General features: G+C 34.4%; 1 protein-coding gene across 5 annotated transcripts; it reads left to right on the plus strand.

The window, feature by feature from the left end:
- Positions 1-30552: 30552 nt before the first annotated feature.
- On the plus strand, positions 30553-58237 carry LOC128175058 (gonadotropin-releasing hormone receptor-like). 5 transcript variants are annotated; one of them, XM_052840465.1, is made up of 5 exons: positions 30553-31250; positions 42642-42846; positions 54968-55268; positions 55585-55604; positions 57448-58237. In XM_052840465.1, the coding sequence occupies exons 1-5, from the start codon at positions 30666-30668 to the stop codon at positions 57534-57536; spliced, it is 1200 nt and encodes a 399-aa protein (XP_052696425.1). In that variant the 5' UTR covers positions 30553-30665; the 3' UTR covers positions 57537-58237. The 5 variants fall into 5 exon arrangements, with proteins under 5 accessions (XP_052696425.1, XP_052696422.1, XP_052696423.1 ...); XM_052840462.1 differs by having other exon boundaries at positions 54968-55423; positions 57448-57564; XM_052840463.1 differs by lacking the exon at positions 55585-55604.
- Positions 58238-60948: the final 2711 nt, after the last annotated feature.

The raw sequence follows: 60948 nt of genomic DNA on the forward strand, positions 1-60948 counted from the left end.
ACGGACAAGGTGATTCCTATATACCCCCCCAAACTTTGTTTGCGGGGGGTATAATAAATCAAGGGCAATAAGTCAATACAGTAATACAAAAAGATTCTAATGAAAAAATAGCTGCCTGCTTCAATTTTATAGTCATATCACATGTTGAGTATTGAAGTTCTCAAAAAGATCCTTTACAATTGTTTATATATGGGATATTTAGCTACATCAAACTCTGAACCTTCTTGTGGGACCAAAGAATTGTCCTGGAGCCAAAGTCTTAACAATTACAAAGAATCATCTTGCTGATTAGTTTCTGAGAAGAAGATTCTTAAAGATTTACTCTGTATATTCCTATTTAAAACTTTAACACCCCCCACCCAATGTGGCCTCACCCTACCCACAGGGATCATGATTTTCACAACTTTCAATCTTCACTACCTGAGAATACAAGTTTCAGCTTTCCTGGCTGATTAGTTTCTGAGGAGAAGATTTTTACATATTTACTCTATATATTCTTATGTAAAACTTTGACCCCCAATTGTGCCCCACCCTACCCCAGGGATCATGATTTTTACAAATTTGAATCTACATTACCTGAGGATGCTTCCACACAAGATTCAGTTTTCCTGGCTGATTAGTTTCTGAGGAGAAGATTGTTAAAGATTTACTCTATATATTCCTATGTTAAACTTCAACCCCCCATTGTGGCCCCACCCTACCCCCGGGGGTCATAATTTTCACAACTTTGAATCTACATTACCCGAGGATGCTTCAACACAAGCTTCAGTTTTCCTGGCTGATTAGTTTCTGAGAAGAAGATTTTTAGAGATTTACTTTATATATTCCTATGTTAAACTTCGACCCCTAATGTGGCCCAACCCTACCCCCGGGGGTCATGATTTTCACAAATTTGAATCTACACTACCTGAGGATGCCTCCACACAAATTTTAGCTTTCCTGGCTAATTGGTTTCTGAGAAGAAGATTTTTAAAGATGTACTCTATATATTCCTATGTTAAACTTCGACCCTCCATTGTGGCCCCACCCTACCCCCGGGGGTCATGATTTTCACAAATGTGAATCTACATTACCTGAAGATGCTTCCACACAAGTTTCAGCTTTCCTGGCTGATTAGTTTCTGAGGAGAAGATTTTTAAAGATTTACTCTATATATTCTTATGTTAAACTTCGACCCCCCATTGTGGCCCCACCCTACCCCCGGAGGTCATGATTTTCACAACTTTGAATTTACACTACCTGAGGATGCTTCCACACAAGCTTCAGCTTTCCTGGTTGATTAGTTTCTGAGGAGAAGATTTTTAAAGATTTACTCTATATATTCCTATGTTAAACTTCAACCCCCCCCCATTGTGGCCCCACCCTACCCCCAGGGGTCATGATTTTCACAACTTTGAATCTACACTACCTGAGGATGCTTTCACAAAAGTTTCATCTTTCCTGGCTGATTAGTTTCTGAGAAGAATATTTTAAAGATTTACTCTATATTTTCCTATGTTAAACTTCGACCCCCCATTGTGGCCCCACCCTACCCCCGGGGGTCATAATTTTCACAAATTGGAATCTTCATTACCTGAGGATGCTTTCACATAAGTTTAATCTTTCCTGGTCTTATGGTTTATGAGAAGAAGATTTTTGAAAATTTCTCGAAAATTTTCATAAATTCCTAATTATCTCCCTTTGCAAAAGGGCGTGGTCCTTAATTTTCACAACTTTGAATCCCCTTAGGCTAAGCATGCTTTGTGCCAAGTTTGGTTAAAATTGGCCCAGTGGGTCTTGAGAAGATGTTGAAAATGTGAAAAGTTTACGGACGGACGGACAGACAGACAGACGTACAGACGGACGACAGACAAAATGTTATCAGAATAGCTCACTTGAGCTTTCAGCTCGGTGAGCTAAAAACGACGCCTTTTAAACAGTCTCCATAATCCTGACACATTATTATTTTGAGGATAAAAGCATCATCGGTGTTCTTAAAAAATTATTGCAACGGAAAATCATCTTTGTTTGTACACATTTGGTCCAGTAGAGCGACATGCCTGCCAATACATTAATTTGAGTTATAGCTCTTTAACATATATGACAACATTTTTCAGTTAAGTTTATTCTTCAATCAAGTGAGTAAGAATATGAAACGTCATCCGAAATGAATTCATGCCTGGTAAATGACAATCGTCTATAATGGAGAAGGCCAATTAAATATTGCAGTTTTTTTAATTTGAGGAATTGAGTGCATTCATTCTGGTGCATTGAGGTACACTTTTTTTCATATATAGGTTTTTTTAAAATACAATAACTAGTAAGTAATGGAGGGAGAAAATATACCTTCATGCTCTCATGTATTTTAATCGTTTTATAACGTGATTGGGGGGGGGGGGAAATAAAGGGAACTGGAAGTTAACCGTGAACACCAATTGAAAATTTTAGTTATTTAAATTGCATATGATCTTATTTTCGGTAAAAATGGTATTCCATAAAGGTAAATATGTCAAAGATTAAGTATATGCAAAAATAAGTGAAAATTGGGATATTCATTTTTGGTTAATCTACCGAGGGGCCATATGGCACAATATCCATTGAACGCCCATATAAAGCCAGTGTTCCTCAGGTGAGCGATGTGGCCCATTCGGCCTCTTGCTTATTTACTTTCCGGAAAACTTGTACAACTTGATTTTTACTTTAGAAGGTAAAAAAGGAAAGATTACGTACCGTAGACTGTTCCATGCTCACATTGACAAATACTGTTGTTTATATTGATCAATTGTTGCTTCAAAAATCGATCAGTATCAATAGACTGGCAAACATACGCATACAAGTACAAGCAGATTTTGATAAGGAAAAACTACATGTTTATTGGTGAGTTAATTATTGTACACCATTAATAAATGCAGGTAATTGTACAATTTTAAAATGCATAAATAGCCACAATAGTTGAAATGCACAAATATACAAATACAATTTATAGATCATGTAGTATTTTGTACACTAAGCATTCTGATGAGTATCCCTGGAGTAAATTTCAAAAATTCTACTAATGTTGTCCCAACCTGGGGTATCACTTCTAATATAATAGGCTGTACCTCTCTATTAAATTTTGACAATGCGGGATTTAAATAGGTTGATATAAGGCCTCATAGGCAATAGTTTTCAAATGTGAGCATAGAAACGAAAGACCAGACATGATTTTCCATATTTATTTCATTTATTTCGAAAAATAATTGAAAATGAGTCCCCCCCCCAAAAAAAAAACCAATTCAAAATGGTACATATTTTCAATACGCTTCGTATACAGTGAATCTTGTAGTAGCCCACAATGTCTTGCAATCTAGTGGTCTCGACCTGTTAAATCACCCCTGCGAATGTTATAAAATTGTCATTTAAATTTATACCACGTGGTTTTATTTGACCCTTTCAGTTTCGCAGTAAAAAAAAATGCCTCGTGTTTGTAGTTTATTTCCTAGAATCAAAGTAATTGTAGTCAAATATCAGATCTAGACGTTAATTGGTTTTAACTTTATCTTCATTAACTGGTGGACTAGATGAGTTCTAGAAATTAATTTGTCAACAGAAAATATATAATAAAAGGTTTTTTTTCTGTTGTTGCAACAATTAAGTACAGGTTCACGTAAGAATCAGGCAATATCGAAATTTTGTGATAAGACGCAAAATAAAATTGGGATGTTTAGAATGTAGGTGCCAAATTATTCTGAAATATTCCGTTTCGTTTTTGAATACGGGCCTGATGTATTGACAAGGCGCTCCATTTTGACGCCGTGCAAGTCTTAATAAAATGGCATATATTTTTATAAAATTACTAAAAACAGCAAACCTAACGTGAAAATTTGATTATAACTAGTTACTAAACTCACTCAGCACAATGATTTCCAATTTTAAAAATTTTGAAAATTTCGAGTTTGGATTTTAAAACTGCCGATGAAATTAGCAAATTCGAGTGGAATTTGGTTGTCTTCCTTGATTAATTCCCAACATCGCCGATAGGTGGCGCTTCGTTGCTACGTACGCCATTGCGCGAAAATGGAAGTTCGAGAAGAAAACACGATCGTTTGCGGTGTGGGACACTACGCCAAAAGTTCCTGCGGCCTGAATAAACCGTACCCAAAAGAAACGGTTAATTTGACCCTCCGCGACTGTGATAGGGACGTATCAAGATATCTGCAGGGGTTAAAACTAAGTGGTGGCCGACAAACGATCTGTCACCCAGCAGCCAAAATGCTGATGGTTCAGAAATGTCTGATAATGAATATGATGCTGAAAGAGGAACTTCTGAAGAACCTCACATAGAGTTATTTCATTGTCCAGAAGTTGGCTGTTCTAAGAAGTACTCAACATACAGAGGGCTAGAAAATCATTTGCTCTGTGGTAAACATCAAGTGAAACTGGACAAAAAGTCTACCTATGACAAGATAAAGCTTCAGTGGGAACAGCTATGTAGTGAAGTTGTCATCACATGCAAAAATGTTTTGTCTTCAAAAGAAAATGTTGAAAAAAAGGTGAAAGCTAAACCTATGGTTTGGGGTTTGAAGAAGCCAAGAAAAAGTTCACGTTTTCCAGACAAAGTGCAAGCTTTTTTAACCCAAAAGTATGAAGGTGGCGAAAAGGGGAGAAAAGCAAACCCTTCAGAAGTAGCAGAAGAAATGAGGGTTATTACTAGCGAGAATGGAAGCAAAGTTTTCAGTGTTGATGAAAGGTTAAGCACAGCCCAGATACATGTAACTCCTTTCTTCTCCAGAATGGCCAGTGGAGGATTTGGCAAAGCTTCCTTGAAAGAAAATTTTGATGACAGTGACTTACTTGCAGCTTTGGCAGCCATTGAGGAAGATGCGTTGATTGAAAATATTAATTGCATGCCTTGTAAATGATTTTACAATCGTAATAGTGAAGGAAAGGAGCACTGTGATACTAACACAATCCAGCCATTCAGATCAGTTACAATTTCTGCTCTGATTGGTATGATTTTCGTATTCATATAAAATGTGTGTAGGTAAACACTAGCTATGTTACATATTGTACCTGTATTTTCTTTGCATGACAGGTGACGACAATCCTTGAAGCATTTGGTCAAAATGACAGATTAATTGTAGCTAAGTCTAATGATGTGCCCCAAATGTACAAAAGCATTTGTTAAAGTTAAATTTTTCTGCAGACAACAATTACATTGTATGTTCTGAGGCAGAAAATCTTTGTAAATAGCATTATACTGTTTATTTAAAAGGATGAAGTTGCTTTTGTTATAATAAGATTAACATAGACATTTCCTTGTTAAATGTATTCTTTACAGGTTTATTATTCACATGTGAATTCTTTTTATCATACTTTTATATTGATCTAAGTTTTGGATAACAATAATATTGTTAAAAACTTAACTTTTGATAACTTTCTGAACACATAAACACACACATCACAGCTCTGAGGAAATTCGGTATTAAATCTGTTGCACAATATTTGGAACTTCGATGCCGATCAATGATAATGTGAGATTCACTATATATACATGATATTACAGTTAATGGTTGAAAACAACAACATTTAGACATAAATGATACCAAAATCTAGGTTTTTATTATTAAAATAAAATTTAAATCATGAAATAAAATTATTATAACTCTAAGATGATTATGGAGATCTTAAAATTTTTTTGGAGGGATCCCACATAATTGCTTTGACTATGTAAACTGTGTGTTAATTTTTCAAAACTTTTTACAACAGAAAAACTTACTTCAGAATATCCTTTATTCATTGATATATAATAAACCAACATACAGGTTTGCTGTTTTTTTTAAACATCTATGTAAAAGTGATCTTTTTTTCTCTTTGAAAACCTTTATGGTTAATGGTGGTCGTGGTTGCCATGGAAACCAAAAAAATACCTCATTTTAACATCAGGAAAAAAAATGAAGGCATTGTCTTCACTCTATAACAACATTTTTTAAAGATTGAATTGACGCTAATTTTTTTGAAATTCTTTATTGAATGTTTATTTATAAATCCTCTCGTCGACAGATAGACCCCTATTTGTCGCAAGATTTCCGTATAACAACACTCCAAATCCCCATTTTTGACGGCTAGAACACCCACAGGAGGCACGAAACACCATCTTGCCCCGTTATCGGCAATTTAATAGGTGATAATTAGTTTAATTGTCGTTTAAATCTAATCCAATTACATAGATGGATAACAGCACCTTCTCGCTCGAGGTTGCATATGACGTCACACATAATGGCGGGTAGATCGAGAGAGAAAATATGCATATCGCGACATTTGAATTTCATCGCTTTCAAACTCACGAATTAGCCAGATTATTTTTTGAAAACGATAATAAACTTCATTTTTAATGAGTATAGAATGATTTTATTTTAAAACTTCCGAAAATTGAAAAACATGCGAATATGTCCTTTAAAGACTTTGACAGAGTGGATCTATTTTTAGTAACACATCTTTGCAATTATGCATGATTCGCCAAAAGTTTTATCATTTTTTGAGAACACTTGTTTATACTGTTCTCAAAGTAAATTATCATCTCAATATGAAATATATGACTTATCACTGTTTGCCTGATTCTTACGTGAACCTGTACTTTAAATGTCTAACAGCGACCCCCCCCCCCCCCCCCTCCGATTAATCTTCGATCTGCGCATGCCTAGTAATAGCATTAATTATAGTAAACAGACTATACTATTTTATGCAGAACGTTTCTTGAAAATTGCTCGATATACAAGTTTTAATTCAAAACAGACACCAATTCATTTTTTAAAAAGCATGCTACTGCACACCAAAAGCACCAACACGGCTATGATTTTATTAAGCAACCCAATGCTTATATTTTCAACCACGGGTAGAGTGGTTGTACACAAACGATAACTCTGTTCTGAATATCATCGTTTAGGTTTAAAACGGCTAGATGATGAAATAAGACGTACATCTTAATAGATGATCATGTTTTAACATAAATCAAAGTAGGATAAGATATGAAAAACGACGAGTACTTACGTATTTTGAGAATATATCCGAACACTTATACTTCCACTCAAAATTTCACAGGAACTGAACAAATTTCGGGGGAGCCTCGTGAACTTTCATTCGAGCACTTCTAGATTAAATACATACAAAACAACGATGATGAAAACATTCCGAACACATTTGCAGGGGTGTAAATATCGGTGCTCTAGCTCCCAATGTAGCGAAAAAATCAAGCCCAAATGAGATTAAATGTTGTATTCAGAGGCTCCTAGGACACCGCTGAACCACAGCATGTTTTCTTCATCCTCTTTTATAAGACACGCCTGGTTTTTTTACTCCACGATTCCTTTGCCTTTTTTTAACACATTATCTAACGTGTGTTGAATCTGTAGAAATTCCTCATCATGTAGAAACTTATAATTATATCTCATGGTGGACATATATCGCTGTGAACAAATAACGAAACTGTACATTGTGTTCGAGTGGTATTTTGATTTGTAGACCTTTTTGTTTCATTTTATGAAACGAGACAGTGTAGTTTAACTCATCTTTTGTCATGTGTTCAAGATCGACAAGAATGGGACATATCCGCACGGTTTTAAGAGATTTGGTTGCGGTTTTTCTGGCACTCTTTAAACGTGTAAACATCTATTTTTGACTTATATATTTATTTTATATTATAATATTATAAATATATTGACACATACATTGTATGATTAAATAATACCGGGTTTAAATAGTTTTGTATCTTACGATTACACTATAAAGAAAAACATGACAGTTTAAAACTTCATTGTTTTCTTGTAGTTCAGAGATATCATTTTCTGTTATTGGCTCGATGATAGATTTTCACTTTCAACCTCAAGTCATCGCTAATGTCAGAACACTAGGTGCACACAGCTCTCTTTGAGATAATATTTTAACATTTTCGTTAGACTTAAGTTAACAGTTTTGTATTTGCTCTAAGTATCGGTTTTGTAATTACGCTGGATCAGGGATATCTCAACATCACTGCCTAACGAATTCATATTTAAATGGCATTTTCATGCCCAAACGGAATATTTATAGTAACAGTGACCTCTCCATCATTACTTTTACACTGCAGATGCCACGTGAACCCATGGCATTTTACAATTGATTATTGTGTTCATTCAATTACAATAATGGGTTTGGTAAAGGTTGATTTTTCAAGGAATAGAGCGCTACTCGTACATTAACCCACAGGCACTTGTTTCTGAGAAAAAAAATTTCCCTATAGTATAATAATAACACAAGGTATCTAACTCCGAATGAGGTAAACCACCCCCTCCCGTGTGTTGCATTCGTTTTCGCTTATATACGAAATGCAATGCAAAAGTGTTTAACACCATTTTCTTCTACAATAAATTATCTAAACAACCATATATAGCATGCTTAGTTATGTTGTATTCTAATGTGCATAATCTGCGTCAAAACATGATAGACTCCAATTGAACAAATTATATTCCTGTAGGAATTTATTATTTAAAGGTAAATATATCACCTTATAGGTGAGATACAATGTTAAAAAATTATCTGGCACAGTGTTAGATATCAAATGGCACGATGATATTTACGGATCTTCAAAAAAGCTAAGCTAAGCTAAGCTAACTAGAGGTACTGCAAGCTCACAACTGATATTCCTGCAAAGAAAATATAATTTTTGCTGTACTGCAACATTTCTTTTCCACTGACGTTGAACTTTCACAAATGTCCAAAGCACAATGTCAGGACATAGTTTCATGCCACAGACAATCTTTGTGTCAATTTCTAATCATTTTCTATTACAATATATGATCAAGACTGAAATCATGATTTTTTTTTTACAGTGACCTTGAAGGCACAAATGACCAAAAGTCAAAATCATGACACACCCCTAAGTCTTAGATAAAAGAATAAAAGCAAATTCTTACCCAATATTCTTGGGTTATGTTCAACAAATGCCTTTCTGCACCAATAAAATGAAAGTGAGATGAGATAAACTTTATTTGACTAAAAGGATTGCAAACGTTCATACGATACCGAAGGAATTATCTTCGCAATGATAAAACCAAAAGGAAAAATGGTAGTCGTGATCATGTTTTTTCATATCACGGAGAGAAGTTTCACAAGACTTTCGATTACGTGGCTTTATTCTAGTGATTTTGTTTTTGTAAAGGATAATTGTTTTTTATTTAAATGCCATTGCTTTCATTACAGAATGCTTTTCCTCCAAGAAACGAGCACTTTTTGTACATTAAGTCCATCACGCCATTCAAGTATTAACTCTGCCGAATGATAAACAAAGATGGACCTAGATTCTTAAATAATTCACACCATGTGTTTTAATCAGTTTTACCACTACCTAACACGTTTCCAATCAAATGCAGATACATGATCTGATAGCAAGGACATTTTCATGAGATTTTTACGTTTGATAAATTATGCATCGCCTTTTGCGATCATGTAGTCGAATCAAATGAATACACAACAAGATATAGTGATACCCCCGCTCTGATGTGAATATGCAAAATAAGCAAAGTTGACATTTAACAGAAAGCTGGCATCCGATTGGTACAGAAATATATCCCACAATATGGCATGCCAAAACAAATAGTGTGTTAAAATTTCAAGCATCTGCGATAAATGGCTGCTGAAAAATCGTTGAGGAATATTTGTTTGAAAATTTTGGCTAAAATAAACAAAGTAATCATTTAACAGGAAGTTCACGTCCGATTGGTACAAAAATATATCCCACAATATGGCATGCCAAAACAAATAGTGTGTTAAAATTTCAAGCATCTGCGATAAATAGTTGCTGAGAATTCTTTAACGGAAATTTGTTTGAAAATTTTTGCTAAAAATAAACAAAGTTCTCATTAAACAGGAAGTTGACGTCCGATTGGTACAAAAATATATCCCACGATATGGCATGCCTATACAAATATTGTGTAAAAATTTCAAGCATCTGCGATAAATAGTTGCCGAGAAATCTCTGACGAAAATTTGTTAGAAAATTTTAGGTTAAAAATAAGCAAAGTCGTCATTTAACAGGAAGTTTACGTCCGATTGGTACAAAAATATATCCCACGATATGGCATGCCTTAACAAACACTGTGTAAAAATTTCAAGCATCTGCGATAAATAGTTGCTGAGATAAATGCGACAGAAATGTTTGTTACGGACGGACAGACAGACAGACACACAAGGGTAAAACAGTATACCCCCTCTCCTTCGGAGCGGGGTATAAAAATATCGACAGTGCTGTTGCAATATGAACACTTAGCTATAAGAGAGAGAGAGAGAAGAGAATTTCCATCAAACTTTTAATCACAGCATGTGTTACGATTGGATTTCAAATTGGTTAAAGGGTTTTCTATCACTCATCAGGCTTTTCAGCATTGGGGTTGCATTTGTAAAACTATTCGATATCTTTGTAACACATACGTGCTAAGTAAAGCATATTGCAACCTTACTGTGTCGCTCAATATTAGTAGTACTGAAATTGCGTTAAAGTAAGTATAACTATGTTCTAATATTTGCAGGCAACGACTTATTTCATTATAAACTACTTCCTTTGAATGTTATTTTAAATCAAGTTGACAGTCTGCCCGACCCTAGCAGAAGATCGGGAGAGCGCTCAGTCCATTTTTAAAACAAATTCCTGATGAGAAGCTGATATTGATCGGGGACTTCAAAGCACAACCATGAAAAGTACTACAAGCATCTGAACTAAGAGCTGTGTAATGAGAAATGCTTATTAAAACTTGTGAAAGGACGTGGCTCATTACAGAATATTTCTAACCATCCATCTTTTACTGTCAGACTCTTCTCTTTCTTGTCGACAGATATTAGAATCATCTATTTTTTGGAGGTGTTTTGTTTGGTTCCTTTCGGTTCAAGAACAAACAAAAACAGTCTACACTCCAGAATATTGTTAAAACCTCGAGAAGAAATGACCCATATATTTTAACCCCATTTGTCATAATAATAACGGGCATACTTAGTACCCTAATTACCAGTAATCTGTAGCTCTCCGACACGTATTTTGTCCAGATCCGTCAGTAAATACATGTATGACGTAAACAGCGATTTATATCCCGTAATTATTGTCTGTAATAGATTCAGGTGCGTACACAATCATGGATGCGATTTTCAGGGTTTGCCTGATGAATGGTTACAACTTTGACAAAAATAGTACCACGTGACCATCTAAGTCAAGCGGATTGAAAATTGGCTAAAGCGTTTACTTAATGACAAGAGAACTCTAGAAACAGAGTCTCGTGGAGTCGTTAAAGTCAAATTGAAGCGTACAAGAATGCACACCCAAGACGATCTAAGGGTTTTGGCTTAATGTTATATCTATTCAACATTTACTTCATACATGTACGCATGGAATTTTAAGTCAAAATTGTTTGACAATGTATATTCTTTAGTCTCTTTATAATATCTTACTTGTCAGGAATATAGTCTATTTATAATATCTTACTCGTCACGAATATTATGTTTCAAAATTACACATTCTTTCATATACTACATTTTCTACTCTCTGTAATATAGATGAGATATCCCTTTCTAGAAATCCTCATAAAAAACGACATTTAAAATATGTCACACTACTAATTAATAAAAACTTATAGTTTTACTGTGAAACAAAACGAAAAAATGCAGCTGAAATGATTAAGAGCACCAGAAAGCAAATAATCATGTCTCGCGACAGGAATTTTTTAGTTATTTTGCATTATTGGCAAACTGGCACAGTTTTACTTCTTGTTACCGGGAAAGCCTTGATTTTCAGTCTTTCATTGAAATCTACAATGTCAATCCAAGTTACTTGTATGTCAGCTCGTTCTTTCGTTGTTTTTTATCATCGCGTTTTATATTCAAGCTGTCTCTTTTGGAAAATATCAGGTATATCTTTTACTATGGAACAATTTGAAAAATGATCAAACATCAAATATCTAAAAAGGAGGTTACATAACTAAAATGTCAGTCTAGATCTAATAAATCCTAGTTTTGGCACCAGAAGCAGCCTAGGTGGCAGATTGGATTCAAGGGGAGATATGTTGCCCAAAATCCAGTAACTACATGTACCTTCTGCAAGTCCTCATTGAAAAAATGTTATTAAAATGAATTCAAAATAGCAAAGTAAAAGCTGAGGATGATTTATGACAAACGAAATGGACAGATTTAAGTAATAAAATATTAAACTAAAGATCAACCAATCAAAATATATGGACAACTGTTCTATTTCTATTGGAATCAGCAGGCATGTTCACGAAGCTATATGGTGTGTCCTAAGTACATCTTAGGATATACATGTATCTTAACTTTGATCTAACTTCAGGACATCGCTTGTCCTAAGACCATCCTCAGGCTGTAAAATCACCTTGCCCTAAGACCATCCTAAGGCTGTAAAATAACGTTATTTTTTTATATTGGGACTGTTGTGAAGCTTTTTCTTAAGACCGATGGAATAAAGCATTATTTTCTACGGTTTCAGCATTTCCGACAAACCTCAAATTCACAATCCGCAAGGGGGAGGGGGCCATAGTCATTTATTCTATCATGTATGTTCAGGTTGCACACCACTATTAATTTTTACTATATATTCTTACCAAAATTACGCAACTTTAGATACGGGTAGCGAGTTTAAAACAAACTTCTGGGAAAATTCCTCTTTACAACTTTTAAAACAATTGTTCCTAACCAATTTAGTAGCAAAAAACACACAGCCATCCACAAAGGCACGAGAGTTTGTTTACATCAAAGTTACACATGTGCTTGAAAATCATGTCCGAGCCCTTTCACCCCCCCCCCCCCTGCCGAAACAACTGGCATCAAAAATTCAAGTGACCTCGTATTTTTACAAAGGTGGGAATGTCAGGCATTTCACACGCTGTTTTACATCTCATCACAAAGTACAGTCCCTGTCGCTGGCGGAAAACTTCTAAAACGAAGGGGAATTCGGGAATTATTTTCACTCAGCCATGTTTTGACGTGAACCTTCGGAAATATAGTGTGAGACCTGCACTTTAACAAAATTAGGTGGAGTGAGACACCAAACTCTCACCTCTTCCCCGTTGCTACATGCCTGCCTGGAAGCTGATAAATTAAGCTCATTTGTTTTCGCAAATAGTCTGTTTGGCGAATGAAAATTAATTACTTATTTTTTATATCTATTCTGTACACTAGGAGAGACCTTTACATTCTTTGTTTTGATTACTTTTGGAAATTATTCAAATATCCTTGATTAAAAAGTAGATGTACATCGGTTTATATAAGCCATGCGTGATCATTCTTATTTTTTATCACTTCATTCTTATTAATTATTAAAAATTGTTGAATAACCTGTATTTATGTATTATCTAGCAATTACAACTTATTTCTTATTTAATATGTTCGTGAAATCTACATTTTGCAGATTAAAGAGAAAATGGTTTTGTTTGTACATGTTACCATTAATGTTTTGTTAAATAATTATTTACTTGTAAGCCAAAGACTGTCCTGATACGTATAATCTTTACACAAAATAGCAATTACTAGTATTTGGATTTATCTTTGAACTTGATTGTTATTAGTCATTGAAATATATCTAAATTAATGCATATTTTTGAAAATTTATATAAAAAAAATTACTGGATTTAAGTATATCGTGATACTAACACGTATAATTTTCCCTGCAAAATGATTTATCTCTGAACAAGTCTCTCAGAATTGATGTGAAAAATTATTTAAGTAGGTAAGTATATCCTAACTTAGGATCTTCTTATGTCACCGTCGGGCTACATCTTCAGACGCATTCAAGTTCTTAGGAAGTTCCTTACGTTTTTGTAAGCCACATCGTAAGAACATTTGTCATATCTAAGGAAAGTTTCGTAAACATGCATACTTGTCTGCAACTCAGAAAGTCAACAATTTTTGTATAAAATATTCTTTCTTATTAATTATAATTTTGTTTTGCTTTGCTTTTTGATGATACAAAATGCATAAAATGCCTGAAGTGAGTTTTTGGGGGAAATGAAAATAAATAAACAAGGGATTAAATTGCTCTCCTTACGATTTAAATTTGTGTTACACAGCCACAAATATTTATTTACAAAAGTTTTTGTGAACTTAATATGCATATAAAAGAAATAAAACTCTAAACTAACCCTAGTGTCGTGTTTTTGAATTTCTACAAAAAATTTTTTCAAAAAGACTGGTTTTTTTTTTTAATATGAATGATTAATTTTTGGAAAGTTTGAAAAATAACATTTAAAAGTAAAAATATTTTTATGCAAAAAATTCAGTGAAAACTTTTGATTTAAACATATCACTGTTTTTGTCAAACTATGGAAAAAAGTCGACCTGATCAAAATAAGATCATCGATCCGCTTATATACATGTTACAGCATTTTTGGTAGTTGATTTTAATCAAATCTCCTATGCAGTTACTCTGGCATACAGGAAGTGAAACAGTGTTTGTATCTTAGCACAAACCTTCACCGCTGGCAGGACTTAGTACTAAAAAATAATCAATAAATTCGATGTAATGTATTCAGAAGCGTTGTTTTCAAAGGAAACTTATCTATAAATACTTTGAGTCAGATTTCAAATGGTACGAACAATTTAGATACTTTTTGTAGTCGTTTGTATTCCTACACTAGAGTTCGGAATTGATTGCATACAATTATCTACAAATATTCTGATTAGTAACACATAAAATGCATCGTAGAGTTTGATGGAGTTGATTTATCTTTAAATACTACACACCACGATTCAAATGGGGTTTTTGTCTAAAGCCAGGAATTCTTGTCGGAAAAACCCGATAATTCATAATAAAAAAATGTGTGTAGTCATTCAAAAAAGCTAAGAAACTACTTGCCATGCGAGATAACGTATCGTTGACACTAATCATTAAAATCAACTCCCGTCAGTACTTCAGTACTTTGATTTTTTTCTATCGTCGCTACACGAGGATCTTCGTGTAGCGATCAAACAGAGCGGCCGCGGATCATCGAGACTTTGATTTTAATCAAATTGGAAAACAAGTCTGTTCTGTGAGACTGGTGTATCAAGACGCTGTTTATGTTAATGAGAGTTTCCATTGACGGAAACCTGAATATGGTTTTTATTGTAATGAATACAATCCTTAAAATAGGATTTCATAGAAATAATTGTACGTTTACGAATTACTTTTTAAACTTGAAACTTGAAATTTTAACCTGAGTATACCCCGAAGAAAAGGTTACGTAAGAAATCATGTGCCACATTATTTGTACCATTGTAGTTTGGGCCTATAAGCAATTAACAATTAATAATATATGGTTTATAAACATCGAATTACTACTAAAAAATCCACATGATTTTAGTAAAACAGGGAAACACTCCAACTGTCAATTAAATGAAGAAATAATATAAAAATAGGTTTGATCGCGAATGACTGATTCTGCTGTGCTTGGAAAAACAGTGTGATGATTAAAATTTATTTCAAGCCTATACTCGCTTACATCTAAAGTAACTCTCAAAAGATATTTCTTCACTATCAATGTTTAACTTGAGGAAATGGATCATATTAGCTATGCATGTTTTAATTGGCATTCTTATAACGTTAAGTGAATATTAAAACGTTTAAAACTAATGTTATTTTTCACCAATTTCTCAACGTTCAAACTTATACCAAGGTCCGCCGGCTTGTCCTGTCTCAAAGAGGTGTTGGTACATGTATATCTTAGATCTGGGTTAATTGGCACGGTTTTATGTTTCAAACTGTCGTTTTACTTAATCAAATAACTTCATTGAGTTTCTTAGCCATTCAAGTTACTTCGATCTCTCGTTTTGTAATTTCTGCGATACTTCGGTATTCATTCTTGATATTTATTAGGGCCTCCGCTCTGCGAGTGCCCTATAGTAATCAGTCCTTCCGTACAAGATCTCTTTCCCGAAGCATATCTTCTCTATGCTTGGCCCAATCTTGCTCATACTTCACCCACAGAGTGCCTCTGGGTAATGGGTGTGCAGTGACGTTTCTAGGTCAAAGCTGAAGGCCATAGCAGAATTATATGAAAATAACCTTGTCCAGAGCATATCTTTTCAGCTTTGTCCAATCTTGCCCAGACTTCACTCACGGAGTGCTTATGGTCAAAGGGTGTGCAATTACCTTGAATGAAGTTTTTATGTCAAGGTCATGTTAGATCACAATTTTTTTTTTCAGAGCATATATGCTCTCTAATTAACCCTATGTGACTTCACATAAACAGAGCTTTTGAGTGAAAGGTGTGCAGTGGCCTTCAACCAAGTTTTTAGATCAAATGTGAAGTGTGAAGGTCATAGCAAATTATATGAAAAACCTTTGTCCGGTCATATCTTTCCTCCCTTTGGTCCAATCTGGCTCATACTTCACTTGCAACGTGCTTACGAACAAAGAGTGTGCAATGACTTTGAATGATGTTTATAAGTCAAGTGTCAAGGTCATATTGGATCACGCAAAATTCTTTCTTCAGAGCATATGACTCCTACTTCACATTAACAGCGCGTTTGGGTTTATGGTGTGCAGTGACTTTATGTTTTGAACCAAGGCAATGTGAAGGCCATAGCAGATCTCTTTATAATCAGCTTAGTTCGTAGATTATTTCCCATTTGCTTAATCTTGGTCATCTCTGCTAGCCAAGGGTGGTCGGTCCACTTCGCTCTCCATAAACCCTTGGTAGATGTCATTTCGAAAAGTCGGTGATGCGGTTGCGCTATCAAGCGAGCAACTTGAGTTGTGCCCCTTGAATATTTACAGTTAAATCGAATAAAACAACGGGTAATATACACACTACGGCATAAATACAACTTGAAAAATGTTGACTAGCGAGAGTCGGAACATAATTAACGGTGCTATTAAATAGGAATGAAGATGCCACCTAGAGAAAGCAAAGAATGCTTTATCTATAGCAGCTGTATAATCGTGCCATAAAACCAGGTATTGTCGTCGTGAATATTGCGGACAAAAGAATTTAAATAAAATACAGATCATTAAACCTTTAAAAGCGATAACCATAAGCAGAGACGTATATATACTAACGGGTTAGGCAACTTCCACATTCGCCATGTTTATTACTTCCTATACTATCACGCGAGCCTTGACAAGTTTGTTAATCTCGGTTCAGTCCCATGCAAAAAATATATCGTTTTTAACGTGATCTGATTAGACCATCGATTGGAAGACATTGTACTCGAGCACTTGTGTCTCAACATGTCAAAAGCACCGCATGTTTTACCAAAGATCACACGTGTGTAAAAATTTATTTACAAGCGCCTGATTTAAACGCTGCGATTGGATCGGCTATTCGCAGCTGCAGCCAATCATAAAACCGAGCTTGTCACCGAGTTTTCGTAATGAGATCTGCCAAGGGTTTATGGGTAGCATTGTGGACCGAAAACCCTTGGCTTGCGAAGATGATTCTTGATCAGGTTGAATAAAAATGCCTGTATGTATTGGGTAATGAGAATGAATAAAAAGTTTTATTTCAGCTAGAAAAGGATGACTGCACTTTAGGACATTCGATATTTGCAAGTAAATAAACTTTCAAAAGAAGATTTTTTCTTTCAGTTGCAGAAATGGTCAACATCTAAACTGCAACTTTACGTAAAATTTGCGTAAAATAAAAGTATGTTGTTACCAAGTACTAATTTGTTTTCATAGGCGGGGGTCATCACGATTTCTTCAATCTCCATACGATAATGAGGACACCCACTTTTATACTGACTTCATACATAGTCACACATGTTTGTTTATTGTTCTCCGTTTAACAGTGTATATTTGCATTATCAAAGTTATGTCAAAGGGGAATTAACAGACAAACATGCGCTCATGTTTTAAATAAAAAAAAACGTTCTCCTTCTTTCGCTTTCCATGTTGTAACCAAGGGCTAATGCATGTTGAATATTATAATTCACCACGTGATTTCTCACCTCAGGGACTCGTTTCATAAAGGGTCGTACGTCCAGACTTAGCGCTGCGCCGGTGTAAATACAGGACTAACTCGATTATTTGTGTTTCATTAAAGAGCGCATCTTTACGTCCGACTAAAGTTAAGCCGGACATAAACATATGTAAGCATATATTATGAAACGACGATTGTATTTTATCATTGATGCAATTTAAGTAACATTTATTATCTAATTCAGATACTGAGAAAGGACGATTTATACTTTTAATTCTGGATTTTGATTGCCACGGGAGTTTCTCAGAAATTAATGTGCACACGGGGTTTTCTCCCGAATAAATGTGCGAGAGAGAGAGATGAGAGAGAGAGAGAGAATTCATATAAAACAAGCATTCTGAGAGTATTGCATAAGCAATACACGTCCCCTACCGGTTTGTATTATTCTATGAAAGCTTCCAAGCACACAACTATTTCAGAGCTATTGTAAACGAGATGTCATGCTTTAATCAGAGATAAAAGAACAGAGGAAAGTAAAACTATATAGTTGATATAGAAATTAAATACAAAATAGGTAAAATCATCTCCTGTAATTTCGCCAAGTCTCTTCTGTATTCGCTGGTAAAAATTTGTGAAAACAATGCACTGTTGTGCAGAATATCATTTCTTACCGTCTTCTGTACCCCGAATCAAACCAAACAGTTAAACAGCCTAACCCGACAACGAACCCGATTGTAACAATACAAAACAAACCCTGCCGATTAAATTTACAACACAATGCTTGACACTTTTTTACAGAATTTATTTGTTTGTTAGATATGATAAAAAGAAAGGTACAAGTAACGCACGATATTATTACTGACTACATACTGGCCTCGTTTATTCAATACACACCGAACCCGATAACGAACCCGAACATTAAAAACTTGGAATATAAAAAATTAGTTTTCTCGAAAATATGTCAATCAGACGCTACAAAAGTGTAAACTTGATCTGTAGTTTTACATTTTGAAGCTGTTCAGCAAGTTTCATATTATTCCTCAATTGCATAAAGAAAAAAAGTGTGGAAAACTGAAGTGGGACAGACAGACGGACGGACGGACAGACGGACGGACTGACGGACGCAGAGGAAAGCTATAGTCCCCTCCGGTGAAACCGGTAGGGGACTAAAAAACGTGCCATAAGTTTATGTGTTGCATTTTATAAACTTACATTATATTTTTTCTAAACCAGCAGGCATGTTCACGAACCTATCTTAGGACTATGGTATGTCCTAAGTACATCTTAGGATACGTCTTAGACTTAAGTCTGTTTCTCAAAGCTCTCCTAAATTTAGGAAACGTCATAACTTTGTCCTAACTTTAAGACATCACCTACCTTGGCCTAAGACCATCCTTAAGCTATAAAATCACGTTTTTAGGGATATTGGGATGTTGTGAAGCCTTTTCTTAAGACCGGTAGAATAAAGCAATATTTTCCACAGTTCCAGTATTTTCGACAAACTTCAAATTCCTAATCCGGGAGGGGGGGGGGCATAGTCAATTATTCTATCATGTATGTTCATTTAACAAAATGATGTGGAAGGGACCCCGAACTCTCACCACTTCCCCGTTGCTACATGCCTGCCTTGGAGCTGACAAATTAAGATTTTTTTTTTCGCAAATACTATCTCTGTTTCACGAATGAAAGTTATTCACTTATTTTTTTTATATACATTGTACACTAAATGAGTTACATTCACTGTTTTGATTATAATAATTTTTTGTAACAATTAATGTCCTTTGCTATAAAAAGTAAATTTACATCGGATTACATATACCATGCGTAATCATTCCTAATGTTTATCACTTTATTCTAAAAAAAAAAATAATTTTTAAAAGATTTGTAATGTTGAATGAACTGTATTTATATATTTTCGAGATATATTAGAACTTCTTTTTTATTTAACATGTTCGTGTATTCTATATATCGCAGATTAAAGGGAAATTGGTTGTGTTTGTACGAGTACAGTGTTTCCTTATGTAACGTTTCAAATTCTATGAAAATCGCGTGTTTATGTATCACATATACTTGAATGACAAGATTCTTAAATGTTAATTATGAAATGACAATACACACGTGTTGTTTACATAATTATCTGCTTGTAAGCCAATTCTGTCCTGATACATATTTTTTTTTTTTTTTAAGAACTGTTATTTTTTTTTGGGGGGGGGGGTGGGTGGGTGGGGGGTTCATTTTAAGAAAAACAAACTAAATTATTAGTGATAACTGATATATATTTAGGCAAATGTAAAATTATTAAGATGCATACATTAAAATTACTGGTTTTAGGCCTTTTGTGTTAACTACCGAGACGTACAATTTTCTCTGGCAAAATGTTTAATGATTCATCCCTACATAAGTCTCTCAAATTCGATCTGAATGAATAATTGTGAAAAATAAGAATGGTTGTAGAAGGTTAAGATATCCTAAATTAAGATGTTCCTTAAGTCATATCTTAGGAACACACTTAGGTCATATCTTAGGAAAGTTTCGTGAACATGCCTGCAGTTTTTTTCTTTCTACAACATTTACCATGAACAAGTTTACATCACATTTAGTAATAACTTTACCTTTTAAAAATCTTTCATTAAAATTGCTTCCCGAGAAAATATCTAATATTTTTGTAATCGATATATGAACAGTATGTACCTTTCGATGCATTAATTTTGAATGCAATTAATACTGAAAATTGAAGCCGATTAAACTTACTGATACTAATGCACAATAATAAACTTAATTTGTGATTCTCTTTTTAAATGAAGACAATGATGTTATTGATACATGATTTTAACTACAAGAATAATGACACATTAGAATTTAGACAAGTCTGCAATTCAAACTGATTTGATAAATACAAATAATTATTTCTAAATACTTAATACTGAAAGTGTAACTTATCATTATACATGAACATGTATAAAATACAAATATATTGCGCTAAAATACAAAACATCGCTAAAAAATTGAAAACAAAATTGCATTGATTTTGTTTTATAATCTCTAAAATTCACCTAATTATTTAAAGTGATATATTGATTATTCTATTGAGCACATTACACAAGTCATGTACTTCAACCAAAATAATACCGAGTAAGCCCGCTTTAAATTAAAACTTATTCATGTATTGTATTATATGGATAATGCATTTAAGATTTCCATGTGTTTTTGACACTAAATAATACTCCTTGCGCTAGTGTTCCAAAAAAAAAAAAATCATATACACTTCACCATTTTTTGCTTTCCGTTTAATGTTTTATCTATTTGTGTAATTGAATTTTGATATTATGTGTTTTTGTCCGGTAAATTGTTGAAGGAAAAGGAAAACTATTTAAGAATTTTAACCTTTGTTTGAAACAAGAATTTATCAAATCTTAAATATTTTTAAATAAAAATTATTACAATAGCTCGTTCCTCTAAAATTGATCATATGTTAACATGCTACATGCACCTATACTTAACAGAGTAATAGAAACAATTTTATCAATATGCAGTACTGCTCAAGGACTTATGCTAGAGCTATAGCCTAAAGTTTACGCCTCTAGTTACGCCGCTTTTTGAAATGCAATATACGCTCGACTAAGTTTTGGTGTAAGTCCTCGGACTAGACTAAAGTTAGGCCCAAAATTTAGGCCTCTTTATGAAACGAGCCCCAGGTAACATATTGAATACAGAATTCTATCACGTGACGTGTAAAGTTGCATGTTATTTGCTAGCTAGGACAATTTTTTCGAACACGTTAAGTTGTCAAGCATTGATTCAAAGTCTTCTGTACTAACATGGGCGTGGTCTAATTGTTGAAACGATAGTAAATAGTATACTTGTACCATATAGAATAGATATGGCGATGGTGAAAGAGTGATCACAAAATTCTCCTTTTATCGAAAGTTGTAAGGAGAAAAACATAGAATGAGCTTATTGTATCACAGTCTAAAATCTTAATTGATGTTTGAAATTGACTAAACTCTTTAAAAAATTAAACAAAAGTGATATTAGGTTAAGAAATAAACGCAACATAAGCGATCAAAAAGGGCCAAAAGCCGGCGCTAGGTGCAGTCATCCTTTATAAGTTATGTCAAGGTAAAAGCAAAATTCTCTGAAATGCTTTTCATATTTTCAACCTAGTGTCCATTATATGAGCGGGGCCCCTTGAGATTGTCCCCATCTCAATGTTGTTTAGTTGACAAGAGTGATGCGGTGAATAAAAGCATATTATTGGCATATTGTAACACTTGTATTGTGGCTTAGTGCGATTATCGAACTAGTTTAACAACTGTTAGTATATTTGTAGCGTGCTGTTTAATGATCTGCTCTTATCCATATAAGGTTTTATATATTTTATATTTCTAGAAATTTTCATTATTAGTTATTAAAAGTTGAACAAAACAGGAAGAATAAATAGTTAAAATAGCGGTTTTTTCCTAAACGACAATTTCTGCTAAGCCTACGCAGGCATTAGTTGCATGTAGAATTGTAGCTCCGCGGGAAAATTCTGATCGACATACCGTAAAGAATACATTCGTACTAAAACTTGCAAATTCACATTAAATTTAAACTTGCACTAGGTTTGGATTATTCATCTTTTTTCCTAATGCATATAAAGTACGAAAATACTACAGACCAGTTATCTCTATTAACTTGATTCCAAACACTAAGTGTTAAAACTTACGTGCAAATCATGTTCCGTGTTTCTCTTACTGTAGGATAATGATGGATGTCTTTAAATCTCATTTCAAACACAAATACAGTGACAAATCTTAAGGCACTTTTTGTATTTTGCATTTATGCTTTTAACAGATGCCGCTTGAGGTTCATGTACGATTGATAGCACATGCATATCATAGGCGCTCCTCGGCTTATTTTGTAAATGACAAACGATATCTAAATACATGTATACCCTCTATACAATAAAATCAACAAGGCCTGCAACTCTCTGCCATTTTTTAATCTCGTCTGCAACCTATTTTAACTCACTTGAAGAAGTTATCATATTCTAACTGTAATATTATTATGTAAAGTATCAATTCGGAACTATCAATGTTGTACGTATATGATTTTGTCTACTTTCGTTTTATACATGTTATACCAGTTCAGGCAACAGTTTAATTAAATGTCGAACTAGCACAAACGTGTTGTTCAACTTGTTGAACTATCTCAGCAATCATCAGATTATTGTCTGTCATTCGTCCGTCATAACATAACACTAACTCTGTTGTACAAAGTGTAAACCTCCTGATCAACGGTACTAGATATGCCTCCTAAAAGTAAATACAACGAAACACATCAGGTTTGGTTGAAGTGTTTGTATATATGTGACAGTTTTCTTGTGTTACCTGTTGCTAACGCTGAGGTTAATAGAACGGATTATCGACTGCGTCTAAACCAATCAGATTTCAGTATTTAACATGAAAGTGTAATAATATGTTATATGTATCAATATAGCTTTGTTATATCGGTATTGTGATGATTATAAGAAAAGCAAATAACCAAAATCTGTGTACTTACATGTATATATGTTAGACCTATTACGAGTCTTAAAATTATTACAATATAGCAGTATGTAAAAAATGATATATATTGGACAATAGCAGTGTGTTCTATTTTGAAAAAAAAATACCCTTTCTAACATTAAATAACCATACACAAAATTACTTTGACTTTTCAGATTTCGCATGCATTATGGTTTTGTTAAAATGACAACCAATACATCATCAATCTCCTTGAATAAGATGAATTTGGATTTACATGTAGTTATACTCTGTCCCGAGTTTTTGCTTCCACCACTTTTTGCTTGATATTTCAATAATAGTTAATACCTTTGTGCTCAAACTACGTTCATCCACTAATATGAAAAGTGTCCAGATTACCTGTTTTGAAACGCCCCCTCTACCGCTTCAGGTTTCAATACACATCCAAAAATTGAAAGTCTACGGAGATTTTGCATTGCATCAGCCATGAATAAGCCCAGATGATAATGTTAAAAAATTACGCGATGTATTCCGAGTGTATTTCGAATGGAGAAAAGGTGTAAACATTTCCCATTACAAATCTCCGTAAGAAAATTGTTTTCGTTCCTGTGAAATTTTATGAGTGAAAAGGGATAATTGTTCAATGAAGATATCTTGGATATGTTCCCTTTCATCGATTTCAATTGTATTTCTATGTGTATTTTTATTAAAAATCATCACAAATTGATGGAAGCAATGACTTGGGAAATTCCGCAAATTTGATAGGTTACAGTCAATAGGTATGGCTACACCTATGTATCCAGCCTAAACGCACATTGCAGCTTATAAACGATTGTCATTAAATGTCATATTTCTTAAGAAATAAACAACATTATTTAGTGAACATGGCGTTATGAATAGCAATTGCTCTGCTGGCATATTCCATGATGCGCGCTAGCGCATTATGGAAAATATGCCAGCAGAGCAGTTGCTATTCATAACGCCATGTACGCTAAATAATCGTTATTACTTATATTTGCATTTTACCACTCGCAAATACCCTGTATTAGCATATACCTTGACTTTTAGCTATTGCATCAAAATTAATCATTCAGACTGTAATGTATCTTTTTAATTCACATAGATTTGTTAACAGAATAAATGATATGTTATAGCAGTAATTCTTTTAAAATATTATTATAAGACAGGTTTTAATATTTCAAAATACATCAATTTTATGGAGTTGGAGAAAAACACATCATGTATCGTATAGTGGTTTAACTCTATAACGTCATGGAAAAGTATATGACGCCACACCTTTATGACGTCATAGTATACACACGGAGCAATTGCGATTATAGAAAAATAATTGCAGCTCCTCCGTATGGACTTACAGTGGGAAAGAACAATGCATATGCAAATATTAAACAAGAGGCCCATGGCCACATCGCTCACCTGAGGAACAATAGGTATGATAAAATCAGCTTAATGGAGTCATAATACAAACACTCTGGACAATGTACAATAATACATGTAGATCCTGTATAAATAAAATCCATTTCCCCCTGGATATTCTTATGTTTATAATCATTAGTCCCTTTTCTAACAGGATGATTTTATAGTCATATCACATGTTCAGTATTGCAGCTCTCAAAAAGATCCTTAACAATTGTTTATATATGGGATATAAAGCTACATCAAACTCTGAACCTTCTTGTGAGGCCGAAAAATTGTCCTGGAGCCAAAGTCTTAACAATTATAAAGAATCATCTGGCTGATTAGTTTCTGAGAAGAAGATTTTTAAAGATTTATTCTATATATTCCTATGTAAAACTTCGACCCCCCCCCCCCATTGTGGCCCCACCCTACCCCAAGGGATCATGATTTTCACAACTTTGAATCTACACTTCCTGAGGATATGCCACACAAGTTTCAGCTTTCCTGGCTGATTAGTTTCTGAGAAAAAGATTTCTGAAGATTTACTCTATATATTTCTATGTAAAACTTTAACACTCCCCCCTCCTCAATGTGGCCTCACCCAACCCCTAGGGATCATGATTTTCACAACTTCGAATCTACACTACCTGAGGATACTTCCATACAAGTTTCAACTTTCCTGGCTGATTACTTTCTGAGAAGATTTTTAAAAATTTACTCTATATATTCCTATGTGAAACTTCGACCCCCCCCCCCCCCCATTGTGGTCCCACCCTACATTCAGGGGTCATGAATTTCACAACTTTGAATCTACACTTCCTGAGGATATTCCACACAAGTTTCAGCTTTCCTGGCTGATTAGTTTCTGAGAAAAAGATTTCTGAAGATTTACTCTATATATTCCTATGTAAAACTTTAACACTCCCCCCCCTCCTCAATGTGGCCTCACCCAACCCCTAGGGATCATGATTTTCACAACTTCGAATCTACACTACCTGAGGATACTTCCATACAAGTTTCAGCTTTCCTGGCTGATTACTTTCTGAGAAGAAGATTTTTAAAGATTTACTCTAAATATTCCTATGTAAAACTTCGACCCCCCATTGTGGCCCCACCCTAACCCCGGGGGTCATGAATTTCACAACTTTGAATCTACACTACCTGAGGATGCTTCCACACAAGTTTCAGCTTTCCTGGCTGATTAGTTTCTGAGAAAAAGATTTCTGAAGATTTACTCTATATATTCCTATGTAAAACTTTAACACTCCCCCCCCCCCCCTCCTCAATGTGGCCTCACCCAACCCCTAGGGATCATGATTTTCACAACTTCGAATCTACACTACCTGAGGATACTTCCATACAAGTTTCAGCTTACCTGGCTGATTACTTTCTGAGAAGAAGATTTTTAAAGATTTACTCTATGTATTCCTATGTAAAACTTCGACTCCCCATTGTGGCCCCACCCTACCCCCGGGGGTCATGAATTTCACAACTTTGAATCTACACTACCTGAGGATGCTTCCACACAAGTTTCAGCTTTCCTGGCTGATTAGTTTCTGAGAAAAAGATTTTTAAAGATTTACTCTATATATTCCTATGTAAAACTTCCACCCCCCATTGTGGTCCCACCCTACATTCAGGGGTCATGAATTTCACAACTTTGAATTTACACTACCTGAGTATGCTTCCACACAAGTTTCATCTTTCCTGGCTGATTAGTTTCTGAGAAGAAGATTTTTAAAGATTTACTCTATATATTCCTATGTAAAACTTCGACCCCCCCCCCATTGTGGCCCCACCCTACATTCAGGGGTCATGAATTTCACAACTTTGAATCTATACTACCTGAGTATGCTTCCACACAAGTTTCAGCTTTCCTGGCTGATTAGTTCCTGAGAAGAAGATTTTTAAAGATTTACTCTAAATATTCCTATGTAAAACTTCGACCCCCCATTGTGGCCCCACCCTAACCCCGGGGGTCATGAATTTCACAACTTTGAATCTACACTACCTGAGGATGCTTCCACACAAGTTTCAGCTTTCCTGGCTGATTACTTTCTGAGAAGAAGATTTTTAAAGATTTACTCTATGTATTCCTATGTAAAACTTCGACTCCCCATTGTGGCCCCACCCTACCCCCGGGGGTCATGAATTTCACAACTTTGAATCTACACTACCTGAGGATGCTTCCACACAAGTTTCAGCTTTCCTGGCTGATTAGTTTCTGAGAAAAAGATTTTTAAAGATTTACTCTATATATTCCTATGTAAAACTTCCACCCCCCATTGTGGTCCCACCCTACATTCAGGGGTCATGAATTTCACAACTTTGAATTTACACTACCTGAGGATGCTTCCACACGTTTCATCTTTCCTGGCTGATTAGTTTCTGAGAAGAAGATTTTTAAAGATTTACTCTAAATATTCCTATGTAAAACTTCGACCCCCCATTGTGGCCCCACCCTAACCCCGGGGGTCATGAATTTCACAACTTTGAATCTACACTACCTGAGGATGCTTCCACACAAGTTTCAGCTTTCCTGGCTGATTAGTTTCTGAGAAGAAGATTTCTGAAGATTTACTCTATATATTCCTATGTAAAACTTTAACACTCCCCCCCCCCCCCTCCTCAATGTGGCCTCACCCAACCCCTAGGGATCATGATTTTCACAACTTCGAATCTACACTACCTGAGGATACTTCCATACAAGTTTCAGCTTACCTGGCTGATTACTTTCTGAGAAGAAGATTTTTAAAGATTTACTCTATGTATTCCTATGTAAAACTTCGACTCCCCATTGTGGCCCCACCCTACCCCCGGGGGTCATGAATTTCACAACTTTGAATCTACACTACCTGAGGATGCTTCCACACAAGTTTCAGCTTTCCTGGCTGATTAGTTTCTGAGAAAAAGATTTTTAAAGATTTACTTTATATATTCCTATGTAAAACTTCCACCCCCCATTGTGGTCCCACCTTACATTCAGGGGTCATGAATTTCACAACTTTGAATTTACACTACCTGAGGATGCTTCCACACGTTTCATCTTTCCTGGCTGATTAGTTTCTGAGAAGAAGATTTTTAAAGATTTACTCTATATATTCCTATGTAAAACTTCGACCCCCCACCCCCATTGTGGCCCCACCCTACCCCCGGGGGTCATGAATTTCACAACTTTGAATCTATACTACCTGAGTATGCTTCCACACAAGTTTCAGCTTTCCTGGCTGATTAGTTCCTGAGAAGAAGATTTTTAAAGTTTTACTCTAAATATTCCTATGTAAAACTTCGACCCCCCATTGTGGCCCCACCCTAACCCCGGGGGTCATGAATTTCACAACTTTGAATCTACACTACCTGAGGATGCTTCCACACAAGTTTCAGCTTTCCTGGCTGATTAGTTTCTGAGAAGAAGATTTTTAAAGATTTACTCTATATATTCCTATGTAAAACTTCGACCCCCCCCCCCCCCATTGTAGCCCCACCCTACCCCCCGGGATCATGAATTTCACAACTTTGAATCTACACTTCCTGAGGATGCTTCCACACAAGTTTCAGCTTTCCTGGCTGATTACTTTCTGAGAAGAAGATTTTTAAAGATTTACTCTATGTATTCCTATGTAAAACTTCAACCCCCCATTGTGGCCCCACCCTAACCCCAGGGATCATGAATTTCACAACTTTGAATTTACACTACCTGAGGATGCTTCCACACAAGTTTCAGCTTTCCTGGCTGATTAGTTTTTGAGAAGAAGATTTTTAAAGATTTACTCAATGTATTCCTATGTAAAACTTCAACCCCCCATTGTGGCCCCACCCAACCCCCGGGGGTCATGAATTTCACAACTTTGAATCTACTCTACCTGAGGATGCTTCCACACAAGTTTCAGCTTTCCTGACTGATTAGTTTCTGAGAAGAAGATTTTTAAAGATTTACTCTATATATTCCTATGTAAAACTTCGACTCCCCATTGTGGCCCCACCCTAACCCCGGGGGTCATGAATTTCACAACTTTGAATATACACTACCTGAGGATGCTTCCACACAAGTTTCAGCTTTCCTGGCTTTCTGGTTCTTTAGAAGAAGATTTTTGAATATTTCTCGAAATTTTTAATTAATTTCTAATTATATCCCCTTAAAAACGGGTGTGGCCCTTAATTTTCACAACTTTGAATCCCCTTTTCCTAAAGATGATTTGTGCCAAGTTTGGTTGAAATTGGCCCATTTGTTTTTGAGAAGATGTTGAAAATGTGAAAAGTTTACGGACAGACAGACAGACGGACGACAGACAAAATGTGATCAGAATAGCTCACTTGAGCTTTCAGCTCAGGTGAGCTAAAAATGTTTTCGGGTTTTATTTCCTTGAGATTATGTGTCTAAAGCTTGTTAAAACCCCGAAAAATATATTGCATGATAAGGTGAGGAACATCCGATTTCCATACTAAATCTACCTGCTGTACAATACACGACATTGCTTGGAGAACGTAAGATTTCCCCTCCGTACACAGAGTAAACAGAAAGACTGCTTGCAAATTAGATTCATAATCGGATTGTTCGTTGAGAGGCCAGCTTATCATAAACATTACTGCGGACCAATAAATAGGATAAAGAAGGACCTGTGTATAACGATGCTAATGGCAATATTACTACTGAAACTGACCAGCGAAAAGAATTTAATCAAGTCTCGAGTATTATAAGAAACGTTATAAAGGTTACAAAATGCTGTTTTTGCCTGTGGTGACCTGATATAATGTATGATTTGTTTAGAAGTATAATGATCAAAATACGAGCCTGCACTGTTAATAAAACTTAACGATAAGATAATACAACAAACAATGTGCAGAAGAATCTGTACTTACAGAAAGTCATAAACCTTTTACGAAAAACCCAGCATATTTCTATCGATGGTGACTTTGTTGATACTGAGCATACCGTACATCCGGGTTTTTGCGCGTGTCATAAAATTTACGAAAATTGGTATATGTGTCATTTTTACTGTGAGTCAGTCATTCTTTGCAATTTAATAAGTTTCTAATAGTAATCAATGCTTGATGTAGTTTCTGTGAATGGAATAATTGGCAATGTAAACGTGATCGGGAAAATAAGATAATCACGAAAAAAAAAAAACCAGATATACGAAGGAAATATCCTGTATGGTTACTTGAGATTTGTAAAGTGCTTGCTATGCAATAGTTAACGGTCAAGACTCCTGACTTTTTCCATTAACATAATTCTAAATGAGTCTCTTCACGAAATCTATGCTCGATAATAAGAAAATAATACATTGTTCAGTTATGAATATCCAACCCTATATTGGCACATAATCTTTAAATCCTCTCCCATATTTTACTTTTGTCACAAAAACTGGTTAAAAAAATACACATGTAAACAAAGCCGCAACAAATTGTTTCCTTAAATATTACAAGGGCGTTTCATATATTTTAATGATTAACACAAAACAAAGACAATGTTAACCTTATTTCATGGTTTTTGGGGTCAGACTTGCTCCAATTTTTTAAAATTATTTTTCTAATGTATAGTCGCTTGAATCAATTGAAATTCTTTATTATCTGAACAACTATACATCAGAACGCACAATTCTCAGAGTGATAGAGCTTGTATATGAAGAGCCCGCCGTTCCTTAAAGGAGGTGATAATTTGAAACGAAGCCACGCCATCTCGGCATATAATCAATACAGCCAATCCGTATATTATTTCTCCATTATAAGACCGCGAACGATTGAGAGGGGACGGATATTCGAACTCTCTCCGTTTATACTGTACTCACCGCAAATTTAAAAACAGTCGGAAATTTAAGAAAAGATGGTTAAAATTTCTGAGAAATAAATCGTGATGAATTACAGCATGTCTAGCTTTGCAATAGGAAACCCACCTGAAGTTCCATATAACAGCCACGGGAGTTCTTCAACAGCTCTCACCAATGTTCTCCTTAACGGGTCGGAACCAAGGCCGAATATGACCGGGGACAACGCATTGTCAACTACCGAGTCCCCAATGCCCCCAACATTCCAGGATAGTTTGGTTAAAACAGTTGTTCTTATTCTTCTTTTCACCATTTCATTCATTGGAAATACTGCTACTTTAATACAAATGTACCGTGTACGAAAACGGCGCTCTACTATCAACACTTTAATAGTGAATTTGGCGGTTGCGGATCTAATAGTTACTTTCTTTTGTATGGCGGCAGAAGCAGTCTGGGCCCTGACCGTTCAGTGGGTGGCGGGTGTTGCCATGTGCAAAATGCTCCGCTTTATCCAAGGTACCGGTCTGTTGGTCTCCACTTATATTACAGTGGTGATAAGTTTAGACAGATGCTGTGTGATCATTGACCCAATCAGTCGAAACAAAGCACCACAGAGAGTCCGGATCATGATCATCATGTCCTGGTTTTTGAGTGCCTTGTTTAGTATACCTCAGGTAAGCTCTGTCAGTTAGTTCAATAATGTTGTTTAGCATTTTTTAGCAGGTACTCGCCAATATTGATGATAAATTTGCGTCATGCAGGTTTGAATGAAGTTATGCTTTAATTCATAAAACAGACAGGGCAGAAATAGGCTTTGCTCGCTGCCTAATCCAATTCAATCTAGTTGGATAAAGTATTGTTTAAGTAATGAAAATAAAATACAGAACAATATTGTGGGTGGTGGTTTTAAACCTCGAAAAATTATTACCTATATTTTTCTGCCTTGCATTTTTAGCTCTTTTATTTGAAGTAGATCTAATATCATGTTATACATATCTTGTTGGATACTTTATCTTCCACTGAACTAATCGCGGAACTTTATTTAAAGTTGAACATAAACCAAGATGATGCATGCTGTTGGATCGAGAAAGATCGAAGTCGATAGAATAGCTCTTAGTAAGCTCCCTATCACCCTTTTTTATTGGTGTACCGCGCAAAGCCAAAAACGCACAGAAAACGTCCATGTATCTAAGCTAAATCACAATAGCGGAGTATCATCTGGCTATGATAAAGGAATTGGCTTTGTATAAAAATGAATTGTATCAGTTTAATAGTGTTTTCAACAGCTTGGAAGAATTATTTACTTCCAAACAAACCCAGACATGTAACCGTGTAGATTATGATCCTTATTATTTTTCGTTATCTTTGATGTCCTCGAACAATATATGTTGGGCATCGGACGGTAGCACCTTGTAATTATTTAAAACTTGTTCAACATAAAGAAGTTTGTGACAAGGAAAACAGAAAAATCTATGAAGCCAATCAATCAAACGGATGACAGCTGTAGAGAGGAACATAATCACTTTCTCCGCTTGTCCTTACCGAAGCGATCGTCAATTTCCATAAAGACGTTCAGACGATGGATGTCTTCATGCAGAAACTCTGTAAGCGGTGGCTAATTGTCACATTACATATGTAGAATGTATGAACCAAATAATCTCTCAGAATCCCGGACCTTTTGCGTTGATATACAGGATGTCTATAAATTATCTGGGTGAAAATGATTTGCCTATTAAAAATATGTCTTTTGTGACATTACGACCTCAACCGTTCCGAATTTGACTTGTATCATGGAAATGTATCATGTGTTGGATAGTCCGCTTAATTCTTTCTCTCTGTAGTTGGAACGTGTGTTCCAGAAAAAACCGTGACTTTTCTGCACTCTTTAATCGCCCGATCAATATAAAGATTATAATTTAGTCAGACGCAGTTTCAGTTACATCTTGAAATGCATTAACTGATAGTTATCTTTAAAATGGATTTAAGTGTTGCAGCACTAGCAATTGCACACCATTTGCCTGTGTTGTAAGAGGTATCATACGGTATTTTTAAACACCCAGAACAATGGTTTTATTTGCCATTTTATTTTTGGTAGACGTATATTTGTCATAGAATTTTTGAGAAGTTTATTTTTTATAAAACGAATCATTTTTGATAATGTGCCTGTAACTTAATCCTTTGCGACATTTTAGTTTACTATATTTGATTTTTGGTGAAGTGCAATGTAAACGTTTTACAGTAATATGAGCTAAAGTTTTATATTTTTAACAAAAGCGTGGTATTTTAATTCTTTAATGTAATTTGAACCTGAATGATACAAACAGAACAAGTACTAGTGAAAGAGTTGCATATAGTCAGTAGAAACATTTTTTTCATTGTGGAATAAAAGAAAATTAAAGAACGAGATGAAAACAACTACATGTATTTTGTTTCTATTTTGTTCCACAAGAGGCTCTAAACATGTTAATCATCTCATTCATTTAATTTGAATGCAGTTTCATAAAAAAATTATCCGACAGGATAATTTAAGCTCATCAGTATAATAAACTATTGTTTTTTTAAAATCTTAAATAATTTTAAAGGTTATTTTGCTACATGTGCATGTATGTTTTTTTTCTCACCAAAACACGTTTAATCTCTCTCTCTCTCTCTCCTCTGCAAACAATTACTTTTTGTTGAGTAAGACACCCTTTTTTCGAAATAATTTAGGTTAGTCAGTATCAAATGGCATCAGTATCTAATGCCTTGTGCTCTGAGCAAACTGTTCCAATCTCTGGCATCAAAGCTAAACTCCTCACATGATTTAGTTGATATTTTTTTCTTATCAAAAATATTTTAATAACCAACTGGTCAATGTTGTTTTTGTTGAGCTTGCTACATACGTAAATATCGACCTCTTTGGCATCTTAAGTCATACAGTGCTGATGCTGAAAATGAGGGGAGATTGAGGTGCACTTGTAAAATAAAAAGTGAAGACAGAAACAACTTAACGAGGAAAGTGCCGAAATGGTAGAAGGTTTGAACAAGAGTCAATCGCTCATTTCATTCTGGTTTGCAACATCAAAAAATATTTTTGGTGCCAACCATTCTACTGACCTGCAGAAATTATTGAGTTCAGACAACATATTATAGTATTTAGGCTACATCAAACCTTATTGTTCCATTACGTCTACGGAGAAAGAAATTCCGACGGTGCTAATTCATTCAGTGTGGTGAAAGGCGTCTATTTACAAAATCCTGGCATGCACTCTAAACATGTAATTTTGAACTGATATTTTAAAACACTTATGCAGATTGTACTTTGCAATAGTAATGAATTTATGTATGTTTATATTCTTTTTAGTATATTCTTGCAATGCAGTGTTTGCCAGCATTAAACTTCCCAATGGAACATCCCGGTAGCTATTAAACTCACATTAAATGATAAAATGAAGCACAGCCATTCATATCTAGGTCTACTGAATGACATTCCCTTATACTAAAACCTCACATAATTCTAATCATTAATGATCTGCACTTCTTTGGCCGCAAAGTTCAATCGTGATTAATGTTGTAATTAACGTTACAGACAAATAACAAGGAAGCAACTGGTTGTAACAAAGTTCCTGTAATGCAGGAAGGTCAATGCCAACTTATAATCATAAAAACGGATTTTAGGGACTATTACAATCGAAATACATTAGTCATACAGTATATGTGTCGGCCAAACTCAAAGTACTTCTGTTGTTTGACATTCAATCCGAGAGGAAGTGAGCGCACCTGAAGAAAATGCGTTGAATATTAGATTAGCCTGCAGCTCTGTAAACAGAAGCCAAAAATGCAGTCAAAGTCAGACTTTTATTACATCCTACACGCATCACAACACAATTTCTCCTAAATTAATTTAGGATTGTTTACTTATCGGCGATAGATTATAGTCTTTCAAGATTTTTTATAGTACATGCGTTTTTTTATTCTCCTTAAAAAGAAAAATTCTGAAAATTTCCTCTCATGATTGATGTGAAATTAACCCATTATCGAAAAGGGTGCAATTGATTTTTTGGGCCAAGATGTTAACTGCGATTTAGGAAGTATGAGCGAGTTCAAAAATACGATCATTTATTGATCATTCATGTCTCTAAAAAATATGATCATTCGGTCTCAAAAACTGTTCTGTCACATATATATCTTTACTTATTTCCTTCATTCTTCGATATGTATGATATCAAAATTTTCCTTCAAATAAATTGATGATCTTCTCATTTTGAATCTAAACTTATTTTTTTTTAGCTATATATTTCATCAACCGCAACTTCTGCAACAAAAATATTCAACCTTCAGGTGCAATGTAATTGTGAAGTGATTAACAACAATAATCAATGTTAGATAATTGTTTACTCCTACGTACCACACAAATGAACGTTTGCCAAACCGCAGAAAGGTTTCGTTTTTATTTTTACTTTTTTTACTGTCCATTTGCATGTCTTAGTGAGCCGCTGGAAAGCACGAAAAGTATGTACATGATGTGTATACATGTATTTGCAAATCAATAAATCAAACGCTAACGTTCAGACGTGTTTTGCTCTGATAATGGTTTCATGCTGAATTGTAAAAATTTTGTTTCATGTACTCTGCGGCTTCCGATGCATTTAAATACACATTTAATCATCTGGTACATAGTATTTGGTTCATAAAATCTCAAATGTTTATTTTTGCCCAATTTCTCTAATAATTTCATTCATAAAGCTAAAAAAAAAAAGTGCAGTACACCTTAAACAATACATAAAAAATAACATTTTAATTGCGTGCGTCTTTTCGTATTACCATTGTTCGTTTCACTTGCTGTTCTATGCCTTTATCAGTAACATATGGCAATCGTAAGTGGTTTTGGGGAAACCAATACACTTATCTGAATATTGCTATCTCTTGGGTTTTTTTTAAAGCCAATGATCGAATGACGATGTATTACAACCGAGTTGATCAAGCAATGATCAATCAGTGCGTTGGTGTTTATATGAAAAAGATTTCGAAAGGACACCCACTTTTTGTCTTGTCCCTTACTAAATACTCGTGACAAAAAAAACCGCTGTAACTTTCAATACTATAGACGAAATTATGATGTTTTGCAGGATCCGAGTACAAACAATCTAGTACTCATAAATAAATTATATTAACTCAGGAACAAAAGCGCTCCTTATCTCTTACTCAAAGTACAAAAATGCCCTATACTAAAAAGCAAGGCCTGCAACTTCCGCCGTTTAGTATGGGTTATCTCGATCGGAAGATATAATTTAAATTCAGTGTAATTTTCAACTTTTGTCATTTCCGGTCGATCAACAATAATGGCGAGTTCCAGGCTTCCATGATTTTCCATATTATATACACTGTAGATGGGTAGCTTATGGTCAGAAAAACATCTCCTTATAAAGATAAGACGTGAACTGAACATAATTATACATGTATATATATAACACAATCACAGGACTGGACACGATTAAACGTTATTTTTCGCCGTATGAATGAACTCGTAAAAGGAGCAGGGTTGTCACTAAGACCCGGGAGGCGGGGAATTTCCCCACATATATTGCCTTAATTACCCGGCTATTTTTCCATTTCAAACACAATGTAGCTAGAAGCAAGACCCCCAGACCCCCTTCTACTTTTTCATTTCCTCCTTCTACTTCAACTTTTAGAGACAACCCTGAAGGAGTATTCAAAATAGTTTACAAAGAGTTCATTCTTAGCTTCCGTTGGAATATCATACAAGTAGTCTATGCGCATGTTTAAGCGGGAACTTGTGTTAAAGCTTTATTCAACTTCAGTAGCCTAATTAATTCAGGATTCGAGAATCAATCCGAGACCAAGGATGCAATTAGGGTCAATTAGAGCGGACGCGTGCATGAACTAATACCCACCATGCACAACACACCGCTACCAATTGTTTGTTGTATGTGTTGCTGACCGATCTGTCAATTAGTTTTTCACTAATGGTCAGTTTTACCCGACATACTTTTTTATATATCGCATTTACAGAAATTGATATTAATAGCAATAGGTTTTTGTTCAAAGACCAGTCCCCTATTACAATAATATGACCGCTCGGTCTCTGATCAAACTTCGAGACGTGATAGTGTGCGTGCAGATTCATTAACAAAGGACCATTACATACAGAACTCACGTCCGTTCATATTGTTTATGTTTTACAAAATCATTGATTTTTATGGGGAAAACAGAAACTTGGTGTTGGAATATCAAGATAAAGATGCACAGATCAAATCAAAAACGTTAACTTAAATATCAAAAGTAGAAAATTTAACAAAGAGACTATTAGATTTGATTAATGTCTTTAGAGTTGTTGAAAGTTATCTTCAGTCACCGAGCATGTGCAGAGAACTCTTGTATAAACATCCTGTACAATTATCAAAATACTTATGAGAATAACGCCCTTGTGAACAACAGGATGTCAAATTTACACATAGATTAATTAATGGTGTAATATTTTAGTTATAGGTCGAATGATTATGTAATTAGGGATTCATAGTGATGATTAAGTAATTAGGGATTGATGGCATCGCTAACACATTTACCCCCCACCGGTGTATTAGTTTCGGGTCCATGTTAGCGTATAATAACGGCATTTCCAGGAGCATTCCGTAAAATTCAATTATAAGTCCCCTACCGGTTTTCACCGGAGGGGACTATAGCTTTCCTCTGCGTCCGTCAGTCCCACTTCAGTTTCCCTCACTTTTTTTTCTTTATGCGTTTGAGGAATAATATGAAATTTGCTGAACAGCTTCAAAATGTCAAACTACAGATCAAATTTTACACTTTTGAAGCGTCTGGTTGACATATTTTCGACAAAATTAATTTTTTATATTCCAATTTTTTAATGTTCGGGTTCGATCTTCTGCATAACAGTGCATTGTTTTCACAATTTCCACAAACCGGTAAGGGACGTGTATTGCTTATGCAATACTCTCAGAATGCTTGTTAATTATGCATTTAAAATAAACCATTAAATAAATACATTGTATAATTACATACTGGTGGGGCACCTTCTGGATTCGAAACCATATCCATAAATCACCAAGTTAACATACCTTACTTGTTACGTTACGTTGTTAATTGCAGCCTAATGACAAAATGACTGCCTCCTTAGTGAAATCACAAGCGATGCCATGTATTAATCAAGATTGACGAGATGTGAAATATATCAAAACGTGCAAGATTCATTTACACTAGTAGCTACTGCTACTGGCGATTGTCAAGGAAGCTGAGTAGAGAAGAGCACGCAATCATGCTAATTTTTATCATAACAGATTTTGTGCCAGTAGTTGTCTTGGCTCTGCTTCAGTCTGGAAAAGACAAGCCTTTGGACAAAGTTACAGTAAACGTCATGCATACAGTCGTCTTATTAAACTGTTTACACAAAAGCTCAGAAAGGGAAGAGTATAATAATGATAAAAAAACCCACAAAGTATACAATGAATTGAGCTGGAACTGGATGCAATTATATTATGACTAGATTCCGTTTTCCGTAGTGATCTGATATAAAGTATCGGCTTTTAAAAGCTGTGGGTAGTATATTACGGAGTTTTATTCTAGCGACCACATGGGGCTTCATAAAAATGCACATGGTACAAAGAAAACGAGTAGAATCTTATCCCTACATGAAGCATATTCAAGGCGAGATATGATGAATTTCCATTTGATATTGAATTGAGACAGATGTGACATCGAGCAATTTTTACACAATCCTTTCACTTGGAAATACTATTACACAAATCTAAAGAATCTCTGTCATGAAAGTTCGACACTTTTTATTGAATACCAGTACTTCTTACATGTATATATGATAATTTTTAATTTAATATTTTTGCTATCATATATTAAGTAACCAGACCTCTTTTTATGGATATCAATTGTGAGCTCTTCCTTTCTTCCTTGGCTCTCTACTGTACATTGTACACGGAAAGAAAATGTTTGGGCGGCCATTAAGGATGCTACGAGGTAGGTTAGTACGTTTGATAAAGAGGGAAAAAATGAACCCTAATTACACTTGTTTGGAGATGAATGGGAATCGAACTGACAATTAGACCCAATCTTGTTCAAAAGCAAACTGATAAATAATCTATATCCTTACGCAGATGTCGACCTCGCTTGACCCCTTTGGGCCTCAAAGTGGCGTGTCGTGTTTGAGTGCGATTCTTGTTGAAATAAAGAAAGTACGGACCGTTTATACATCTCTTAAAAGCAATGAAAAGAAAGATCTATATCAAGATTGTCGACACTCTATGGCTCCTTGTGCATTAACGCCTTATTCTTTGTTTTTTGTTAAGTGCTGGCTATGAACAAAATTTTAAGAAAATGCCTGACTTCTGATACCAAAGAATCCCCGTGTCGTCAAAATGTCTTCGTTTATTTCATCATTATTTCTATTTCAGTGCTAAAGAAATAATCAATATGCACAATAAGAACAAAAAAAGAATGAAATTGAAATTAACGAGATCATTAAATTAGAGGTTATAGGTTATATCGTTACACTAAAGCGACAGTGATAAAAACAGGTAATAGCAGCCACACATTTATCTAGTCTATGGTTTAAGGAGAGAGCGTCTACTCTACAGATATCGCGATGTTAGAGATAAGAAACTATTTCCAAACTATTTCGAACTTAATATGGAAAACTGACATCCTAATAACGAAATCCATTTCTTTTTAGATATAAATAGAATATTGCTGACTTTAATGCACGATTTCATTGGTTTGCCTTCTGGTGAAGCCAATGATTATACATCAATTCAAAGCAGATACCTACTTGATATGTAATGGATATATGCCAAAAACAGCTATCTATAAAAAGATATCGTACTTAAAAGACTGCCATTGAATTTCATTGTTGTTTTACCCGAAACAGTCCGATTTTGAAGGATATCAGTACTGTAACCAGTGGTAACGGTCTGTGATTAAGAAGCTCTCTAATATCGGGCTGTCACAGATATAATTTTAGAACAAAGGACTGCTTGAACAATAGTGTTGTATGAGGGACGGAGATGTTTATGATACTTGATTCTCACAAGGCGTGTGAAACATTGTCAAAACCATGACCGATCACTTTTATTCTTCCGCTTCAAAGTGAGGTTATTGATATGGAGGGTTGGAAGATTAAGTTTTTCATTAACATCGAACATCTGCATTATGCATTGTTCATTACTACAAGGCTATGTATCTCGTACAATATAGTATTAACAAAAATGTTTTCATAGTTTATCTTGTTAGCTTACAAGCATTATTATACCTATGCTTAATATCCGGGTAATACTAGATCAGATTCTCCTCAAGGATATCCAGGTTTTTATCTTCTCACAAAACGCCGCAACAAAATGACATCAAAACACTTTTTTTTATTAAATTGTCTGAAACAAGCTACCAACTGATGTATGTAATCAAATTTTTCAATTGATTTTTTATCAAACATCCGTCTTTCTGTCATAGAGACCTCGGAATATCTGTGCCACGCATATGCAATCTCGGTAATACAATAAACGACCACACGGAAGGAACTGTGGGACTCCATAGTTATATTTTCAAACGATAAATAAAAGAGACAAGATGCTGTCCTTTAAAATAGGGACTACACTACTTGGACCATATGCATGTGTTTCCGTTGGAAACACATGCATATCCGAAATTCCAACAATGTAAACCCCCGCTTCTATATTGTGACATGTCATTTTGGTCTATCTATCTATCTATCTATCTATCTATCTATCTATCTACGGCGAAGGGATTGGCCATAAGTGGTCCAGATTGCCTTCGACAGAAAAGGAGTAGTGGCAGGAACTAAGTGTTCTGTGTGTCTACTGGGACTTACATTTTAAAATGTTTTATTGATTTTCTAATATACATGCATTTCATTCATCTGTATAATTAGCTTAACATGAATATTGGAAATTTTCCACAATTTTCAGAGATAACTTGTAAAACTTGCTATAAAAAATTTATGGTATACATTATTATGATACTTTTATGCTTATTTAAATCTAGATGAGCAATCTTGAAAAAGTTAATTTTAAATATAAATAAAGTATTTTCGTGCTTTCTCTAATGATATGTTTCCTTGTGTGATCCGAAACTCAAAGTTCGAAAACTTAGTTTTAACGTATGATTATCTTACATTTAGCTTATAAAGTTGTTTACATGGTTATAATTTTTTTTTTTTACATAAGATGTGTAACGTTGTCAGCTTACTACAAGATTACCCTTCAACTTATCCTGGTCAAATATTTTTTGTTAACAAAATCGATTTGAAAAAAAAATGTTTTGAGTTTAATATCGGCCAGTTAATTAATTTCTTATTTACGTAATTTAACCTGGATACTAATACAACATTTCCTTGGTTTAATTTTTGTATTAATAAATACAGACTTGCGATTGTTAACTTTGCCATTAAAAACTATGTAGATATGTTCAAGTACCAGTTAATTAATCACCACAAAAACCACAATAGAAACCATGAAATATTGAATCGTTCAAATACATTTACCGGTATATCAACAATCCAAATACATGTAGATGCTAGGGGCAAATTGCCACCATATACCAATAATACCGACTTCATTAGAATGGAAACAATGCAAGGTCCAACCGAGAGAACATCTGGCAATTCTAACCCCTTACTGAAGAAGTCATTAGGAGAGATTGTCGGAATAGAGGCCAGCTTCAATAGGATATACGTATTAATAAATGCCATGGGGCGCCGTGTTAAGTTCCGTTCAGTCGCCTTGGCCATCGCTTCTGTTCAGTCCGTTAGTGGCATATATGAAGTTCAGCCCGAATAAATGACATGCATGAATAGAGGATGAATTTCCTAATTTTCACATGATATCTTGTATTCACTCTTTGAATCTTTCTAATTAGGCTCTGACAGAAAATCCTTGCTGGAAGCAACCTAATTCGAAGAATCTTTGATTTGTTTGAATGCCCTACAGATCCAATTGGCTTAACGGAATCAATCTCCTGAATTTTACCGGCCTTAAAGTGCCACCCATGCAATTTATGTCACATTCGCTCGTTTTTATGGAAATAATTTAAACGTTCAATTTGTACTCCATTACATGACAGTTTCAAGTTGTTAAACATGACATAATTGAGTTTAAACACAAAAATCCGTGACGTTTCTAAAGAGTTATAAACATAAAATGCCGCTTAAACTGTAAAAACTGTTGTTTCATTGATCATTTGGGTTCTTTTATTTTTAAATAAGCTAGTGACACAAAGTCGTCGCTGTCATAATGTAGTGAATACTGTTATTCTTTTTTTATTAATTGTTTATCATCTTTTGGGCTATAAAGTTTGATTAAATATGCTCAAACGTTTAATTGTTGTCCCAAGGATAAATTCAGAATCTAGGGTCGATTGGGGATTTTACCATTTATAAAATTGTTTTCTGCAAACGATTAATCTTTTACGACTCAAAACTGTTTTTCTTAAAGCAAGTTTTATGCAGATTTCAAGCGAGAATGCAAATTTAAAATTGACACACACAAACTTCTGCCAATGGTATTTGGAGTAAAAATCGGAATCGTTGTTGCTATTATTCAGAATTTTCAAGAGATTTAAATTTCACAAAAAAGGGATAGTCCAAATCGTTAAATAGTTTAAATCAAAAATGGTCTGTGTATTGGTACATACAGGAAGGTTTGGACATGCGCCAAAATCTTTAACACTTATTCAACAGCAAATTGTCATATACATGTGTATGTATGTGTAATTTGTCGTAGGAAATGGTATTCTAAAGTTAAAAATATCCCTCCAAAGAGCATCTAAAAAATCTCGGCATAATAATTTTTTTGCAATATAAAATTTCCCGAAAGTTGATGAAGGCAATAACAAACTCGCCTAAATCCTGACTTTGAATGCCTCGTTCATAAATTTACCTAAATAGACCCGATCCAATTAAGTAATACATGTAATTATGTTATTTTAGACGCTAGTTAATTATGAATAAATAATGACAGCCAGATTTATTGTCACCCTTTTGCATAATCAATATGCACTGTATATCTACCTCTATTTCTGCACAGGCTTTGTTGTTTAGCGTCCACAGAGGTCCCTTTAAAGAAGACTTTTACCAGTGTGTGGACATCCTCGGATATCCTAGTCCTGCCTACAAGAAGCTTTACAACATATTCTGCATGATTATTCAGTTCTTCTTGCCTCTGACGTTGATGATCATAGCTTACGGCCTGATCTTCTTCACCATATCCAGAAAGTCAAAAGAATTCGGAGGTAAGCATTCTTTCAATTTGATGGGATTCGTAAATAAACATTAAGAGGGCTAGGTAGTATTAGCCATTTTCAGGCCATATTTACCTTCTTTAGACGAAGAGCTCTGTAAAGAGCTAATAGGAAATGTTCACATTTTAAAGCTAAAATATTTAACTTTTTCTTTACTAATTGATACAAATTTAGTTATAGGCTTATGGCCAAAAATATCATGTTTAAATGTTAAAGGGCTTATGGCCAAAAAAAAAAATCGTGTTTAAAAGTTGAAACAATAATTGTTTCAATGTTGGCCATTCAGCCTCCTAAAAATAAAATAAAAAAGGTTTAGCCATTACCGACAAAAATAGTTAAATTTCGCAATAAAATAAATGATAAACCTGTATTAAACGATTGTAAATATTAGATATCAAAGATTAAATGATTTTTTATAAGTTGCATTTATGTTAAATGAAAATAAAATAGAAGGGGTCGAATGCGAAAAATCACAAGAGTAACGTTATTTATTCCGAAAGTTAAGCGAAATGTCGCAAAGGTTAAGCGGTTAATTGCTTAAAAATCGCGTTTGTTTTAAAAAAGTTTCTTGATATATCGCAAAAAATATCCATACAGAAATTTGGAAGGAAGACTCGAAATGATCCAGTGATTTGCAGTCCATTTCTCTGTACATGTTATTGCAGTGGACTTGCGAATCATTTTTTACATTTAAATAAAAGTATTTATATATACTAGCAGTTAGTCAGATTGCATTGCATCATTGAAGTAGAAGGAAGACAACACGCACTTGCAGGAAGTCAATTCTTTAAGTACATGGAGCATATTTCATAATCACATCAGAGTGTATTAAAGCTCTTATAGAATTGGTTGTCAGATGTTGAAAAAAGGTTTAAATGTGCACTTACTTAATTCCATGTATTACCAAAATAGTAAAAAAAAAAGTCTTCCGACAACCAGAGGGCTAGCTGAGTAAACGTTAGTCGGACAGATAAGTTAACCTATTATCAGGTTAGTACCAGCAATAAAAAAATCTTAAACAACTCCGCTAGCATGGCAATTAACGTCAAAATTACCGCCATCAATGTAGGTTAACCATTAAATGAGAAAAACATTTTAAAGGAAGATGGCATCTGATGGAAGATATTGCAAAATTGAAAAATTTTCCAGAATAACGGAATTGGAATTTCAACTTTTCCACCACCTTTGGGCTTTATGTATGACAAGAGTTCATTCACGGTTTATTTAAACGCACACTCCTTTAAATTGTGCCTATAGGCAAATATTGTCAAGATTTTTATAGGATCATTATTTTTAATATAATGTCTGTGTACATTAAATTCGGTCTACATGTATATTAGTATTATCATTTCATTCTCTACTTCGAACAGCTTGATTAATACATGCATTTAGTTATTGCAATAGATCCGTTGAACAATAAATACATATAATGATCAATGTTTTTCACGACACTTTGAACATAATGAGTTTTTACATGCATATACGATTACTTATATTTAAAAAACCCGTTGTAATGATACACTGAAATACAGCATTGTACGGACCGGATAATTATGCTAAACCAAGGCGACATTTTTGCACCTAAGGTGAATGGTTCGAAAAATGTAAGTTAGCCATATGATAGAACATTGCTTTAAGATTTTATAACCCCTTTTGTTATTAATGACTCTCACCTGTGAAGTGAAATATTTACCGTCATAATGTAAATTCCCATGAAAAAATAATTTTACCATAGGCTAGAACTTTCTACCAGAATAGAAACACTTCCAATAGGAATTTTAATTTCGATAGGATATTAAAAAAATCCTACAGGATTTATAAAAGAGATAAAAAAACAACTACCTGTCTGAATAAAATTTTTGTAGGAAAGACATGTACTTTTATTCCATAGGAAATAAAATTCCTTTATTATTTTAAGACAATCCCACAGGATTTTTAAAATACCCTTCAGGAAAATTATATTTCCCATCGTGAATATAACTTTTTCTTGAGATATATACTATCAATGGTACATGTCAGGGGAGAAACACTTAAAATAGAAGAGTTTATAAACATTATAGCTAGACACTGGTCAATCATTTCATATTTACTGTAAACCAAATTTTATTCGCGTCGACTTTATTACGCGATATACTTCCAATATCCTGGTTAGCGACCAAGCCTTATTCAGACCCGTGTTGTTATAACAACCATGTGACAAGGTCCGGCGACATATATTCGCGACAACAGTCTCGTTAACCTCGCGAAAATTTCTCGCAGGCGAATAAAACTTGGTTTACAGTATATGGATTTTTATGAAACTGCATTATTAAGGTGCAAAAGTGCCTCCTTCGCATTGTCATATTTATCCAGCACAGTGTAATACACGAACCTATAAAAAAGTTTGCGGCTCTTATAACATTACATGTGTACTTATTTGTTATACCCCATAATGCATTTGAAAATAATATATTTAAGGATTTTACGTCGTACTAATATATGATAAGCCAAATTATAAATCATATAAACAAAGTTAATGCTTACTTTTCTAAACCGTTTTGTGGTTGATACAGCATGAACTGTCCAATCTAATTTATACCCCCATAAATTCTACGGAAATTGAATTCACTTCTAAGAAAAGGGGCAAGCACATGTATTTCTTGAAACCAATACACTTTTGAGAACATTTAAATAAGCAGATAGTACGTAATGCTTTAAATCATCGGACACAAAATGGAAAACGCAACTTAATAGCAAAGTTTCGCTCAATATAATTGCTTTCTCCCAGAAGAAGATAACTAGGTGAAAACACTGAAGTAATTTATTTGATAAACGTTGTAATTGCCTTCTGATAAATAAGTATTTGTATTCTGTTAACATATTTTGTATTAAAAAATCGCACTATAGGGAAAGGAACATATACATGTTTATTATTAATAACTTATCAATTAAGATTATCAATCAAAGTATTTTTAGTGAATGTAACTTGTTTGATGTTTGCAAATAATATTGACACTGACAATTAATCTAGAGCACATACCCGTATTCCAGAAGCATGCTAAAATATGTATCACTAAATGTCTCCAAAACCGACTCTTAACTGTCTTCTTTAAGAACTTTCTTAAAAGCGGGAAGCCCAGTTCAAAATAAGTATAAGATCCACATAGTTTCCTTGCTACGACCTTCATGGTTTTATTTGGTAACAGAAATGATTAATATCTTATTTCATTCTTCTTGAATTTGCCTTTGGTGGTCATAAAGCATTCTAATAATACTCATTTTGAAGAAACATTTTTTAAAAAGTAATCTCTTAAGCACATCCCGCAAACCATCTTCCAGTGTGGCTCTTGGAGATAATTAAGCAGGGAGTTGAAATGAAGTCTCTATTTCCGAACGTTAAAAGCATGTACATGCAGTTCATTAAAGGTTTAAGCATCCTTCGTAATATTCAAATCGAGACATGGAAAATAGAAACCTCGAAACACGGCATGGGGTAAATACATAGTTCAAGGTAGGAATATATCAATTGTGAATTAAATTTTACATAAATTACCTTAATGAGTTGAGAGAGAGAGAGAGAGATCCTCATATTTTCTAAATTTACGTATTCGATATTCGTTTATTACAAATGGCTTCAAACTTGATATTTTTATAGTCTGAAAAGCAACATTTTTTTTAAAAAAAAAAGGGGGGGGGCGGGGAGTATAATTAACGAAAACTTTATGATATACCGTAATTCCATTTCATCATTAAGACTTAGTATCATACTTCAGACATGAACAATAACAAATTATTATAGAAATTCAATTCAATTCAGGTGTGTTGCTGGAATAATTTACAACATCATGAAAGAATCTACATTCTGTGTAATAATAACCAAATTAGGGACGAAGTGTATTAACTGTTAGAATGCAATGCATTAGCTTCAAATAGAAAAGATTTTTTTTGGCAAGAATATACTATGTCCAACCAAATATTATTAAGTTCTGTAATCCATTGACAAATACAACTGTTTATTTAAAGAAAAAACTGTGTCTCTTGATTACCCATATTTATGAGATGTGTTCTCCATAAGCAAAATGAGCCAGCTCTGCTCATATAGGCTGTTTTTATATATGTAAATGTGTTTATATAAACTGTACCTCTTGCACAATTTACATGGTTTTGAGAGAATAAATAAATGAATTGAAAAAAAATTATCATACAAAGAAGTGGGGTTGGTGCATTTACTTATTAGCAGACAAAAAAAAAACCCAAAGATATATATTGCAATCAAACACACGCACACACATTCATCAATTCGCCTTATTTTTAACAGAAACTAAATTTAGCAACGGAGTAATTTAGCAAAATGCCAGTGAAGAAACATGGTAAATTTCAAATATCTTTTCAAGGTAAGGACAAACTCGTTAACTGAATCATTCTGACGTTTGTACGGAGCAATGAAGGCCCCCTACGTGTGAATTCACTAGACAAGTCACTTTAACTGCAGACGTCGAGAGTTCTGCTGAACTGTCGACAACGTTTAGTGAATGCATGATTAAAATTAAATTATGTCAAGATGAACCGCTATTATAATTCTCCGATACTTTAATTAACCAATTTATCTATCTATCCATCCATCCATCCTTTATGCTTACCAACAAAACGACTTTTACATTTCTTCATTGTTATTTTACATGTATATAACCGTATAACGAACATTATCTTTAAAATGCTAAATGTCTCCGTTTCTTTCACGATTTTATAATCAGCATGTGCTGAGTACCGAATTTTAATAATTCCTTTGCACACTCTTTTTCTATATTCGCTTCTAGTAACTTAAAAGTTGCATTGGCGGGTTTTCGTTTCGAAACTGATTAACATTATGGTCTGCCACGTAAAATTGAAAGATAAATCTTAAATGGCGGAAGCAATTTCGGATGAAGGAAAAGTGACAAATCCGAGTTTTTCATATAGATAATGCAGTAAGTGCGTGCATTGTTGTCGTAAAATTGAACTTGACATGCGATCTGATTACTGAAGAAAACACTTCATATCGTAATTGAAGGGGCTTAACTTTATTCCATACACGAATGCAGGGCAAGCAAAGCTCCATTGATTTCAATATAAGCCTATAACCATGACAGCTGGTCATGATAGGTAAGTTCAGATATCATGCATGAGAATCACGCATTATTTCAGAACGTTACTTTAAGGAAAGCAATTGTACAGCCACATAATATCAATAGTGCATATCCATATATAAAAGCCACAGGTGCTTGAGGACAGGTCCGACCCCTCTACCCCGAAGTATCTAGACACCCAGACTTCAATCCTTTTTTCATTCGTTTTTTCTTTATATGCTGCATAAATCAGACCATTCTATAAAAACATAAATATATAGAAAGAGGGTCCGATTTTTTTTTTCAAATGTTTGTTTTAAGTAAGTTTGTGCAATGAATGTATAAATGAGTTTGTATATAAATGGCATAAAAGGATAATTTAATGAAAGAAGGAGTAAATGAATTAGGGTCTAGATACTTGGGGGTGGGGAGATGGAAGGGTGAGGGTGGTCGGTCCTATCCTGTCCTCGGGCACCTGTGATAAAAGCAGGACGGCAGATTGTAATGTGAACAACAAGCGAAAAGTTAAACCATACAAGGATATAGCTTGCCAATAAAATAGATTTCCGGTCCTTTCGAAGCTCCCGGTCCTATCAAAGCTATCATTTACACTCTCTTGGATAACAATTATTCATAATCACAAGTTCAACGTAGGGCGTCAAATCTACACTATCGATCAATTTGGAACAATAATTATAAAATGAAGATCAGTTATGAATAGGGATCTGAATTGGCAGACCTTCTTGAGAGCATGTAAATGTTGGAACCAGTAATGGTCAATCGTTCTACCAATCTATTGATTCATTTAACCAACGCGCCCCTTTTATTTTTGCAATTCATGCTGTATTTTACTGTATATAATATTCTTTGTATCTGAATCTGATCTATTAATTGATTTGTTTCTGGGAAAAACAACACAAAATGAAAATAATACCTGTTCCTGCTGAATTATTGAAAATATCTACCTGCTACTAAAACCTAACACATGCTTAGATACGTACTAGTATTGTGTATCCACTTAATCATGTTCAAAATCTTTGTTCCGGGATTATATTTGTGATTTTCCTGCTATCGGTATCAATACTGCAATATTAAACTTAATAGAAAAGAACAAGGGAAAACTATAATGAATAAAAATATATTACATATATCAATTTGTCAGACCATTAACAGGAAGGAAGGGGAGAGAAAACTACTAAACGTATTTTGTACAACAGTGCAAAATGTATATGAATTACATATGGATTAAACTTTCAAAAAAAAAAGCTGTAAGTGCTTTTCAAAAAGCTCTTACACATCATGCCGGACCGTCGGTATCTTAACTCGTTTTTTTTTTTCAAATCATGTCAGTTTTACTCAACCCGTGCATACGTGTGTTAATGCCTGATGTCTAAAAAAATTGCTTTTTATTAAAACAAAACTTCTATGCAATCAGTCGCTGAAGATGTACTGTATGCTTGTTTGAACAAATAAGTCGAAGCGGACTGCTAATTGTATTTATACACTGTAGAAAACATAATAGGTATTCAAACTACATGTATGTTGCATGTAACAACGAAATATCATCGACAATGATTAAAAACAATGACTGCATTCAAAACAAGGCTCATTTCTTCAAATATACCACATATACAAGATAGATTTTTTTCTTAGAGGTTCAATTGATCTACACATGTACACTAGGAGTGGAATTCTACATGTTTTTTTTTCGAGCGGGAGGGAGGGGCATTTTACTTAAACAAGGCCAATATTTCTTCGTACATCTCAATTAATTCCATCTGTTTATTAATCCAATTATTGATCAAGTGGGCAATTGTTTTTCTTGAATAGAATAGCTATTAACTGTAGGACAACAAATTCAATTAATGAAATAGCTGTTATATATTTATAAGAATGTCTCGAAGACTATTCCATTTCATAAGAGTTGATATCGGACACTGATTCAGCACTACTCGTATATAGGTAAAACAGTAAATAAACTAACAAAAACAAAGTCCCGCTAAATGTTTCATTTTTAGCTCACCTGAGCTGAAAGCTCAAGTGAGCTATTCTGATCACATTTTGTCCGTCGTCCGTCTGTCCGTCTGTCTGTCCGTCCGTCTGTAAACTTTTTACATTTTGAACTTCTTCTCTAAAACTGCTTATCCAATTTCGACCAAATTTGGCACAAAGCATCCTTATGGGAGGGCGAATATAAATTGCAAAAATTAAAGTCCGATCTGTATTCAAAGCGGAGAAAACCTTTAAACTGTAGAAAAAGGGGGGTGCATTTTTAAAAATCTTCTTCTCAAGAACTACCGAGGCAAATTCAACGTAGTTTAGCATAAATTATCCTTATGGGAAGGAAAATATAAATTGCAAAAATTAAGGGGTAATTTTGTTTTAAATCGAAGTTATTACGAAAATAATAATAAAGGAAAGGCGTGTTTCAATCGGGCTCGGCATCCGGTAAAATGGGTAGGCAAGACTTGGCCTGGGCAAAACAAAAGATTGGCAGTTATTAATCTGCCAATCTCATTAAAATTTCAGGATATTTGATGGACTAGTATATTTGTATTCGCTGTAGATATTGCTGCAAAATAATGCGTATTTGGAATTGACGATTGCCGATCTGCCCCGGCATTTATTTTGCCACGGCCCGGGTTTGCATACCCATTTTACCAAGACTCGTACTCCATACTTCTAAAACGAGGTTCTTTGTTTAAAGCAGCCATGACATTAAACGAAAAAGGGTCGATCTGACTATGATGAATTTGCTTGTTGTGCAACAGTTCGCGTATGAAGGGAAGTTTTGAAACATGAAAAATATATTGGTGCCGATTTTGTGAAGTAAATTGAGGCTAAATATTTCAATGCGTTGACAGTTTTCACACATGGCGTTGGTGTTAGCTTGTTCTGATTTTCGTTTCGTTTTCATTATTTATGCTTTGTAACCTGGAAACTATCGTCTGTATTTCGTGATTTTTACGTATCAAATCAATCAAAGACTTCGGTAAATCAAACAGTAACGTTTACTGTTTACCTGCGCAAATTAAGCAAAATCTGATGTAGGGGTACTGAAATACAATTCATTCTATCGGTAATTCGGCATTATCTTTTGCGTATTGGTAGATTAATGCAATAGGTTTTGTTGAGATGCTCGGCATTTTCTCTAGTTTATTCAGTTTAAATAGAGTTTGATATCGCTTACGGAAATATGTAGGTATATCCATGTAAATATATATGATTCATTTCGAAAAAATAAATTGTGTTCTTTATTTGTTATACATGTAGTGCATGTTGTTTACAATTTCTATTTACTAACCATATTTGAGTGTTAAGCTTCGAATTATAAGCAAGATACAGAGATTTGCTCACAATTCTCTGTTTGTACACAGATCTTAAAAGCTAAAGATTAAAAAAGTATAAAAAATTGTCAATATTTATTACGAAAATTTTCAAAATCTGTTCTTCCAGAAACCCACTTATTGAATTGTAAACTTAACCTTTTTAGCTCACCTGAGGATGGGGCCACAATGGGGGGTCGAAGTTTAACATGAATATATAGAGTAACTCTTTAGAAATCTTCTTCTCAGAAACTAATCGGCCAGGAAAGCTGACACTTGTGTGGATGCATCCTTAGGTAGTGAAGATTCAAATTTGTGAAAATCATGACCCCCGAGGGTAGGGTGGGGCCACAATAGGAGATCGACGTTTTACATAGGAATATATACAGTAAATCTTTAAAAATCTTCTTCTCAGAAACTAATCAGACAGGAAATCTGACACTTGTGTGGAAGCATCCTTAGGTAGTGTAGATTCAAAGATGTGAAAATCATGACCCCTGGGGGTAGGGTGGGGCCACAATGGAGTGTCGAAGTTTAACATATGCATATAAAAAGTAATTCTTTAAAAATCTTCTTCTCAGAAACTAATTGGCCAGAAAAGCTGACACTTGTGTGGATGCATCCTTAGGTAGTGTAGATTCAAAGTTGTGAAAATCATGACTCCCGGGGGTAGGGTGGGGCCACAATGGGGGATCGAAGTTTAACATAGGAATATATACAGTAAATCTTTAAAAATCTTCTTCTCAGAAACTAATTCGCCGGCAAAGCTGGAACTTGTGTGAAAGCAACTTCAGGTAGTGTAGATTCAAAGTTGTGAAAATCATGACCCCTGGGGATAGGTTGGGGCCACAATGGGGGATCGAAGTTTAACATATGATTATATACAGTAAATCTTTAAAAATCTTCTTCTCAGAAACTAATTAGCCAGGAAAGCTAAAACTTGTGTAGAAGCATACTCAGGTAGTGTAGATTCAAATTTGTGAAAATCATGACCCCTGGGGGTAGGTTTGGGCCACAATGGGAGGTCGATGTTTTACATAGGAATAAACAGAGTTATTCTTTAAAAATCTTCTTCTCAGAAACTAATCAGCCAGGAAAGCTGAAACTTGTGTGAAAGCATCCTCAGGTAGTGTAGATTCAAAGTTGTGAAAATAATGATCCCCAGGGGTAGGGTGGGGCCACAATGGGGGGGGGGTCAAAGTTTAACAAAGGAATATATAGGGTAAATCTTTAAAAATCTCCTCAGAAACTAATCAGCCAGATGATTCTTTATAATTGTTAAGACTTTGGCCCCAGGACAATTCTTTGGTCTCACGAGAAGGTTCAGAGTTTGATGTACGTTTATATCCCATATATAAACTATTGTTAGGGATCTTTTTTAGATCTGCAATACTAAACATATGATATGACTATAAAATCATCCTGTTAGAAAAGGGACTTATGATTATAAACATAAGAATATCCAGGGGAAAATGGATTTTATTTATACATGATTTACATGAATTATTGTACATTGTCCAGATAGTTTGTATTATGACTCCATTGAGCTGATTTTATCATACCGCTTGTTCCTCAGGTGAGCGATGTGGCCCATGGGCCTCTTGTTTTTAATTTGAACTTTATTTTCCAATAAATTTACAAATAAAAGTAATACACAGTAAAAAGCTTTTGACTCATTTAACAAGCGTTGTTTGTCAAAATTTGGCGATAAAACGCTTAGAAATTCTTCAATTTGATTGAAACTTTCACCAAATTACCTTCATAAGTTATTGTGATGTCATATGAAATATCGTTTATTTTTATGCACATAAACGGTACATTTTCTGTATAAGGAAAATTGCGAACAAAATATAAAAAAATTAAACACTGACATACTCCGTGAAGTAATCTTATCAAAATAATTAAGCTGTATATATTTTTATGGTGCATTGAAAACAAACAAATCTTTACATATTTCTTAGAAAATACGTCAGGATTAAATCTAGAAAGTTTCGCTGGTATCATGTGAATAGCCCGCCCACAATCGAACTTGTCCGCGAACTTTTTTAACAACCCTCGTATTAAAGCTGTCATCACAACTTTAAATTCAGGGGGTTTTTTTACCAAAAAAAAAACTTGGTACATGACGGGAAAATGCCTGGCGTCATGTAAAACATGTTTCTTCCTTAAAATCAAATATCACAACAACAAAATTCACTTTTGTTTGATACACAATTACTCTGTGTTAAGTTAGATGATACTAAATACCAAATGAAGAATAATTATTGGATTTATTTCTCAACGAAAGTGTCCGATAATAATATTAATAACGTGACGTATAATACTTGTATTGAGAGCTGCTTATACAAAAACTAATGGTTATTTAATGGAAATATGTGAGATATCACATCACAGCAAAGCTTACAGTACAATATCAGTGCAAATTAAAGCATTAAAGGGGTTAAAAAACTTTAACTCTGATGGAAAACGATTTAATTTTAGGCAGATTTAATTTTGAACTGGTTAATTTATGACAGATGGAAATATATGGCGTCAAGTAAAATACTTTTATATGCTTTTTTCTGACGCTCTCGAGTGTCTTTATCATAAAAATAGATATGATCTGAATTCTATAGCTTCTTAATTCATTGTGTAACTTACACATATAAGTACAAGAAAACCTTGGGTCATTTAATTTCAAGACCAAGATATTTCCGGCAAGCTAAAAAAAACCCCCAAAAAACAAAACAAAAGCAGTATACTGTTTCAGAGTTTGTCGAAAACACAAGCAATACAGTACCACGCTGATACAATTCTTTAACTTTTCCTTTTTGGCGGAAAACCCCGGTTTTTTATCAACAAAGAAACGGCATTCAAGCGCGAAAATTTGGGCTTCTGTTTTGGTAGGAATCTAGAGTAAATTTCTACCGGTATTTAATGCCTAGTAAAATATTTATACCCTAACGTGTTTGATACGTTTTTTAATCTAATGTAAAAATCTAATGTCAAATCCTCACTGCAATCAGTCGCCACAGATGTATGTTAAGTTGCACAGACCTCTGCACTCATTTCATGAATGAATTTGCGACGTAAATTTATTCTCTGGATTAATGAGCGGATAGTTACTGCTATTCATTAATAATATTTCAGTATCCAACAAAATTATATAAATTAATGGAATAAATTGCATCACTATTTGATATGGCGAGATAAACTAGCATTTGGATTATCAAATACATTTGTACACCTGTAAATGTGAACAGCAATAAGCGCCAAAATGAGACGTGGGGCTCACATGTTTATAATTATTTGCTGTACCTAATTGAAAATTAAATTAAGTAGATTTTCCGAATTCACGATCATTTATTCAGTCAGGCCTACATTTGTGGTTGGACAGTAATTAGTCTAGCAAATGCTGGTATCCGTTGCCATTTCTACGTCGACTGATTTCTTTCCGTTTGCAATCTATTCTGATAAAATTACTTGTTTTCTAAAATAACGTTACATTAAACGCTTCGATTCAAATCTAATTTATGTGTATATCGTTATGTTAAATTTGCCAATATCTTATTGGATACGTTGGCATTTGGTAAACATGTTGAAGATGTTTCACAAAATAATATACCTGGATAATATTTGCCAATATATTTTGCGAAGGGAAAATAAACACGCGTTGAAAACATCGTGTTTTAAAAGCGTGTATCATTTTCTGCTCTTTTTCAGAACCTGAAAATGTCTCCAATTCATCTGACCAACGAGAACACAGTGGACGGAGCCACGTGCGCAGTGGTCTTTTGCGCAAGGCAAAACGGAAAGCACTACGCATGTCTCTCTTTATCGTCATAGCGTTTTTTGTTTGCTGGTTGCCATATTACGTCGTTTTCACAGGATTCGCATTCGGACATTGGACTTCATTAGACCCATCCCTTATGAGTGGATTGACCTTCGTGGGGTTAACAAACTCAATATTAAACCCCATAATTTATGGTGCATTCCAACTTTGCAAGGTGCCTAATAATCCAAGGTTAGTTTGGAGGACAATTGTTTCAAAACCCAGTTCAAACGATTTTATGTATATTCTTCCCATGGAAATAAAAATGGGCAATAAGGGCCAGTTAAGGATAAGGAGTAACTCCAATCAGTTATACCTTCAGACAAGTTCAAGCTGAATGTTGCAAGGTCAGTTTTTATTTTGATAGCCAAAAGATCTACAGCTACTTGCGGTTATTCAACTGAATGGAATGTTGCACTTTAGGTTGCATTGCTTTGCGGTAGATTTTTCGTCTTTAAGCGCTACGCTCATATGATGTCTGGTTTATTTCTAGTTTGTCTTGTTGTAGGGAACACGTTCCGGTGTTTGGTATGTTTTGCCTATATGTGTCAACAAATTTCAAATTTAACTATTTTGTTGTTGTTTAAATTTTTTCCTTTTTGGATAAACAGGAATTTACACTTACCTAAAGCATGGGAAGCATAATTGTATTCAGGGATATTGAATCAATTATGAAGTGGGTCTCTATATCATCATATTTTGAGTACACGCTTTCTTGTAAAGATATTGGGTTTTGAAACAAAGCATGCCTTTGTCCATCCAAAATGTTACTTGTGACTGTGAACGTCTTAGCATGATTAGCTCAATACCAGTAGACATTTTGTTAATACTAGTGCTTTTTGCTTTGAGCATATACATGTATACTTTTTTCTTCCACACTTGCTACTACTAAATACAAGTAAAACAAATGGATGGATTGAAAAATGGTACATGTATTTCCATCGATTTTGGTTTTATAAAGAGATCTATATACATTGAAAATGTACGAAAGCGTAATGGGGAGTTGTGGGACATAGACCTGGTCAATCCATCTTTGTTTCAATATACTTTTTCCATATATTTTATATAAAATAATAAACGTGCAAGCCAAGCCAATTTGCTCCTTCATTTTTTGTCTGGCCCATCATCCCTTTTGAAAATGCTACATGAATGTGTCTGCAGTAAAAGTCCGATCAATCTACTCGAAATAAACATATAGCAGCCGCGAAGGGGTTCTGCATTGCATCTGCCTTTAAATCTTAAATAATTTTTATAATAAATAACCATTCTAATGGTTTTCAAAGTGACCTAGTGTCTGTTTTGTTCAAACTTTCTTTCTCCTGTAAAGAAAACAAACAACTTTGAGTTCTAAGTTTTAATTTTTACTCTTGATAAATCCATTCAAAACTTATTCTTACCGTAATTCAGAAACACGAAACTATCTTTAAAATGTACATTGATTATATTTCAAATTATTTCAAGTTACATATATAATATATATAACACTATTTGTTAAGTTTACGTTTCCGTAAATTTTTAAAATAAAAATATTACTGTTTTAATCATAAAAGTCATACATTTAAGAATACAAGGATAATATAAAAAAAACTATAATATCATATCTATACATTGTAAACAAACGCATTAGGTTACCATTATTCGATGATTTATAGTTGTCTTTGCCGAAGTTTGCTGATAATATTGTAACTGTTTGTGTCAAAAAATATTTTTCTTTTAAAGCGGTGTACAATTCGCTCAAAACACCGGTAAAATAAAACATCAAAACATCCTTTTAGTCTTCTTTAATTCCTTTTGCGTTTATGGAAGATGTATTAATGTCCTGGAATATCCCATGTATCAATCTAGCTAAATTTTTTCCTTTTAGTGCTTTACTTCGACAGATTGTTTATGTATATTAGATCCATTTCATCAATTAGATTTCAGTTCTTTGTCGCCGCATTATTCTCATGTACACTGAGCATTGTGCTGTGTCATCTGAATTCCTCTCCACAATATATTCTCAATCTCTCCACTTAATAACCTCATGATAATTCTAACACCAGTAGACTTAGATTGCATGATTGAACTCATTGTTTAAAAGGTTGTAAACGCCGCCATTAGGTACAAAACCTTAGTTTCAGGTTTCATGTCCAACTACGGATGTTTGCTTCTCACGCTATACATGTACCTAGAGCATGTTTCTGCTGTTAATGATTGTATAGAATAGCTCGACAGATTCCGCTGATTTTTATGTTAAATAGTTTTAGTGTGACATCAAAAAATTATTCTACGACGTTAATTGTAACGTATAGGACACATTTTTTAAACATTCATTTAAGGCAACAATTACAGATACGGAAAATCTTCAACATATTTTCGTTCTTACTTGAAGGTGCTGGAAAAAAGAAAACGTACCAGGTATTATCCTTAGAGCCACCGGCATATGTCGGAACCCAGCGAACCAACATCACTGCCGTGTAAGTCACCGGTCTACCAAACGAACCTCGCTTCGGTCACGATAAGCGGTAAAGCCCGAACCCGAGGCTTTGAGGCCAAGGGAAACACGAACCCGATGCTCAGCAATTACCCGACTTGTCGTCCATAATTCTGATGAAAAATATGGCTTGTTGTTTATGTAACATTCCGATTCTTTCAATGAATTGCAACTGGTGAGGACACAGGCACCACATTATTTATATATCCAGACACATCAAATATTATACCCTCTACCTAATAATGCACAAGGTACTCATCGCGTCCATCTTGGAATTATTCAAAACTGTCACATCAGTTAAATTATTTTGCGATCCTCTCCGTCTCCCGAACGGTCATTCAACATCTAAGCTAACAACAGATTAAACATCGCCCCTCAATTTGCATCTACTGCCTTAGATATGCGACAAAAAAGGCTGAAGGGGGGGGGGGGGGGGGCCGAAGTTGACATAATTGCGTCATACTTTGAATAATCCCATCCAAATGTAGCACTGATACGAATATTGAAAAAGGCGTCGCTTTTGAATTCGATCAACATACAAGTTAAAATTAAGGAAATGGATAATATAAACTTTTAATACACAAAGTTTATTTAACGATGTTTATAATTGCATATTTTTTGAATATTGACACAGACACACGATGCAGGGGAGTCTCATTTTCATATAGGCCATGCGTGGATCCAGAAAATGTTGTTTTTTTTTTGGGGGGGTCCAAATTGAAAGTCGGGAGGGTGGGGGCTTCACTAATCATCAGAAATCTTGACAAGCAAAAAAAAAAAAGAAGCTTAATTCCCATAATAATGAAATTTCTAATCCGGTCGGGGGGGGGGGGGGTATTTAGTATATCCAAAAAAAAATTCATACATAGGAAAAAATAAAATGACCTTAATCATGACATTCCTAATCCGGGTGGGGGGGGGGGTCCGAGGCATATTTACTATGTAAATTTAGTGATTTTTTATTTCCGGGGGGGGGGGGGGGGGTCGGGACCCCCGACTATATCCGCGCATGTATAGGTGACAACTTCTGCCCCCCTTAAACATTTATTGCAGATCTAAGGCTGTGGGTGCAGATTAAGGGATGATTTTTATTAATGACAAATTTAATGCACCGTTTTGGTTGAATCGGTTGAAAGCCGAGGTGTTGTGAAGGACCGATCAGGAGAGGAAGAGGATCGCAAAATAATTTAACCGATGAGTTTTAAGCAAAATATCTACCTGAATAAATCCGAGGTGGCGGCGATTGGTACCTTGTGTGGTACATAGATAGAGGGTATATTTTTTTTATTTATAAAAAATATATAACGCCAGGTGTCTGTAAGTGTAATTGGGGAACCTTTTAAAGCTGCTTGGTCCGATTTTACATCAAATTTTGTGCACGTTTTTAAACAATGGTTATCCTTAGAATATAGACATTGCATTGCAGTAGTTTTTCATGGTCAGTTAAGCCAAATTTCAATGAAAAAAATTACCGGTATGTACAAAATTCGTAATCAAAACAGACAACATAAATAGGGTATTGTGTTTATTCGCCTCATGTTAAAAATCACCCCTGACGTCAAGACGGGTATGGTTGTATTACGACTTTGACATCGCTTTAAATAAATGTCGTATTGCTCAGACAAATTACAAATAAACCTGTATATGTTTTGTTCGCTAATATTTCTGAGGTTTGCTTGGTTTACAATCGATGCCTTGCATGCGGGTTGAATAACCCTAATCATTCGGGAGATGAAACCAAACAGTTCCCTTTTCTAAACATCCCACGATGCATTTTAGTTTGTTTTTTCGTTTGCCCAAAAAGAAATTATTTTTATTTACTTTGAAGATTTCTTTGAAAGAAGAACGATTTCTCTAATAGGAGAAAGTCCATAACTTTCTAAGATAAATGGTTTGTATGGAAAATTATTTGATACTATAATAACCAAAAAAATCGGACCAAGCAGCTTTAATGAACGTTAACAGGTATCTCTTTACCTTTCAAAATTGTTAACAGATATAATTTCACATTCTCACAACGTGAGAGATTTTGAGTCCACTAGTGGTATTGAACTTAAGACCTAGACTGGCATTACCCATATCAACTACTAGTAATCTGTCGTTTAAATATGAAAAACGAAGAGGGAGAAACATTCGGTCTAACATAACGAGATGCAAATCATACGATTTGAATTAGATATCATAACTCAAGTGTTACAGTCCCTCAAAGTATCAATGTCTTCAATGTTGTAAACTTAAACGGAAACGTCATCTACAAATATTACACAAACTTACCGATACGTTATGTACAAATATTACACAAACTTACCGATACATTATGTACAAATATTACACAAACTTACCGATAAGTTATCAAATTAAAGTTATATATATTTCAGTTACAGTTATCAATTTTCGTTCGTCATGTATATATGGCTTTTGAGTTAGTGGTCTTTTGGTACGTGATTTACATGTACAAACAATTGTCTGATGATTTTATCAATTAAATTGGGCTACCATGTTTAAAATTTTTTGCAGTAATTGTTTTGAAACAAGAAGAGTACAATATTGCAGACCCAATAAAACAATTTAATCAATTATAAAATACAATTATTACAACTCGCAACATGATGTCGGATCCAATACTTTTCTATAGTTTGGTTTTAAATTTTAAGAATTAGGCAATTGTTATAAAAAATGTTTTACAGTGTATAATTGTACAGTGGTTTGTGACTGACAACAAAGACAATATACATTTCTGTATGTATTAACTATACATTTCTGTATGTATTAACTAATAAATACATTTCTGTATGTATTAACTAATACATTTCTGAATGTATTAACTAATAGATACATTTCTGTATGTATTAATATTGGCTGTTAATATATGTATAATATATGTTTATATATAATAAATGTTTATATTTACTGTTCTTTGTTCGAACGTTTATTAACGAGAGACAAATAAATTGATTTTGTGCAATACTTTGTTTTTCTTGAAAACTGGTTTACTAGTAATTAATCAGAGTATATTACCAATCATTATCTATTTATATATCACAAGATTCAGCCCAAGTATATATGTTATATGCAAGAGCTTTTCACACCATCATTACGTGTGCTCGTATATGGAGATGTAACAATTAAGCTCACAGATAATTAATAAACACTTTGACAAGAAATATCATGAACTGCTGGATGCCTTTGAGTGGAATTTTCCGAGATCATGTACTATAAACTTTTAGCTTGATAGAACATTGATCGAATTTTCGTGTATGAAAAAAATCAAACCTTTTTAAAATGCATATGAACAACATTGATACCCAAATAAAGATATGAATACAAACACTAAGATCATATTATTGGCAACTGAACACCTCAAGTTAGTTCTTGTCGCATCGTAATGCCTTTGTTAAC

The sequence above is a fragment of the Crassostrea angulata genome, chromosome 3 (assembly GCF_025612915.1).
Source record: "Crassostrea angulata isolate pt1a10 chromosome 3, ASM2561291v2, whole genome shotgun sequence".
In the NCBI taxonomy this organism is placed as follows: Eukaryota; Metazoa; Mollusca; class Bivalvia; order Ostreida; family Ostreidae; genus Magallana; species Magallana angulata.

Bases quoted from the DNA above. Each gene is read 5' to 3' on its own strand.
- LOC128175058 (XM_052840462.1), top strand. From the start codon at position 30,666: ATGAATTACAGCATGTCTAGCTTTGCAATAGGAAACCCACCTGAAGTT. The intron at 31,251-42,641 runs GTAAGCTCTGTC...ATTTCTGCACAG, and splicing joins CCTTGTTTAGTATACCTCAG to GCTTTGTTGTTTAGCGTCCA. The intron at 42,847-54,967 runs GTAAGCATTCTT...GCTCTTTTTCAG, and splicing joins AAAGTCAAAAGAATTCGGAG to AACCTGAAAATGTCTCCAAT.